This window comes from Pistacia vera, unplaced genomic scaffold (assembly GCF_008641045.1).
Source record: "Pistacia vera cultivar Batoury unplaced genomic scaffold, PisVer_v2 Contig317, whole genome shotgun sequence".
Taxonomy (NCBI): domain Eukaryota; kingdom Viridiplantae; phylum Streptophyta; class Magnoliopsida; order Sapindales; family Anacardiaceae; genus Pistacia; species Pistacia vera.
The window spans coordinates 955,038-1,026,229 of record NW_022196132.1 but is presented as its reverse complement, the minus strand read 5'-3'; the positions used below and the strand labels follow the sequence as shown (position 1 = coordinate 1,026,229).

General features: G+C 35.2%; 9 protein-coding genes and 1 pseudogene across 9 annotated transcripts; 6 read left to right on the top strand and 4 right to left on the bottom strand.

The window, feature by feature from the left end:
* Positions 1-664: 664 nt before the first annotated feature.
* LOC116136609 lies at positions 665-2,684 on the bottom strand (annotated as a pseudogene).
* Positions 2,685-19,156: 16,472 nt separating this feature from the next.
* On the top strand, positions 19,157-21,605 carry LOC116136608 (anthocyanidin 3-O-glucosyltransferase 2-like). The gene is made up of 2 exons (XM_031422278.1): positions 19,157-20,810; positions 20,972-21,605. Exon 1 carries the CDS (start codon positions 19,226-19,228, stop codon positions 20,672-20,674), a length of 1,449 nt encoding a protein of 482 aa, XP_031278138.1. The 5' UTR covers positions 19,157-19,225; the 3' UTR covers positions 20,675-20,810; positions 20,972-21,605.
* Positions 21,606-24,169: 2,564 nt separating this feature from the next.
* LOC116136648 (UDP-glycosyltransferase 71K1-like) lies at positions 24,170-25,714 on the top strand. Its single transcript, XM_031422319.1, has one exon. It carries the CDS (start codon positions 24,212-24,214, stop codon positions 25,643-25,645), a length of 1,434 nt encoding a protein of 477 aa, XP_031278179.1. The 5' UTR covers positions 24,170-24,211; the 3' UTR covers positions 25,646-25,714.
* Positions 25,715-30,291: 4,577 nt separating this feature from the next.
* Positions 30,292-31,103, top strand: LOC116136564 (UDP-glycosyltransferase 71K1-like). The gene is made up of 2 exons (XM_031422246.1): positions 30,292-30,668; positions 30,761-31,103. Exons 1-2 carry the CDS (start codon positions 30,292-30,294, stop codon positions 31,101-31,103), a joined length of 720 nt encoding a protein of 239 aa, XP_031278106.1.
* Positions 31,104-32,478: 1,375 nt separating this feature from the next.
* Positions 32,479-33,042, top strand: LOC116136563 (UDP-glycosyltransferase 71K2-like). Its single transcript, XM_031422245.1, has one exon. It carries the CDS (start codon positions 32,479-32,481, stop codon positions 33,040-33,042), a length of 564 nt encoding a protein of 187 aa, XP_031278105.1.
* Positions 33,043-36,640: 3,598 nt separating this feature from the next.
* On the bottom strand, positions 36,641-37,231 carry LOC116136562. Its single transcript, XM_031422244.1, has one exon. The coding sequence runs from the start codon at positions 37,229-37,231 to the stop codon at positions 36,641-36,643; it is 591 nt and encodes a 196-aa protein (XP_031278104.1).
* Positions 37,232-38,515: 1,284 nt separating this feature from the next.
* LOC116136561 (pentatricopeptide repeat-containing protein At1g10910, chloroplastic-like) lies at positions 38,516-41,772 on the top strand (the record flags this gene model as incomplete). The annotated part of the gene is made up of 4 exons (XM_031422243.1): positions 38,516-38,815; positions 40,286-40,390; positions 41,024-41,122; positions 41,568-41,772. Coding segments are annotated over 4 exons (624 nt in total), but the record flags the coding sequence as incomplete, so codon positions are not given.
* A 653-nt stretch (positions 41,773-42,425) lies between these two features.
* Positions 42,426-46,808, bottom strand: LOC116136518 (probable LRR receptor-like serine/threonine-protein kinase At2g23950). The gene is made up of 6 exons (XM_031422211.1): positions 46,276-46,808; positions 45,439-45,602; positions 45,092-45,144; positions 44,358-44,481; positions 43,261-43,419; positions 42,426-42,632 (listed from the first exon to the last, which is right to left on the bottom strand). Exons 1-6 carry the CDS (start codon positions 46,784-46,786, stop codon positions 42,579-42,581), a joined length of 1,065 nt encoding a protein of 354 aa, XP_031278071.1. The 5' UTR covers positions 46,787-46,808; the 3' UTR covers positions 42,426-42,578.
* A 648-nt stretch (positions 46,809-47,456) lies between these two features.
* On the bottom strand, positions 47,457-49,071 carry LOC116136559. The gene is made up of 4 exons (XM_031422242.1): positions 48,783-49,071; positions 48,358-48,488; positions 48,147-48,244; positions 47,457-47,466 (listed from the first exon to the last, which is right to left on the bottom strand). Exons 1-4 carry the CDS (start codon positions 48,988-48,990, stop codon positions 47,457-47,459), a joined length of 447 nt encoding a protein of 148 aa, XP_031278102.1. The 5' UTR covers positions 48,991-49,071.
* Positions 49,072-66,057: 16,986 nt separating this feature from the next.
* LOC116136558 lies at positions 66,058-69,395 on the top strand. The gene is made up of 4 exons (XM_031422241.1): positions 66,058-66,681; positions 66,783-67,063; positions 67,805-68,003; positions 69,363-69,395. The coding sequence occupies exons 1-4, from the start codon at positions 66,058-66,060 to the stop codon at positions 69,393-69,395; spliced, it is 1,137 nt and encodes a 378-aa protein (XP_031278101.1).
* The last annotated feature ends 1,797 nt before the right edge of the window (positions 69,396-71,192 follow it).

The following is a 71,192-nucleotide window of genomic DNA, read 5'->3' as shown; positions in this document are numbered from 1 at the left end:
ATTTCCCTTTCAATCATCCATCATTCAAGCATAGATCCAAACTCTCCATATTACCAATTTATCTACCTGAAATGGTTTCATATGTTGAGATATGAAAGATGTCTAAACTATCAGCTTAAAGAGAATCTAACAGTTTCAAGAATAAAGTATCTAAAACTTAATAATAGAAACTATATGACAATTTTTTCTACAATTTTTATATAGTTCTCAGTTGAATCTTTCATTTTCTTCTTTGTTGCACCTGAAAGACAGTTCTATGATAAATTTAGGTAGGTCACTTTACAATATGAAGAAAGTGCTTTGATCACAACAGAGGAAAGAACATAGAAGATATCCATAACTAAGAAGCAATGAGAAAGCAGCCACTGCAGTTAGGAAAGTGTCAAAGATCAATAAAGAAATTCATGCACCATTAATAACGCCCCGTTGCTGCTGAGCATAGAGTGATATATTTTTTTAAAGGCAAAATCTTTACCATCATGCTAGGATGAGAGTTTTTCTGTATTTTACCTGATCAATGAGATAAGACCTGTTTGAATAAAGTTGAGCAGTTTATTCAGTTTACTCTGATAGTCTCCATTGCTTAACTTGACCATGAAGGCCATGCAACATCCAGATTATTTGCGTCATCCAAACACTGAGCTGCTCAACTGAGCAAGTTGAGCAGTGATCGAAATTGTCCGGATTACATTTCCTGGAGCAAAAGAGAGCGATACTTCAACAGCCAACATTTTTGCAGCTAGTTGTCTTCACTAAACATGGTTTTCATTCTCCCATTTTCAAAGTCTATAACGACTATTCCGGTTCATTCATTAAACTGTGAGATGGCATATCGATTGGAGCTTTGGCTGGCCCTATAACCAGCATTTTTCATATCCATGGCTAATCCTTCCAACATCTCATATATCTCATCACTTTGCGGATGCTCTTGATTCCAGACGCAAAACGGTTCACATAACCTCCAGTATCAATCCAAGAACATCAACTTCTTTTCTAACCCCCCTTTTCTCTCTCTCTTCCTACTTTGTCAACATTTTCCCAGTTCCTTCTTCTGCATAGATATTTGAGAGCAAAACATGTAGCCCGTCATTCTGTTTCTTGTATCTAATTCAAGCAACTTCTGGCAACAACTTCTCCAATTCAGATTTTCCATGAAGTTTGCAAGCACCAAGAAGTGAACCCCAAATTTCCAACACATTCCCTCTTCACCTAATTTTGGACAAACTCATAGGCTAACCACCCTCCCAACCCTACCTAATATATCCGCAACACAACAGTAGTGCTCAGTTGAGGGCTGAATCTTGTATTTACTCTCCATCAACTCAAATATTTGAAGACCTTCATCAACCAAGCCAGCAAACAAAGAGACAACACTGCACAAAAGCAACAGCATCAGGTTCAATGTCACTTCTTGCTTTTATGAAACAAAGAGAGAGCTCTTTCGCTCACCCATGTTGACCATAACCCAATATCATTGTGGTATATGTGACTGGATTTTTTTCGAGGTTTGGGCAAACACATTTCAGCATAGAAATTGACCTGACTTAGAAACATATCAACAAGAGCAGAGCCTACAAAGACATTGGGTCCAACAAATGGCGGATAGAAAATCCATGAAGTTGCCTGCCTAACTCTATAATTCCATTGGATTCACAGCTGGAAGCACAGATGCTATAGTCACAACGTTGGGAGTTACGTTCTGCACAAGCATCTGCTAAAAGTAATGAAAGCTTCCTCAACCAATCCATTGGGTATACCCAGCAATCATAGCATTCCAAGTGGCTTGATCTCTGTCTCCAGTATTGTTTCTCTCAAAATTTGTTGAGAAGCTCTAATCAAACCAGATTTGCATAATGTCTATAAGATACTTGCCATTCCCTCAAACTGAATGCATGCCTTAAGAGATAAGCATGGGTCTGCTTTCCAATATCACGGTTTCTCAGATTTGAAGCTGCTGAAAGCAAAGCAGTAACGTAAGAATCAATCATAAATTGTTGCTTCTGCATCTCATACACAAGCATTAATCCTTCATCATCCAACCCATTCTGAACAAAAGCAGAAATCATTGTATTCCAAGAAACAACATCCCGTTCCGGCATATATCAAAAACTTTAAATGATGTATGGACAAAGCGCATCTTGAAACATGACAATAATGGCATTCAATACAATAACTGGCAATGTTGCCAAATTCTTAATTATAGGCATGCAGCTGTTGAGCTAAGGCCAATCGCTGCAACTGTGAAACTGCAGTTAAGACCGATAAAAAAGTCACCTCATCAAAACCAATTTCATCTGATAACATAGCTTCAATGAAAAGCTAATAGCTTCGACGGAGAACTACTCTGTGCATACCCAGATCATAGTGTTCCAAACCTCAGTATTTCTCTCCAAACAACAGTCAAAAATCTTCCTAGCGAAATCAAGACAACACGCTCAGCATACATAAAAATAGCCGAACTACACAAACAAATCATTACATATTCACTTCCCAATTAACAAGCAGTCCATTAAGTACGTTACCATTCTTATAGTCCCCTAAACTCGACAAAGCCGGGAAAACATTAACAAAACTAACAGTAGTGGGTCTAATTCCCTTCACCATCATCATCCTAAATTGCCTAACCGCTTCTGATATCTCTCTGTCTTTACGTACCATGAAACCATTGTATTCCACAATAACATTTCTCCTTTTCATCGTATCAAACACTTTACAAACTAAATCATACTTCGAATAATCAAAATCAGAATAACCACACCCACCAATTCACTATCGCCACAGAACTCAAACAAGTAGAGTACATATTCAACAGAGAGTATACACAATCTTACTGGGGTCAATAAGCCCTAATAAGATGGCAATGAACAGCTTACCGACTCTCAAATTGCGTGTCGCGGCACAGCCTTGGAGCCGAAGAGTAGAGTAGTTAGTTTCACACAAAGTATAAGGGCGGATTTTTTCATCGGGCATAGAACAAAATGGCATCTTGTGGCATTTTGTTGCAAAAACCGATAATGATGGTGTTCCAAAGGCGGTAGTAGGGCGGGGAATTGTGTCGAACAGTTGGCGGGCTAAATGAGGTTGGCCTTCCTGGCAATTTTACTCAGGCGGACGAATTGTGGGGGTTTTGAGTTGGGAAGGGGCGGTGGAAAGGGAAAGGGTGGCGGAAAAGTGGTGGGCGGTGGTGGCGGCGGCGGAAGAGGAACAGAGGAGGCCATGGATGGATGAGTGAGTTTGTTGGCAGTTTTAAGGCTCGGTTTTCTGTTATCCTTTCAAACTCGTCAAAAGGCTTTACAATCAACTAAAAGCACTTTTTATTCATTTATTTAGACTAGGGTAAACTAAATCTAATAATTTTTAAATAGATAAAATTATTTTTGTGGTGTAAATTTATTTCTTTTTTATTTTATTGTAATCCTAATTACAACTTCTATTAGTATATGTCAGGCTTTTCCATGACCAAAGACTTTCTGTGTACATGGTGTCGGTTGATTGATTTCATATACTTATCCAACAAGACCACACTTTATCAAAGGAGTGGTCCACATCCTTATCACTACCAGAAGAAAAGAAATCACAAATTTTCATTTCATTTTCCTCTGCCATGCCAACAAGAAGAAAGCTGAGCTTGTGTTCATCCTATAGCTGCTGCAGGCCACTTGGTTTCTGAAGTTGAGTTTGCACAGGGATTGCTAGAGCGAGATGATGGACGTTTCTCAGTGACTATTCTTCTCATGGATCCTATTTTTGCTGGAAATCTTGTTACACTACGTTATAAATCACTTGCAGAATCTAATTCTGCAATAAGGTTCATCAATCTTCAAAAGATGCTCATAAATCTGTAGGAAAGTCTGGGTTGAGTTCAGAGTTCATAAAACTTGTGTTAAAGAAGCGATTGTCAAGCATGTGTTTCCAGTCTAATTCAGCTACTCTTGCTGGGTTGGTAATTGATCATATGCCAGCAATTTACACAGTGACCAGTTATTGATGTAAAGGACGTCGAGTGAGAGACAGAAAAGCTGATGAGATAATGAAATTTGTTCTTGGAAAGACAAAGGACAAGGTTTGGTGTGTGGACGGGCACCGCAAAAGGAGGTGTTGGCTCATAAATCAGGGAGGATTTGTGTCACATTGTGGGTGGAATTCAATCTTGGAGAGTTTGTGGTTTGGTGTTCTAATTGGACATGGCCTATGTATGCTGAGCAGCAGCTTAATGATTTCCAATGGTGAAAGATTTGGGATTGGTTGTGGAGTTGAGAGTGATTATAGGATCACTAATGGGGAAGTAGTATTGGAAATGAAATAGCAAGAGCTATAAAATGTGTGATGGAGAGTGATAATGCAGTGAGGAAGAAGGTGAAAGAGATGAGTGAAAAGAGCATATAAGCAGTGATGGAAGGAGGATCTTCATTTGCTGCATTTGGACGCTTTATTGATGATGTATTAGGAATATGTCATTAATAAAGAATAATCTTAATCATCTTTAATAAAAGTTATACACAATCCTATTTGGGGTTAATTAAACTTCTTCTTGTATTATTTACTAGCTAACTTCTTATAAACTTAAAGTTACGCAAGTACCTTATTGGATCTCAAATATACTTCATTCTGAGTGTGAAATTTTACTTCAGGTTCTCTTATCTCAAAGGTATCAATCACAAACTTTTATACTGGCTTCGGGATATCCTAGTTCATAAAACTAGATTTTGCGAATCATGACCATAGATTCTCAAGCTCAAACAGTATCATCACAATTGGATACGATACTTATCATTTTTAAACTTCATTATATACCACTACAAATTTTTTCATTAAAAAGTTAAAGAAAATACAAAAAATTAATTTGTTTTCAACTTCACTGATTTGGCTGAAGTTTATTTAGAATGTGTGGTCAATAGCCACATGTCTAAATTAATTTTCCACGTGGGTTAAAAAAGACATTTTTTTTTTTTTTTTTTTTGTTTTAGAATAATATTACAATGGTTGTCCCATTATTCCAAGGGTAGGCTTTGACAAACCAATATATGAAAATAGAATTAAGTAATTCTAATCCTAAAAAGATAATTAATGAAATACGAAATCCTTATCCTAATTAAACAATGAAAAAATGAATTAAAAGATACTCATAACTGAAATATTATATTTCTTCTATGTCAGAAGTACTTGTTGAAATCTTATTAACTGAAAATGAATCAACTCAAGTTTACAATATATACTCACAGTATAATATCATAATAATGTTAAGAAAAAGTACCTATTTAAATGCATATACATATGTGGTAACTGCATATACATATGTGGTAACTGCAATTAATATTGTTAATTTTAAAACTGAAGATATATAATTGTAAAAGAAGGGATGAAATAATTAAGATTAAATCCTTTCATTTGAAATATGACAGGCTATTCGCAAGTATACGAAATCGTACAAGTAATAAAGTTCGAGTAAACGAGTGTCAAATCTTAAGAGAACTACCTACCAAGTACCAAACTAGGTTATTTTATTGTTATTTGATGAAACATAATTTTATGAATGAATTTAATAAAAAAGAAAACAAAAGCAGAATTTTATAAAAACTTTGGTATAAAGATCAATATGGCTAAACCCTAGGGCACAGATTTCACATCAATTTAATATTATGTATTGACACTTATTGTTAACCCAACTAAGCTTATTCTAAAGGCTAAACTCCCTAATATTCCACTAACTTTCTCTCAAACAATTAGCGAATTAACCCTTAAACAACAACCTAAAATATCTCTAAGTTGGATTTAACAACTAAGAGATTATTAAGTTCTACGGAATTTACCAGAGCCTCATAAATCGCGGTAACCTATCTCTAGCGTTCGCTCAATATATGGTTTTATTACCTTAGACAAATCATGTTTCATCTCTCGATCTCAACTTAACCCATGATATCATTCAACCCTCGGATCGTTAATAATTGAAAGCATTACACACAATAATAAAACTTAGAATCAATGCTCAATAGGAAATCAATAAAGATAATGTCAATACATATTCATAAATTGGGCTACATCTTTAGCTCTAGAAAAGAGATTTAGTTCATAGTTGCAATAATAAAAACCATCATTGTATTCAATAATATGAGTTCAAGAAAGAAAAATTTAAAACACTTCTCTAATTATTGAACGGGAACTTCAAGAATTCTGATCTCCAAAATAGTAGCTGTCCTTTTTCCCTCTCTAAAAAAACCCCTCAAAACTGCTTAAATACCTTATTTATAGTCCTAGGGTTTTTATCTTACTTAGGAAAAAGATAAATGCCTTAACTCATTCAGATTCGGATTAGGATAATACATTAGCCTAATAGGCCCGTGACCCATTGCCGCGGTGGTAAGAACAGTCGCTGCAACAATAGTTCTTTCTATCCAATGAGTATGTGGTCTTCAGAATTTGGTAAAGTCATCAACATGAACTTTGTAGCTCTCTGAATAAGCTTTCCAACAGCACTAGAATCGTTGAATTCCGATTTCTACAGCTCAAGTTATGACAGAAACATCGAAGCATGTTTATCTTAAAGGATTTCCAGATTTTACGTTGTATCTTCGACGTATCACAACTTTCTCGTTTCAACTCCGATTCTTGTATCGTTTGTTCTTACGCGTCATGAATTCTATCAACATCATTCTTTTCCCTTCAAATATCTGTTTGAACCTGAAAATACTCAAAATACACCCGTGATCCCGTAAAAGGTATTTATGAAAGAATTTATTCAAATTCCACAATTTAAACACATTTTTCCATAAATAATCCAATTAAATCACTAACAAAACATAGACTTTCAAGGTCTTATCAAAATACTTTTTAAGTTTACTTAAAAAATCAATTAATGAATATTTTCAAATGCATATGAACTAGTTGCAATTGTTTAGTATTAAATCATTGTCCGGTGGCGATTGGCTTCATATATTTGCAGAGGAGGTCAAGTGAAGTACTTGGGCGTGGTTTAAGATTTATCTCCTTAAGGTGTAAGTGACTATAATCAATATAATGATACTATATTAATTGTCAAATTAAAGTGATGTTAATTCTCATATGTTGAGAGTATAATTTATTATTATTATAAAAAATTAATAAATTAAACTTACTTGAAAGATGAATATGGATGTTACTTGGAATTACATTTCTATTATTTCATCTGTCTTTGCTTTTCATTTCTTTTATATTGAAAAAAAAAAAAGAAAAAAGAAAAAAAAAAGGCTCTTCAGAAGCTGATATTCCTCACTCCTCAGGCTAAGTTGTTGAATACTGAGATGATTTTAAAATTACTTTAATTTGTGCTAATGTAAGTAGAAAGGTGTCTTAATCCTCGATTTATATCAATAATGTTACAGACACCGATTATTGCCACCAAATTTTTTTACCAACGTACGTGGCATCTAGTTAAATACGACCACGTTAGAAATATAACACAACACTATCTTCTATGAATGAACAGTTATCCAACAATTATAGACGTTCGTCTATATTTAATGGACGACCATTCATTACGAATGGATGAACGTTCACAAAAATAACAATAGACTTCCGTCAATATCTTTGAAAATTTTAAGTAACCGTTTGTATCTCTGCCTCTTCTATTTTGCTTGCCATCATTATTGTTGTGTACAGTAGCTGGTTGAAACAGTTGAAGTGGTGTTGTTACTTCTAAGGTAGGATGTCTTTATTCGAGGAGCAATAAGCTTTAGAAATTGTGCTTTTAAAGAAAATTATTTTATCCTAGCTTCAGTTTCTTTTTCTGGGCATGAGTGTACAAGTGGTTTCTTCAACTTAAGAAGGCAAATTCTTTTAAAAATTTTTTTTTTATTTGTGTTGATTTTAGATGAGATGGACGGCCATCCATTTCAGATGAACGCCCATCCATATTGTATTTTTGAAAATTTATAGACGTAGGGTGTCCATATGAGGTGGATGCCCATCTAGAGGAAATAGACTCTCATCCATATAATATGAACAGGAGTCTATTGTTATTTTTGTAGACACTCGTCTATTTGTAATGAAAGGCCGTCCATCAAATATGGACGGACGTCTATAGTTGTTGGATGATTGTTCATTCACGAAAGATATATTATGCTTCTAACGTGACAGTATTTAACTAGATGCTATATACGTCGGTATAAAATTTGGTGGCAATAATCGGTATCCGTGCCATTATCACAATTTATAATTGGTTTTCTAGTAAAGAGCCGTTGGTTTTATATAATGGATGTCACATGCCTCTGCTTTAGGCTATAATACTTTATTATATAATGGATGTCACATATCTCTGCTCTAGGCTATAATATTTTATTATATAATGGATGTCACATGCCTTAACTCTATCTGATCTATGCATATTTTTGTTTTAAAATTATACATTTCTTTAGTATGGTTGAACATTGTGCATACATTAATATTATATTCATTTTCTCAACACACATTTTAATACATTTTCTAGACTACTTACAACAAAGTAAATTATTTCTTACTTGACAAGTTGAATGGTAGAAAGAGAGACAGAATTTTAGTTGTTTAATAAAACCAGTAATCTTATGATTGTCCAAAGATTTACGGATACTAGAGGAATTTCACGCGCATCTTAAATTACATCTTCCTCAACTCATTTTCGGAGAACACCAATTGGTATGATTTTTCAACTTGAGTAGATATTATTTAGCTTTGCTACTACTTCTCTTCTAGTTTAATTAGTTGGTTTAATTAATTTCTTCTTTGTTGTTATTTACTTGCTAACATCTTTATGAATTTAAAGTTTGCGAGGATCTGATCGAAGATCTCAAATGCACTTTATTCTAAGTGTGGATTTTTTCTTCAGATTCTCTTAACTAGAAGGTATCAATGACAAACTTTTATATTGACTTTAGATATATATCCTACTTCATAAAGCTAGACTTTGCATATTGTGACTATAGATTCTCAAACTCAAATAGCATCATCACAGTTGTTGGGTATGATATTTATCAATTTCAAGGAGGTTGTCTGTTTGCATGGGGTGCCTAAATCCATTACTTCTAATCGAGACAGCAAATTCCTTGGCCATTTTTGGAGGACATTATGGGAGAAGTTTGATTCGTCTCTGAATTATAGTAGTACTACTCATCCACAAACCGACGGCCAAACTGAAGTTATGAACAAAACTCTTGGCAATTTGATTTGAAGTATTTGTGGCAATAAACCAAAATAGTGGGATGTAGCTTTATCGCAAGTTGAATTTGCGTATAACAGCGCTACTCATAGTGCCACTAGAAAGTCTCCTTTTTCTATTGTGTACGCCAAGCCCCCATAACATGCTCTCGACTTGATGAAGCTGCCGAAAGTTCTTGGTGTTAGTGTAGTTGCAGAAAATATGGCTACTCAGTTGGAAGATGTTCAAGCAGAGGTGAAGCAGAAGTTAGAGCAAGCTAATACCAAATACAAGAAAGCTGTAGACTAACATCGCAAAAAACTGATTTTTGAAGTTGACGATCAGGTTATGGTGTTTCTTCGAAAGGAAAGGTTTCCAATAGGGACATATAATAAGCTGTAGCCTAAAAAGTATGGGCCTTACCAAACTTTGTAAAAGATCAATGACAATGCCTACATTGTGGATCTGCCAAACACAATGGGAATTTCTAAGACATTTAACGTGGCGGATATCTACCCATTTCACTCTTCTGACGAACCCTTGCATCCCGATGCCTAACTTAACTTGAGGTCGAGTTTTTCTCAAGTGGAGGGGACTGACGTAGAACATTTGGCAGATGAATTCATGGAGTGGGTTAAATGTCAAAAGTCCATGTGTAAAGCCCAAATGCCCTAAATGAGCATGTCCCATTCAAACGGTCATAACTTTTGATCCGAGAAGACTCATGAGGCTTGTAAGATACCGTTGGAAAGTTTATTTCAAGCCCGTCGACATGGTAACCACTTTAGCCAATTGGAGGTCATTTTTGAGATCAAAATCCACTGTTTTGGCCTTTTTCAAGCCTATTTTAATTGTCTGTGCATTTTTTCCTATTTTATTTCAGGTTTTCTTGTTTTAATTAATTTAGTTTTTGTTTCCTTTTGTTATTAGGGGTCTTGTTTGGATTGATTGTCACCCTATATAAACTTATTTTTTGTTTTGGATGTTATTCAATACATTAATTGTAATAACTGCTTCATACTAGGATATTCATAGAAATATATCAAGTACATATATTTATATTAGCAAAAGTAAATGGGCCCAAAATTTTCTTTTAATACATTTAATCATTCTTTATACAAAGTAAGGCATCATTAGTAAAAGTTATCAAAAACAGTGGACAGTGTAGCTATTACTCCTCACTTGCTGATGCCCATCCGACCGCGTCCTCACCTAGATCCTACAAACACAAAGAAAAACAACGGGGTGAGCACAAAATAATGCTCAGTAAGTAAATCCTCTACTCGTCTATCCCTGTAACTCTTTCTCTTAATTCTTTCCTTACACTCTTCTCATATCATTTATTTTCTCTTTCTGTTTCTCTTTTACATAGCTCTTTTCTATCAACTTTCTATTGTATGTCACGGCCTCATCTTACCGGAGGCACGACTGAGTGGAGATCACAAAGCACCCACCCACTCTTCGTAACTTCTACTCATTCTCTTCCTCTATTCTTTCTTATATTTTCTTATTCTTTCTCATTGGAATGTCACGGCCTCATCTTACTGGAGGCACGGCCGGGTGGAATTCACAAAGCACCAACCCACTCTTCGTGACTTCTGGGTGGAGTTCACTAAGCACCAACCCATTCTTCATAACTTCCGAGTGGAGTTCACAAAGCACCAACCCATTCTTAGATTTTTCTCATTCTCTTTACTTTAAAAGTAACACATTCACAAAGTTCTCTACTCTTTCTCAAACTACTTCTCAATGCACAATTAATGCATAAGGATGGTTCATGCTTAAAGTTTCTTACTTAATGCACTTATGAAATGCACAAATGCAATATTGCATCAAAACAGTCATTCTACGCAGGTCACACTCAAGAAGGCATAACTTGAGTTATACACCTCAGATTGCTACGGTTTTGGTCTCGTTTTAAAGCTTAGAGACAGGGCTACAACTTTTACGTTTTGGTCTCAACCCAGTTCAATATGTAAGATGCCCAAAAGTCACTCAGAAAGTCACGGATGTGACAAGGCAGTTTTCACTTAGGCATATCATTAAACATTAATTGTGCATAAACAAACCCTAATTCAATTATCATTCTATTTAGTTCTCAAACCATCCAAAATGAGAGAAAAACTCTCTTGTAGCATCACATACCTACATGGCAAACACACTCCACAAAAATTTCTCCAATTCTTCCAATTTCAACCCATCATCAAATCGTCACATATACTTCTCATATTCAAATATATCCAACTACAAGTATAATTCATCATCAATCTCATCTCAATTTCTCAATAATCACAACATATGCATATTTAAAAGAAATCTCTACTCACTTGAATTCTTAAATTTTAGCTTGAGTTGGATTTTGAGTGGAATTTACTTACCTTGTGCTTGAGTAGTCTCTCCTAAGCTCTCTATTTTTGTTGGATTCCAATCTTCTCTTAACCCTAAGCATAAACTTCATAAGAACTCAACCTTTACACAAATAAATCATAGATAAAGAGCTTGAATCCTTACCTTTTAATGCCTAGAATCAAAACCCTATGAAAAACCACTTAAAAGCCCTCAAAATCCTTGGAGGATCGAATGACGATTTGAGAGAAATTGGGGGAGGAGTGTGGCGGTGGAGAAGAAGAATGAAGGGTTTCAAACCCTTAACACTTTAATTTATAACCACACTTTCCCATTTTGCCCTTACTTTTTCTTAAAAATTCCATCTATGTCCCTTAGTCAATTTACAATAATGCCCTCATATTTAATGCATTCTCTATGAAATTCTATCTCTTTTCACTCCCCACAATTTCAACTAATTTTGAGTGAAAAGATCATTTTACCCCTAATGAAAGTTTAAGGTATTTTCTCTACATTTTTCTCAAAATAACTTTAACAAAAATTCAACTAAGGGCCAACCAATATTAACAATATATCAACCCAAATAAAAGCAAAACAATAAATATTCAAGCAATACACCATAACTTAGCTACGTGCCTCAAGTGGGGCGTTACATTAATCAAATTTTTCTTCAAATTTCAAAGTTTAAGTTTTTGGATTGAGACTTGTGTTATCAGTTCTAAAGATGTAGTCATGTGCTAGCCTTGTTTATCACGCTAACTCGTTGCGTCAATACTTGTGATTGATTATATTTCTTTTGATGGTTTTTCAGTTGGCTCCACTGAATCCAATGAAGATTAATCTGTTTGAAAAATAATAATAAATAATTCAATGTCTTCAATTTGATGAGTTTTCTAAACTTCACTTGTTATATATATTTTTTCTTATTTAAGTCTCAATATCAATTCACTTTTTATATGAATTTTCTAATCATATTGTTGACAAGTTTATGTTTGGGGTAGTAACTAATGTGTTTTGTATAATTCAGAGTTTCTGATACAATTAACTCAACTTTGCACTTCACCTCTTCAGTACTTCTGTTGCTACAATCTTTTCAATATCTACTGCTTCTTTTTATTCCTGCTTCAAATTCTCTATTACTCATCTTCTACTACTGATGTAACTTCTTCTTTACCTTCACTAATTACTTGCCCTTTCAAATACTGAGAAGATGGTATAACAATAGGTTTACTTCTTAAGAACTCAAACTGTCTTGTCAGTTGCCACCAATGGTTTTGTAAAAATGTCAACATTTTGCACGTCACTAGGAACATACTAAATAATTATCAAATTTGCTACAACTTGCTCTCTTACATAATGTGTATCAATCTCAATATGTTTTGTCATGGCATGAAAGATATGAAACTTTGCACTCACATAATCACACCAAATTGCTGGAATAGTTTGTAATTCAACTTTTAATTCTTGAAACAAACTCTTGAACCAAGTTAATTTGTTGGTGACTGAGCCAAAGCTCTATATTCTGCCTCAGTGGATGATAGAGCCATTACTTGTTTTCTACAAGTCCATTGCGCTAAGTTAGGACTAAGAAAAGCACAACATCCACTTGTAGATCTTCTATGTTGTACACAACTTGCCCAAGTATATTTGCATAGCACTTCGGCTGCATATTACTTGCTAGATTTAACCGAATGCCATAAGATAAGGTACCTTTTAAGTACCCAAGTACTCTTTGTAGGCCTGCCACTTGAATTGAGTTGGCTGCTTAAGAAATTGACTCAATTTATTAATAAGAAAGCAATATCAGGCTTGGTTAAGGTTAAGTATTGAAGAGCACCTACTGTGCTTTTATATAAGGCAAGTGTGTATGTGTCAAACTCTTCACTATCTACAGTAGCAAGTTCAATTCCTAAAGCCATTTGAATCTAGCATTCCAGTCTTCTTTAGAAGATCTTTGGTGTATTTAGTGATTGAGATGAATGCCATTACTATTTGAAAAGCTTCTAAACTAAGAAAATATTTCGAGGACCCAAGGTCTTGAGAGAAAACTGATTATTTAAATCCTGCATAACCTTTGCAATTGAAGATGCATTAGTGCCTGTTAGAAGTATGTCACTAGGAACAATAGCTGCTATCCTAGGACTTAAAGACTAATGGTGTGATTTAGTTTGGCAAACAGGAACAATAGCTATTATCCTAAGACTTAAAGAAGAAGAAAAATAAGTACAATGTTCAAAAGACTGATTAGACTTAGTAAACTTTAAATCAAAATCTGTTAAATAATGAGGTAAAACCAAGTAGAAGAGGTGTTGAGATATACTTATGAAATATACCAAAAAACTATGAAAGTCAAATGAAATAAGCGAGAAATATAAAACAAGTGACACAAGGATTTACTTAGAAATCCAAATTGGGAAAAACCACGAGTAGATGGTGGAGAATAATCCACTATAATCAAAGTCTGATTACAAATCTGCTCTCTCTCTCTCTCTTTCTCAATAGATTTCAGGAAGAAAAAGAATAAAAAGGAATAGAATGATTCTCACCAATGACATTAGGGAGTTTATATACTAAAACCCTAAATCTTTGAGAATACAAAAAGGCCCTTACTAAACACCTAAGTAGATAAGGACAATATAGAAGAATTTGTGTCACATATTTACAATCTCCACCTTAACACAAATTCGAAAACATCAACAATGAGTGACTTGATTTTCCACCTCTTCGACAAAACCCCTTAAGGGTTATTTTCAAAACTGGATGCCAACTAAGTTCAAGCAATGCTTGAACTTAGTAATGGGCAAAGGCTTGGTAAGCATGTCAGTTGGATTATCTGCAGTACTAATCTTCTGGATGAAAATCTCTCCCTTAGCAAACACATCCTGAACAAAGTGATATATGACATCAATATGCTTGGTTCTCTTATGATACATCTGATCCTTAGTTAAGTGAATTGCACTTTGACTATCACAATGAAGTATGATAGAAATAGACTTGAAAGTAATTTCACTAACTAAATTTCTAAGCCAAATTGCCTCCTTGACTGCCTCTGCAATGGCCATATATTCTGCCTCTTTGGTAGACTGAGCAACTGTAGATTGGAGGGTAGCTTTCCAAGATAGCACATCCTCCCATGGTGAACACATATCTTGTCAATGATCTTCTCTTATCAAGATCTCCTGTATAGTCTGAGTCCACAAAACCTGTCAACCTGCCACCACTCTTATCATACTCCAAACATGCATCTGTGGTGCCTGCCAAGTATTTGAGGATCCACTTGACTGCCTCCCAATGTTGTTTGCCTAGATTAGCCAAATATCTGCTTACAACACTAACAGCTTGTGCAATATTAGGTCTGGTACATACCATCAAATACATAATGCTTTCAACTGCACTTACATATGGAATCTGTGACATGTGACTTATGTACTTATCTATGGTAGGACATAAGTCTGCTGACAATTTAAAGTGAGATGCAAGAGGAGTAGACATTAGCTTAGCCCTTTTCGTGTCAAACCTACTTAATACCTTTTCTACGAAAGCCTTTTGTGAAAGATACAACGTCCCATTATTTTTGTCTTTGATGATCTCCATTCCAAGAATTCTTTTGGCAACTCCCAAGTCTTTCATATCAAACTCAAAACTCAGCTGTTGTTTCACCTTCTTGATTTCAGTCCTATTAGATGGGTTTCAACTAACATATCATCCACATAAAGCAATAGGTACATATTAGTACCATTTGGAAGCCTCTTGAAATACACACAATTATCATAATTGGATCTCTTAAACTCAATATTCCTCATAATAGAATCGAATCTTTTATACCACTGTTTAGGTGACTGCTTAAGGCCATACAATGACTTCTTCAACAAACACATATGGTCTTCTTTACTAGGGACTTCATAACCTTCTGGTTGCTGCATACAAATATGCTCCTCAAGATCACCATGCAAAAATGCAGCTTTCACATCTAGTTGTTCTAGCTCAAAATTATTTTTTAGCAACCAAAGACAATAAAACACGAATAGAAGTATGCTTAACAGATGGTGAGAAAACATCACTAAAATCAATACCTTGTATCTGACTGTAGCCTTTAGCCACTAACCTGGCCTTGTGTCTGACATCTGTGGCACTTGAATTATCAATCTTCCTTTTATAAACCCACTTGCAGCCAATAATCTTCTTCTTCTTATGAGGCTTAAAAAGTGTCCATGTTTGATTCTTCTACAAGGACTGAATTTTTTCTTGCATAACTGAGATCCAACTCGCAGCATTTTCAAAAGATATGGCTTCTTTGTAGCTTCCAGGTTCACTGTATTCTACCTCTTAGGCTATGGCAAGGCATTAAGCAAAATCTGAATAGCCATACTTCTCTAGTGGTCTGATGGTTCTTCTAGGTCTATCTCTGGCAAGGCTATAAGACTGCTCTTGTCGATCTTCCTGAATCTCTTCCAACTTTTCTGAGCTTTCTTCATCAACCTGATGATCACTCTGAGTTGGAATAAAACTAGGAGATTGTGTAGGCTGAGCAACAACTTCAAACTCTACCTATTTTTGATATTTCTCCTTGACCTGAACAGGTGTCTTTGTTGCTTCTCCTTTGTCTTTGAGCATGGAAGACTCGTCAAATGTCACATCTCTACTAATTAAGAACTTATTCTGATCTAAATACCATAATCTGTATCCCTTCACACTAGATGAATACCTAAGGAACACATACTTCTTTGCTCTTGGTTCAAGTTTTCCTTCATTTACATGAGCATATGCAGGACAACCAAAAACTCTTAACATAGAATAATCGGCAGGCTTACTAGACCATACCTCTTTTACTGTCTTACACTCAATGGATGTGTTGGGAGAGCGGTTAGCTAGCCAAACTGCTGTGTTTACTGATTCAGCCCAAAACTCCTTCCTCTAGCCTACATTTGAAAGCATATATCGAGCTTTCTTAAGTAGTGTTCTGTTCATCCTTTCTACAACTCCATTTTGCCGTGGAGTTCCTACAACAGTTTTATGTCTTGCAATGCCTTCTTTCTATAAAACTCATTGAACTTTTCATTATAGAATTCAAGCTCGTTGTCTATTCTAAGCCTTTTGATGTGATTACCTGTTTGCTTTTCAACTAAAGTCTTCCACTGCTTAAAGGTTTCAAACAGTTGACTCTTCTCTTTCAAGAAATATGCCCAAACTCTTTCAGAGAAATCATTAATGAAAATGAGCATGTACTTAGCTTTAGCACCTTTAGAAGGAACTTGAGATGGCCCCCAAAGATCTGAATGGATGTAATCTAAAGTTGCCTTTGTCTTGTGTGTGGCTATGCTAAAGCTCAATCTCTTCTATTTCCCAAATACTCAATGCTCGTAGAACTCCAAGTTCCCTGTTTGTTGTCCACACAACAAACCTGTCTTACTTAATACTGCCATCCTTTTTTCACTCATGTGCCCAAGCCTCATATGCCATAGTTTGGTGTTATCTAAATCAGATGAAGAATTGATCACAGTTGCTGAACTTATAACTGTAGATCCTTGCAAAAAATACAAAGTACCAAATCTTTCTGCCTTCATCACTGACAAAGCACCCTTTGAAACTTTGAGCACTCCATCTTCACACTTGAACTTGCAGCCATTCTTCTCTTGCGACCCCAAAGTAATCAAATTCTTCTTTAAGTCTGAAATGTGTTTAACATTAGAAAGTGTTCTAACCACCCCATCATGCATCTTGATTTGTATTGTGCCTATACTAGCCACCTTACATACGTGATCATTACCAAGAAACACACTTCCATTGAACGGCTCATAAGTTACAAACCAATCTCTGTTAAGAGTCAAATGTTGTGAGGCTCCTGTATCCATGACCCAACTTGTCTCAAAATCGTGTTTAGTGTCATTCACACATAACAGTTCGCCATTATCATCATCTGCAATATTTGCTTCTTCTGACTTAGACTTATTGTCATCTGCTTTCTGCTTAATCTTCCATTTGAAATAGTCGGTGTTAATATATGTCCCTTCTTCTTGCAATAATTACATGTCAAATTCCTATGTCTAGACTTAGACCTAGACTTTCCTGAATTTGAATTTCTCTCCTTAGTTCTTCCTCTATCTACAAACAACCCAACACTCTGATTACTCCCTTCGTTAACTACCAAATTTTTATCGATCTTTTCTTCTTTTTTTTTTTTTTTCTAAATTTGACTTAACCTTTTCTAGGGATAGTTCATCTCTACCATAAATCGTAGTATCTATGAAATTTTTAAAGGAAGTAGGCAAAGAACATAACAGTAAAAGCGCTTGATCCTGATCCTCAATTTTCGCATCAATTTTACTTAAGTCTGTAATTATTAATGAAAATTCAGCTAGATGCAAATTTAAGGAACTACCTTCTAACATTCGCAATGTGTAAAGACATTGCTTTAACTGTAGCCTATTCGTGAGAGATTTTGTCTGGTACTTATTCTCCAACTTTTTCCATGCTTCTGTTGCTATCTTCACTTCCAATATCTCTCTAAGTACATTGGAAGTCAATGCTAGCTAGATTGACGAAATGGCCCTTTTTCATCCATATCCTCCCATTCAACATTTGTCATAATCTCAGGCTGCTTTGCCTTCTCTCGCAACGCCTTCTTGGTACCTTCCTTTGTCAATACTGCCATCATTCTGACTTGCCATATTGCAAAGCTTGTTGTACCATCAAACTTCTCAATTTCAGCCTTAGAGGATAATCCGGTTATGCCGGATCCTAAAGTAGACACCATTACACCAAGCTCTGATATCAGTTTGTTATGAAATATACCCAAAACTATGAAAGTCAAATGAAACAAGCGAGAAATATAAAACATGTGACACAAGAATTTACGTGGAAACCCAAATTGGGAAAAACCACAGGGAGAGAATGGAGAATAATCCACATAATCAAAGTTTGATTACAAATGTGCTCTCTCTCTTTCTCAATAGATTTAAAAAAAAAAAAAAAAGAGGAATAGAATGATGTCTCACCAATGACATTAGGAAGTTTATATACTAAAACCCTAAGTCCTTGAGAATACAAAAATGCCCTTACTAAAAACCTAAGTAGATAAGGACAACTAAGAAGAATTTGTGCCACACATCAACGACTTAAAACTACATACTTGAGTAGAATTGTGAGATAGAAAATTATTAATAAAAGGAAAATCAAACTCATTTAACTTTACAAGCTATATACACTTTGCCATTTGCATTTAAGGCTTTAAGCACTTGTAGTTGGGCGGGGAATTGTGTCGAACAGTTGACGGGCTAAATGAGGTTGGCCTTCCTAGCATATTTTGCTTAGGCGGGAACGAATTGTGGGGGCTTTGAGTTTGGGAAGTGGCGGTGAACGGGAAAGGGGTGGCGGAAAAGTGGTGGGTGGTGGTGTTGGTGGTGGCGGAAGAGGAACAGAGGAGGCCATGGATGGATGAGTGAGTGTTGTTGGCAGTTTAAGGCTTTGGTCTTCTGTTATCCTTTCAAACTCGTCAAAAGGCTTTAGAATCAACAAAGTGCTTTTTTTAAAAGCACTTTTTATTTATTTATGCAGATTAGAGTAAATTCTAATAATTTTTAAATATATTAAGATTATATTTTGTGGTGGAGATTTCATATACGTGTGCAACAAGATCGCTACTTTATCAAAGGAGTGGTCCAGATCCCTTATTCACTCCCCCAGAAGAAAAGAAATCTCAAATTTTTATTACATTTTCCTCTGCCATCGCCAACGATGAAGAAAGCAGAGCTTGTGTTCATCCCTCTAGCAGGCGCAGGCCACTTGGTTCCCGAAGTTGAGTTTGCAAAGCAATTGTTAGAGCGAGATGATGGACGTTTCTCAGTGACTGTTCTTCTCATGGATTCTATTTTTACTGGAAATTTTGTTACACATACGTTATATAAACCGCTTGCAGAATCTAATACTCCAATAAGGTTCATCAATCTTCCTCCTCCTGTAGACTTTTCTCCTTCAATAGATGCTCATAAATCTATAGAAAAGTATATGGTTGAGTTCATAGATTCTCATAAAACTTGTGTTAAAGAAGCGATTGTCAAGCATGTGATTTCCAGTTCTAATTCAGCTACACTTGCTGGGTTGGTACTTGATATGAGTTATGCATCAATGATCGATGTGGGAAATGAACTTGGTGTTCCTTCTTATTTGTTCTTCCCTTCTACTGCAGCTTTTCTTGGTCTCATGCTGTACCTTCCAACTCGACATGATGAAGTTGGAAGAGGATTTGAAGAGTTTGATGGTGAGTTGATGATCCCTAGTTATGTTAATCCGGTTCCAAGCAGTGGTCTGCCGGAGGTTCTGTTAAACAAGTACGGTGGCTACGCTACATTAATGAACCTTGGAAGAAAATTCAGGGAGACCAAAGGGATTATTGTGAACACATTCCAGGAGCTGGAATCTCATGCGGTTAAGTCTTTGTTGAATGATTTTGATCATATGCCACCAATTTACACAGTCGGACCAGTTATTGATGTAAAGGGACGTCAGAGTGATGAGACAGAAAAAGCTGATGAGATAATGAAATGGCTTGATGATCAGCCTGATTCATCAGTTGTTTTCTTGTGCTTTGGAAGTGGAGGGAGCTTTGGTGAAGAACAAGTCAAAGAAATTGGATTTGGATTGGAGCAAAGTGGGGTAAGGTTCTTGTGGTCTTTACGGAAACCACCACCAAATGGCAAATTTGAAGGTCCTAGTGATTACAAGAGTGATAATCTCCAGGAAATCTTACCAAATGGGTTCTTGGAAAGAACAAAGGAAAAGGGTTTGGTGTGTGGACGGGCACCACAAAAGGAGGTGTTGGCTCATAAATCAGTGGGAGGATTTGTGTCACATTGTGGGTGGAATTCAATCTTGGAGAGCTTGTGGTTTGGTATTCCAATTGTGACATGGCCTATGTATGCTGAGCAGCAGCTTAATGCTTTCCAAATGGTGAAAGATTTGGGATTGGCCTTGGAGTTGAGAGTAGATTATAGGATCACTGATGGGGAAGTTGTATCGGGAGATGAAATAGCAAGAGCCATAAAATGTGTGATGGAGAGTGATAATGAAGTGCGAAAGAAGGTGAAAGAGATGAGTGAAAAGAGCAGATTAGCAGTCATGGAAGAAGGATCTTCATTTGCTGCATTTGGACGCTTTATTGATGATGTATTAGGAAATATGCCATGAATGAAGCATAATCTTAATCATCTTTAATCTTTACATGATTAGCAGTAACTGTTCTTCTTATGCAATCTGCTATTAATAGAAAAGCTGCCACAGCTGAATCCACCAAATCACTTCCAGAATTTAATCCTCGAATAAGGTTAATCAATCTTCCACCTCCTGTACACTTCTCTCCTTCACAATAGCTTCATAAATCCTTAAAGAACTATGTAAATGAGTTCATAGATTGTCATAAAGCTTGTGTTAGAGAAACTATTGTCAAGCATGTGATTTCAAGTTCTAATGCAACTCCACTTGCAGGGTTGGTAATTGATATGTTCCCTACATCAATGATTGATGGCGAGGTTGTGATCCCTAGTTATGTTAATCCAGTACCAACCGGTGGTCTTCCTGAAGGTTTGTTAAACAAGAATGGTGGCTACTCAACACTTATGAACCATGGAAGAAGATTCAAGGAGACCAAAGGGATTATTTTCAACAAATTCTAAGAGCTGAAAGGGATTGTTCTAAATGGTGGTGGGTTTGTTTTCTTGCAAATCTTACCAGAAGACTTGGAATTGGAAGTCATACCTCGTCTTTCAAGGTTCTTATCTGGCTCCTTCATTGCTTAGGTGTTGAAAAATGACCTTTTAGCTCAAGGTTAACTAAGATAAGATTGAGAGGATAGCGAGTGATTGAAGAGAAAATTATTATTCCTTCTCGAATTTGGCTTGTACAAAATGATTAGGGGTCACCCTCAAGGGAGTCTTCTACACTCCAACTCCCGACTATCACCTAGTCTAATAAAATATCATATATCACTCCTCACAATTAATAGTTATCTGACAATTATGTAATAAAGATATTTTTACAAGATCTATTATTTGAGCTGCCAAATATACACTTTATATTGGGTTTAGAAGGAAATATTAAGCTAGTAATCTGAGCGATAAACCCAAATAGTCTTGGCCCAAATCAAGTCATAAATTTGAGGTAAATGATTGAAGACACCCCATTCTTAATTTTTGAAAGAGCGTGATGTACTTCAATATATATATATATATATATATATATATTTTAATGATTGAATGTCTAGGTTAGTTTACGTATATCTTCGTTAATCTCCTAAGATCCTAAAACTATTAATCGGATAAGAGTTTCAGTGACTAAATCTATTAGAATCCGATGAGGGATTTAAACTCATAATTTCTTGAATAATATATCCAAGAGTCTCTATCAAGCCACTCGACCACCTAAAGATAGTTGTCCTTTATTTTATATCCTTCCTTCTAAGAATAACTGACAATCTACTTTCACCACTAGGTTTAGTAAAGTCTTTGGTAACAATACCTTATAAAAGTACTTCTGATTGAGGAAAAAAATTCATTTTAACTTTCCAATGGTCTTACTTTTCTCCTACAAAAATTGGAATATATAATAAATGTGAAATTTTTATATAAAAGGGTGAGTTGAAAGGCTTAGTGAGTGGATAAGTTTATAAAACAATTTTTCCTTGAAATTAAAATTTCAATTAATATACGAATAAAATCATTCAATACTATCACTAAATTATCTCTTTGGTATCACTTTAGAAATTAATAAATTTTAAGTACACTATCTATCAACGTATTTCCTTTGTGATTATTATTATCTTGATTTCTTATTTCTGAATATTTATTATGATTTAGTGACCATCATAGATTGATAAATTTTCACAATCATCGATGAAATCAACATACATGTTTATTAAACACTAAAATTTTGATAACATGTTAAAATACAATTTAACATATAATATTTTCAACAGCAAACCACATTCTCCATGTCCCAAATACTATATCTGTGGTAGAACATTTTCCATGTGCATAGAAATACCAATACCCTTGAGTGTTCTTCTCATGCATTCTTTATTTACTTGTTTGATGATTTTTTTTATTGTTATTTATATCATTATAATCAATAAATCGATTCAATAACTTGATCTGTTCAATACTGTTATAATCTTTTCAACATCTAACCGCACTCCCCATGTTCGAAATACTATATCTATGGTAGAATATTTTCCATGTGCATAGAAATACTAACTACCATTTACTGTTCTTCTCATACATTTTTTATTTGCTATTTATATCATTATAATCAATAAATCAATTTAATGAGATTATTATAATCTTTTCAACAGCTAACCACATTCTCCACTCTCCATGTCCCAAATACTATATCTACGGTAAAATATTTTCCATGTGCATATATAGAAATACTGACTACCCTTGAGTGTTCTTCTCATGCATTCTTTATTTGCTTGTTTGTTGATTTTTTATTGCTATTTATATTATTTCAATAAATAAATCGATTCAAACAAGATACTAAAAGAATTTATTTAAATTTGTCCACAAAGTATTAGACAAAAATCTAAAACATCACAAAATATTCTACCATCAACAAATCATAAGTACATAATTCACTTCAAATGATTTTTGCATAATTAAATATATGAATTTTTAATTGATTGCTTTATTAAATAATCAGTTTCATTGGTTGGAGACCAATCCATCGTCAACATGTGCAGTTATTTTCCTAAGTACATCACAAAATGACTTTTTCTATAAAAGTGTCGTAAAATAAAGCCAAGACAATTAAAAAAAAAATTATATTTTTCATTTCAAATCTTCATTCCATTATTTGCAGTTGCCACATTTTATCCATTATTTTCCTGTATTGTCACACTAACTGCAATGTTAATATTGTTTAAGATATAACACAATAAGTTCCAGAGTCTTTTTTTTTTTTTTTAAGAAAAAATTATATATGTAAACATATTTACTTAGCTATTTTTTAATATCTTTCGTAGATTCAGGTTGGGTTAAACTTAAGACTCCTATTCTAGTCTTAAGACCGAAATTAACTCGGGGACGAATTCTCATCCCCATCCCAGCACAACCTTGAAATTTAATTTAACACGTAATCTGTAGTTCACACGGGACGAGAGTCGCAGTGAATAAATTCCTACTTTAAAACCATTTTCCACCTCTAAGTTCGATCAAACTTCACTATCAAGTTCTTCCCTTTTCTGCTTATATATACAAGAATAAACTACAAACTACATTATCTCTTCATTTAAATACATCAAACAATTAATAAAATATTAATTTATAAAAAATAAACTAATAGACAAATAATAGACACTGCTGTTTTATTGGAGCAGAAAGGGGTAAGGTTCTGGTCTTGTGGTCTTTATGGAAGGCAGTGCCATAGCACAAATTTGAAGGTCCTAGTGATCACCAAAGTGAGCATCTCCAGGAGGTTTTGCCAAATGGATTCCTGGAAAGAACAATCAATAAAATTTTAATTTATATAAAAAATAATAATAATAATAATACTTTCAGTCTTTCACCACCCATCAACCCATGCATATCCCAAGACTTTCCCCACAATTGATCCTTTTCATGTGGCAAGTGTAACGTGACGGTGTAAATTAAAAGCTTTATTTCTCTATAAGAACCTCAAGTGTGATGAAGGTCAACATACTTTATCTTCTCTCATAAACTACAGCTACCAAAAATGAAGAAAGCTGAGCTTGTGTTCATCCCAGTAGCAGCCGCAGGCCACCTCATTCCCCAAATTGAGTTTGCAAAGAGATTGCTAGATCGAGATGATCGTTTCTCAGTGACTGTTCTCGTCATGCAGTCTCCTTCTTTCACCTCTCTTGCAGCTGCATATGCCAAATCTCTTGCAGAATCTAATACTCCAATAAGGTTCATCAATCTTCCTCCTCCTATACATTTTCGTCCTTCACAAGAGGTTCATAAATCCTTAGAAAAATTCGCAACGGAGTTCGCAGATTATCATAAAGCTTCTGTTAAAGAAGCTATTGTAAATCATGTAGTTTCAAACTCAAACTCAGCTCCACTTGCTGGGTTGGTAATTGATATGTTTTGTACATCAATGATCGATGTGGGAAATGAACTTGGTGTTCCTTCTTATTTGTTCTTCACTTGTAATGCAGCTTATCTTTCTCTCTCGCTATACCTTCCAAGTCGACAAGATGAAGTTGGTAGAGAATTTGAGGTGTTTGACAGTGAGTTGGTGATCCCGGGTTATGTTAATCCAGTACCAAGCAGCGGTCTTCCTGAAGTTTTATTAAACAAGAATGGTGGCTACACAACCGCTGTGAACCATGGAAGAAGATTCAAGGAGACAAAAGGGATCATTATCAACTCATTTGAGGAGCTGGAATCTCACGCGGTCAAGTGTTTGTTGAATGATTTTGATCATTTGCCACCTGTTTACACCGTTGGACCGCTGATTGATCTCAAGGGTGAGAGTAATAAGACAGATTCAAATGAGATCTTGAAATGGCTTGACAATCAACCTGATTTATCAGTAGTTTTCTTGTGCTTTGGAAGCATGGGGAGTTTTGGTGAGGAACAACTGAAAGAAATTGCACTTGGATTGGAGCAAAGTGAGCACAGGTTCTTGTGGTCAATCAGGGAGCCGCCACCAAAAAATGAACTTGAAGGGCCTAGTGATTACAAACTTGATGAGCTGTTGCCAGCTGGGTTATTGGAGAGGACAAAGGAGATTGGAATGGTGTGTAAATGGGCACCACAAAAGGAGATCTTGGCTCATAAATCAGTAGGGGGATTTGTGTCCCATTGTGGGTGGAATTCAAGCTTGGAGAGCTTGTGGTTTGGAGTTCCAATTGTGACATGGCCTATGTATGCTGAGCAGCAGATGAATGCATTCCAAATGGTGAAAGATTTGGGAGTCGCTGTGGAGTTGAGATTGGATTACAGAAGCATGAGTGGAGAAGTTGTGTTGGGAGATGAGATAGCAAGAGCTATAAAATGTGTGATGGAGATTGATAATGAGGTGAGGAAGAAGGTGAGAGAGAAGAGTGAACAGAGCAGGCTAGCTGTGAAGGAGGGTGGATCTTCATTTACTGCATTTCAACGCTTGATTGATGATATATGTATCAATTTAGAAACAAATTAAGCCATGAATTTCATGGTTGGAGTTCTATTGTCATCTGATCTCTTTTAAGTTTCTCACGTTGGATTTGCAATAGAGATTCTTGAGTTTAATAAAGAAATTTCAGAAACTATCCCTACCCTTTTACTAATATTCAAACTCATGACAACTGTTGAACATTTAATAAAAATTTCTGAAACAATAAACTGAATACACAAACCCAGCACCACCCAGCCCATACGGCCATACCCAAATCCTCGTATCAATCTCCAGACATTACCCATCATGTATACCACCACCGTTTATTAATCATCATCATTCCCCACACACCGTAGCCCACCTTTTAAACCATCAACACAACAAACAAAAGTTTTCAAACAAATCATTTACTTAACCAACACAAGCAACCATCGAATTCACTATAAAAACAATCAAATCCATGAAAACAAAGCAAGTAAAAAGATAGGAAAAAAAAGAATGAAGAGAGGAAAATATAAATTAGATTGGATTGTCTAATATTGATTGGCAACATAGTAAAATTGAACCCTTTATTCTTATTATATTTACTATCCTTATTGCTTTCTATTTCCTCCTATTCCTAATTCGGTTCATCCTATTCTTATTTCTATTCTAGTTTATGTTCTTGTTCTTGTTTCTATTTCTATTCTAATTCTTGATCTTATTATAATTCCAGTTTTATTATAATTTTAGTTCTTACTCTAATTTCGGCTCCAATTTTTATTCCAATTTTACTTCTATTTTGACTATTATTCTTGTTCCGGTTCCGGTTCCTATTCTTATTACTATTACTATTCCTATTCATATTTTGTTTCCTATTCGTATTTCGGTTCCCATTCATATTCCGGTTCCTATTCGAGTTTTAGTTCTTATTGTTATTCCAAGTGGTATTTATATTCTGGTTTCCATAACCAATCCCATTCCCATTCCAAATCCGAATCCATTTCCCTTTCCTATTCTCACTCTGATTCCATTTCCAATTTTTATTACAAGAAATGTCACGAAGGAAAAGAAAAAGGATACTTCATCTTCTCTCATAACTTGTTGAAGATTGTGATATCATGCTGGAAATGATAAAGTTGACAGAAAATTCGAACTGCATGTTTTGCCGCTGCCATTTGAACTTCCACTGTGCATGGAGAAATAGTTTTTTGGTTACTATTTAGAATGATTTCAGTGATGTGCTTAGGTGAATTAGGTTTGATTAAGTGATGTATTTGATAGGTTTGTACGTCCATTGGTTGAATGTGCCTTGTTCAAATTTTAAATTTGCAAAACTTAAGGTGAAACTGTGGCGGGTTCTTGTATAAATTATCCCTATTTTTTTAATGCAAAACAAAGCATTTCTTCAGCCTTCATTTTGTCTCTCTTTCATCAGTTTTCTCTCTTGTATTCTCTTGCAAAAACCAATAATTGGTATCAGAGCTCATACTGATCTTAAAGGGCCCGATACACTCATTTTCTTTATCCAACCTTTCAACCCCTGTTACAGCATCTTCACTGTCAAACTCCAAATAATTTGTTTTAATGACACAACCTACGACTTCTCTTACTCCTCCAGTCTTCAATGGCGAACAATACCACATGTGGGCTATCAAGATGAAGGCATTCCTTTTGGACAAGGCCTATGGCAGTATGTGGAGGAAAATCGTCAACCACCTCAATTAGGACCAAATCCACCCTGACTCAGATTAGGATACATGAAGAAGAAGTTGCCAAGGCACCGAGAGCCCTATCTCACATCCATGCAGCCGTAACTGGCCTTGTTTTCACAAGGATTATGGCATATGAAACACCAAAGGAAGCATGAGATTAGTTGAGAGCAGAGTTTATAGGAAGTGACACAATAAGAGGCATGCAAGTGTTGAACTTGAGAAGGGAATTTGAAATGCTAAGAATACAAGAAACTGAGAAGGTAAGGGAGTATGTTGATAGGTTGATGAGTGTGGTTAACAAAATTAGGTTACTTGGGGTGGAGTTGACAGATAGAAGAATAGTAGAAAAAGTGTTGGTGAGCTTACCTGAAAGATTTGAGTCCAAAATCTCTTCTCTTGAGGACTCTGAGGACCTATCTCAAATCACTCTCACTGAGCTGGTCCATTCCTTACAAGCTCAAGAGCAGAGGAGACTTTTAAGACAAGAAGATGCAAGTGAAGGTGCTATGATTGCAACTCACAAGAGGAAGTTTGTGTAAGGAAGAAATAAGAAGAATGCTGGAGACAAGAAGGGGAAGGAAAGGGCCAACAATCAGTAGAACAAATCAGGTGGGATGAAGGAGTATCCACCGTGTTCTCACTGCAAGAAGAAGGGACACTCATAGAAAAGGTACTGGTTCAGGCCAGGAATCCAATGCATGGCTTGCAAGCAATTTGGCCACATAGAGAGAGTCTGTAAAAATAAAGGAGAACCTTCCCAATAGCAAGCTCGAATGGTTGAAGACCAATAGCAAGGCTAAGAAGCTGAGCAATTGTTTGCAATGAGACTTGGTTGATTGATAGCGGCTACGCCAACCACATGACTCCGAATTTGCAAAGCTTCATCAGCTTGGACAAGGCATATTAGTCCAAGGTTAAGATAGGGAATGGAGAGTTTGTAGATGTCAAGGGCATAGGTGACATGGCTGTGTAAACTCAATAAGGTACCAAGCTGATTTCTAACGTTCTTTATGTTCCTGAAATAAGCCAAAGTTTGCTTAGTGTAGGACAAATGTTAGAGAGAAAATATGTCCTACATTTTTAGGATCAATCTTGCAAAATTTTAGATAGTGAGGGCTGTGAACTTATGAAGGTTAGAATGATGGGAAAAAAGCTTCCCCATTGACTGGAAAAAATTAGAGTTTAAGGCTCATAGTGCTAAGGTAGATGAATAAAAAATATGGCATAAAAGATTTGGCCATTTTCACTACCATAGCCTTAAAGAAATTCAGACCAAACAGCTGCTCCAGAACATGCCCGAAATTGTTGAAATCAAGTCTGCATTCTTGAATGGTTAGCTCAATGAAGAGATTTATATTGAGCAACCGGAAGGGTACCAAGTAAAGGTCAAGAGAACAAAGTATATCTTTTAAGGAAGGCTTTGTACGGCCTAAAGCAGGCTCCTAAAGCCTAGTACAGTACGATCAATGATTATTTGATTAGTTTGGGATATTTGAGGAGCTCCAATGAGCACACCTTATATGTGAGAGAGCTGGAAGGATAATTGATTATTGTCTCACTCTATGTAGATGACCTTCTCATCACCGAAAGTAGTCCAAGTCAATTGAATGAGTTTAAAGAAGCCATGCATGGTCAATTCGAAATGACAGACCTGGGAGAAATGTCCTACTTCCTTGGTATGGAAATCAGTCAAGTTTCATGTGGGATTTTTGTCAATCAAAGGAAGTATGCTAATGAAGTTCTTAAAAGATTTGGCATGGATAAGTGCAAATCAGTGGATACTCCACTAGTTGCAAATCAAAAACTGAGCAGAGAAGATGGGGTTGTGAAGGAAGATGAGGGTCTGTACAGAAGTTTAATAGGTTGTTTGCTATACTTAACATCAACCAAGCCTGATTTAATGTTTGCAACAAGTCTTCTCTCTAGGTTCATGTGCCAACCGAGTGAAATGCATCTCAAGGCAGCCAAGAGGGTGTTGAGATATATTAAAGGCAATCTTGAATTTGGTGTGTGGTTCAAGAGGTCTGAAAAATTTCAGCTTGTTGGATACTCAGACAGTGATTGGGTTGAATCCATTGATGATATGAGGAGTATTTCCGGCTATGTATTTTTCTTGAATTCAGGTGCTATTTGTTGGCAGTCCAAAAAATAGGAAACTACAGCTCAGTCCATAGCAGAAGCAGAATACATTTATGTTGCTGCTACCGTGAACCAAGCCATTTGGCTTAGAAAAATTCTGAATGATTTAAAGCAGACTCAGATGAGGCCTATTGTGATCCTTTGTGACAATCAATCAGTACTAGCTAAGGCCAAAAACCCAGTTCTTCATGGTCGAACCAAACATATAAAGATAGAGTTTCATGTTGTAAGGGAAGCAGAACAAGATGGAGAAATTAAGCTGATGCATTGCCGAGGTGAAGAACAAGTTGCAGATATCATGACCAAGGCCTTATCCAAAGCCAAGTTTGAATGTCTAAGGCCTAGACTTGGTGTTTCCAGCAAAGATATCAAGGAAGAATGTTGAAGATTGTAATATCATGCTAGAAATGATAAAGATGACAAAAAATTCAAATTGCATGTTTTGCTGCTGCCGTTTGAACTTCCACTGTGCGTGGAGAAGCAGTTTTTTGGTTACTATTTAGAATGATTTTAGTGATGTGTTTAGGTGAATTAGGTTTAATTAAGTGATGTATTTGATAGGTTTGTACGTGCATTAGTTGAATGTGTCTTGTTCAAATTTTAAATTTGCAAAACTTTAGGTGAAACAGTGGCGGGTTCTCGTATAAATTATCCTTGTTTTTTGAATGCAAAACAGAGCATTTCTTCAGCCTTTGTTTTGTCTCTCTTTCATCAGTTTTCTCTCTTGTATTCTCTTGCAAAAACCAACATAACTACAACCACCAACAACGAAGAAAGCTCAGCTTGTGTTCATCCCTTTACCAGGCGTAGGCCACCTGCTTCCCGAAATTGAGTTTACAAATCGTTTGCTAGATCAAGATGAATATGGTTCTCAAAACATTTCTTCTCATGCATTATGCTCGTAATAGAAATGCTATGACACCTACATACATCAAGTCACTCGCAGCATCCAACTCTCGAATAAGGTTCATCAATCTTCCTCCTTCTATAAGTTTCTCTCCTTCACAAGAGGCTAATAAATCTATAGAAAAAATTGTAACTGAGTTCATAGGTTGTCATAAAGCTAGTGTTAAAGAAGTTATTGTCAAGCATGTAGTTTCCAGTTCTGACCAAGGTTCACTTGCTAGGTTGGTGGTTGATTACTTTTATACATCAATGATAGATAAAGGAAATGAACTTGGTGTTCCTTCTTATTTGTTCTTCCCTTCTGGTGCTCCTTATCTTGGTCTGTTGTTGTACCTTCCAACTTGACATGATGAAGTTGGTAGAAAATTTTAAGAGTTTGATGGTGAGTTGGTGATCCCTAGTTGTGTTAATCCTGTTCCAGGCACGGTCTACCAGAGTTTTTGTTAAATAAATATGGTGGGTACACTACACTTATGAACCATGGAAGAAGATTCAAGGAGACCAACAGGATTATTGTCAACACATTCGAGGAACTGGAATCTCATGCGGTTAAGTCTTTGTTGAAAGATTTTGAGAATGTGCTACCAGTTTACACAGTCGAACCAGTTATTGATGTAAAGGGACGTCAGAGTGAGAAGTTAGATTTGGATGAGATCATGAAATGTCTTGATGATCCGCCTGATTCATCAGTTGTTTTCTTGTGCTTTGGAAGCTGGGGGAGCTTTGGTGAAGAACAAGTGAAAGAAATTGCACTTGGGCTGTAGCAATGTGGGCACAGGTTTCTATGGTCTTTACGGAAGCCATCAATAAAAGATAAATTTGAAGGGCCAAGCAATTGCAAGAGTGATCATCTCTAGGAAATCTTGCCAAAAGCGTTATTGGAGAGAACAAAAAAGATGTGAGACATTTTCTTAACTGGGAATATCTATTATCAAAAGGTCGTGTAACTCCAAAAGATCATGTACCTTCAAAATATTGTGACCATATCTCAAAGGGTTTTCCAAAAGGTACCTTCTCTTTAAAAGGTACCAACAGTCCTATATTAGAAGTAAGATTTTATGTAGAAGTATAAACAAATAAGACTACAATTCTAGACTTCTAGTATAATTAAAACTCTCTCAAGTCTGCTTCTGTTTTGTGTATAACACAAGCAAGTTCTTCATTGTATCCTAAAAAAATTCGCTGATCATATTTGCACTATAAAGAGGGAAATTTCCTTTAAGAAAGTGGCATTGATACACGCCTTGAAATTGGTAGTCAGTATCCTAGTTCTAACAGAAGATTGGTTTGGTGGGTGGATGGGCACCACAAAAGGAGGTCTTGGCTCATAGTTCAATTGGAGGATTTTTGTTACATTGTGGGTGGAATTCAATATTAGAGAGCTTGTGGTCTGGTGTTCCAATTGTGACATGGCCTAAGTATGCTGAGCAACAGATTAATGCTTTCCGAATGGTGAAAGATTTGGTAGTGCCTGTGGAGTTGAGATTGGATTACTATAAAATGTGTGATGGAGAGATAATAAAGTTAGGAAGAAGGTCAAAGAACAGAGTAGAAAGAGCAGAGATTAGCAGTGATGGAGTTTTATTGCCATTTCTAATCTTCTAAGACTTTCTTAAAATATAATAAAGAGGAACTCACTTCTTTTCTCTTCAAACTGTCTATGATTAATTATTCGATTTGCATGTATAAGATTGACTTCAGGATTCTCTCTAAGAATACTCAATGCTTCAATATGTCTTCATCTCCTCTCATGACTAGCTACTACCACCACCAACAATGAAGAAATAAAGCCATGAGTTGCATTGCTTTGACTGTCGGTTAACCACGATCAACATGTGACTGATCATCTACCTTCAAATACTTTATTTATAATTTCCTACGATAATAATACTTAATACAGTATAATGGCCAAATGGAATGACAACATATGCATATAATCTATACATTTACCTAAACTTTTGTCGATGATCGAGTAATTCCATTTGCATATAATATTTTCCACCACCTAAAACTTTGTTCATGATTTGATTATTTCCATTTGCAGTTTTGCATATATAAAATGACTCATAAACATTGACTTTATAAAACAATATCTCTATATATAATAATGTTCACCACTAGCTACTACCACCCCCAACAATGAAGAAAGCTGAGCTTGTGTTCATCCCTGTATCGGCCACAGGCCATCTCATTCCCAATATCGAGCTCGCAAAGCGCTTCTTAAGTCGAGATAATCGTTTCTCGAAAACCATTCCTGTCATAGATTTTCCTACTGACACATCTATTACAGCTGCATACACCAATTCATTTGTTGAATCCAACCCTCAAATAAAGTTCATCTATCTTCCTCCGACCGCAGACTTCTCTCCTTCCCAAGAAGCTAATAAATCTGCAGAAAAGTTCTTAACCGAGTTCATAGATTGTCACAAAGCTTCTGTTAAAGAAACCATTATCAAGCATGTGCTTTCCGGTTCTGATTCAATCTCACTTGCTGGATTGGTTGTTGATTTCTTTTGTACATCAATGATTGATGTGGCCAATGAACTTGGTGTTCCTTCTTATTTGTTCTTCCCTTCTGGTGCGGCTTATCTTGGGCTCTTTCAGTACCTTCTGTTCGTTTTTGTGATGCTGGTTGTTCAAAGAAGAAGAGAGATAAAAACTAAAACTGGACATGTATTTTCATTAGACAAAATCTGCATATAACATACTTCAACTACTGTTTCAACAACCAGCAGACTACTTTTCCTTAATCTCAGCTAAGCCACACAAAAGGCTAACTACTTCATTACAAAAGCTGAGTCATTAAACAAAGGATTAACATTAAATTACAATATATCTTAAGCTACTAAGAAGAGAAGTACTCCCATGCAGTCCATGCAGAGTAGAAACTCTTCCAGGTTTCACATACATTCGGCAACCAACTTCCAGCACAGCATCAACCTTCAACACTCCACCTTGGTGCTTTGGCTGGAAACACCAAGTTTTAGCCTCAAGGCTTCAAACTTGGATTTGCATAAAGCCTTTGTCATGATATCTGCAACCTGGTCTTCCCCTCGGCAGTGAACTAAGTTCACTTCTCCACACTGTTCAGCTTCCCTAACAGCATGATATTTAATTTTAATATGCTTTGTTCTGCCGTGAAGTACAGGGTTGTTTGCCATTGCTACAACCGACTGGTTATCACACAAAATCATGGTAGGATCCAGTTGCATTTGCTGTACGTCATTAAGCATCTTCCTAAGCCACACAGCCTGGTTCACAGCTGCTGCGGCAGATACATATTCAGCTTCAGCAGTGGACTGAGCCACAATTTCCTGCTTCCTTGACATCCAACTGATAGCACCCTCATTCAGGTAGAACACGTAACCAAAGGTGCTTCTTGCATCATCCAGGGATCCACCCCAGTCACTGTCAGTGTACCCCATTAGCTTCAGACTTTCGGATTTTCTGAACCAAATGCCTAACATGCAGGTTCCTTTCACATACCTCAACACACGTTTGGCAGCTTTAAAGTGCAATTCACTTGGGTTGCTCATAAACCTTGAGAGGTAACTTGCTGTAAACATAAGGTCAGGTCTGGTGGCTGTATAATACAGCAGACTTCCTACTAGGCTTCTGTATTTCCCTTCATCAACTCACTCTGCACCATCTGTTTTGCTTAACTTCAGGTTGGGAACCAGAGGGGTATTCACTGGTTTGCAATTCTCCATTCCAAACCTTGAAAGTAGCTCGGTTGAATACCTTTGTTGACAAACAAAAATCTCCCCAACACCTTGAGTTATCTCCATGCCAAGGAAGTATTTCATCAATCCCAAATCTGTCATTTCAAATTCAGCTTGCATATCCAACTTGAATTGGTCCAATTCATCAGGATTACTCCCTGTCACCAACAAGTCATCAACGTATAAAGAAACCACAGCCACTCCCTTTTCAGTTTTCCTAATGTAGAGAGTGTGTTCATTAGGACTTCTAATATATCCAAGGCTGCATAAGTGGTCATTTATTCGGTTGTACCAGGCTCTAGGTGCCTGCTTCAGGCCATATAATGCCTTCCTCAGTAGGTACACATGGTCCTCCTTTCCCTCAACCTGGTAGCCTTCGGGTTGCTCTACATACAACTCCTCTGAAATCCATCCATTTAGGAATGCAGACTTGACATCCAGCTGGAAAATTTTCCAGTTGAACTGAGCTGCAAGAGCCAACAACAGCCTGATTGTGTCTTGCCTAGCAACCGGGGCAAAGGTTTCTGAAAAATCAATGCCTGGTTGCTGTGCAAAACCCTTCACCACCAACCTTGCTTTATGCTTGTAGATTGAGCCATCAGGGTTGATTTTCAGTTTGAAAATCCATTTAACCTGAATGACTTTTCTTTTTTCAGGTCTAGGTACCAGTTTCCAGGTTTGATTTTTATTGATCATGCTCAATTCTTCCTGCATTGCAGCCCTCCATAACTCAGATTTTGCAGCATCAAAGTAGCATCTTGGCTCCACCACTGTCGTATTACACCTTTCATACACATCAGCCAAGGTCCTAGTTCCTCTCACAGCATGATCTTCTTCCTCATCTGAATCTGCCTCTTGAATCAGTCCCTCTCTTCTCTCATTCTGACTTGATTCAACCTGCACATCAACCCTTTGTTCTTCCCAATTCCATACTCCACATTCATCAACCTTAATGTCCCTTGTGATTACAATCTTTTTGGACTCAGGAACATAAACTCTATAGGCTTTAGAGTTGCTGCTGTAGCCTATAAATATCCCAATTTTTGCCTTGTCATCCAACTTAGACCTTTTGCTGGCTGGGATCATTACATAGGCTATACTCCCAAATTCTTTCAGGTTCCCTACTATTGGCTTGATCCCAGTCCATGCCTCAATTGGTGTTTGATGTTTGACAGCCTTGGTGGGCAGCCTATTCAGCAGGAAAACTGCTGTATTGACAGCTTCTGCCCAGAACACTTTAGGGAGGCTTTTTCCAGTCATCATGCACCTGGCCATTTCCATAATGGTTCGGTTTCTTCTCTCACAGACACCATTCTGCTGAGGGGTATATGGTGCTGTGAACTGCTGCTGTATTCTAGCTAAGCTGCAGATTGACTTGAACTCATTGAGGTGTACTCAGTTCCATTGTCTGTCCTCACTGCTTTGATCAAGGTTCCAGCTTCATTCTCCACCAGCAACTTGAATTTTTTGAACACAGCAGCCACTTTACTTTTCTGCTTCAAGAAATAGACCCAAGCCACCCTTGAAAAGTCATCAATGAAGAGTACAAAATACCTGCTGCCATTTAGAGATTCTGTCTTCATAGGGCCACACACATCCGAGTGGATCAATTGCAACTTGTGACTTGCTCTCCAGGCTTGATCCGAAGGGAATGGTGGCCTGCTAAGTTTGCCAAGTTGGCAGGCTGTGCACAAGGTCCTTTTCTCTTCTATTTCGGGCAGGTCTACTACCATGTCCCTTGACTTGAGTTCTTTGATTCCAGGGTAATGAAAATGTCCAAGCCTTCTATGCCACAACTCAGACTCTTCAACCTTGGTGATTAATGCTGAGTTTTCTGGTTTTTTCCAGTCTAGTGGAAAGCTTTTGTCAAGCATTTTTACACTCAACAACTCCTTTCCTTCTCTATCCTTTATAATGCAAGAATTGTTTTGGAAATGCAAGGTAAAATTTTTCTCTAACATTTGACCTACACTTAACAAGTTTTGTGCAATTTTAGGTACAAACAAAACGTTAGAAATAACCTTAGTTCCTGCCTTGGTTTGGACTGCCACATCTCCAATCCCTCTTGCTTCTACATAGTCACCATTTCCAATCCTAACCTTGGAGCTGTATGTCCTGTCCAGCCTGACAAAGTTCTCCACATTTGCTGCCATGTGGTTAGTGCATCCGCTGTCTATCAGCCAAACTTCTCCACAGGTCTGCATTGAGTAGCATGAAGCTACAAACAGCTGTTCTGATTCATTGGTCTGCTGCTGTTCATCTGCACTTTGTGCTTGCTGTGGTGGCTGTGCAGCCTTGTTCCTGCACACCTTCTCAATGTGGCCGAATTGTTTGCATCCCCTGCATTGAATCCCAGGCCTGAACCAGCACTTGCTGTCTGGATGTCCCTTCTTTTTGCAGTGGGAACATGGTGGATAACTTCTTCCTCCACTCTGTTTTCCCCACTGTCCACCAGCTCTCTCTTTTCCTCTCTTATCCCCAGCATATCTTCTGTTACTCCCCTGCATATTCACTCCCTTTTGAGCAGCCATCATAGCACCTTCATTTGAGTCCTCCTGCCTCATCAACCTTCTTTGTTCTTAGGCCTGCAGAGCATGTACCAATTCGGTAAGGCTGATTTGGGAGAGGTCTTTTGAATCTTCTAAGGAAGATATCTTGGACTCAAATCTTTCCGGAAGGCTTACTAACACCTTTTCAACTATCATCTTGTCACTCATCTCAACTCCCAACAATCTGATTTTGTTCACCACACTCATGAGTCTATCCACATACTCCTTAACCTTCTCTACCTCCTGCATTCTCAGCATTTCAAACTCCCTGCGCAGATTCATAACTTGCATGTTACGGGTTGTATCACTTCCCATGAATTCCTCTCTTAGTCTATCCCAAGCCTCCTTTGCAGTTTCACACGCCATTATCCTTGTAAATACAAGGTCTGTTACTGCCGAATGTATGTGAGAGAGAGCTCTTGGAGCTTTGGACATTTCCTCTTCATACATTCTCATTTGGTTCAAGGTTAGGTTTGGACCAAGTTGGGGTGGCTGTTTCTCCTCTTCCACATACTGCCACAACCCTTGTCCTCTCAGGTAGGCTCTCATTCTAACAGCCCAAATGTGGTACTGGTCCCCGTTGAACACTGGATGTGAGAGAGATGCAGATTGGGAAGCCATGCGTGAACTGGTTGCAGTTTTTGAAAAGCTTTGGTTTTTCTTGCGTAAGAGTGAAGTTTGATGGTGATTTGGGATGAGTTTTTTGAGTGATCTTTTAGACGTTAGTTGGTTGATGAAGCTCTGATACCATGTTCATTTTTAAAAAAAAAGATAATAAAAAAAAAAAAAAAAAAAAAAACTAAAAACTAGACATAAATTTTCATTAGACAAAACCTGCATATAACATACTTCAACTACTGTTTCAACAACCAGCAGACTACTTTTCCTTAATCTCAGCTAAGCCACACAAAAGGCTAACTACTTCATTACAAAAGCTGAGTCATTAAACAAAGGATTAACATTAAATTACAGTATATCTTAAGCTACTAAAAGAGAAGTACTCCCATGCAGTCCATGCAGAGTAGAAACTCTTCCAGGTTTCAAATACATTCGGCAGCCAACTTCCAACATAGCATCAACCTTCAACAGGGTTGTTCACATTCCTTGAATGAATGTTCTGACTGACAACCATATTGATGCTAAAGAAAGAGTCCACCTGTATATGCTGCCATACTCTTCTTCTTCTTCTTGATCTTCTTTTTTTTCTCCTTTTTAATTTATAAAGCTTCTTCATATGATATGCCCAGCTGAGTAAACATATGTTTTTCTGTTTTTATTCTACAAGCAAATAAATTCTTCCTCTTGTTTTCCTTCAAAAACATGGTGGTTCCTTTCATGTCAGCTAAAGGATAGCTTAGACAGCACACTTCCTTCTGATTCCTAGCTTTCTTTCCTTTCCAAGGAAAAAACATTCTCCATAAAAATGGATTCACAAGAACCTGATACAGCCAGTGGAAAATTTGTCTACCTTGCTCAACTTAGCCCACAAAATAGAAGCTACTTTGTGGTGCAGGAAGAGAAGATCAACTGTCTCTTTACTTTTCTGGACATCTCAAGATGCGAATATATTGATATTTGAATTGAACTAGTTACCCCTATTTAGGAAGCTTTTGATTTCACTGTGGATACCTGGTTCGCTCTTCCTTTTCCTCTTCTAATATATTTTATTTTTATTGTTTGTATTCCAAAAATAGAAAAAGTATAAATGTTTATTCGAATGTAATTGAAAACTAATTTCATGCTGATGTGTATATTTATTGTTCTATATTAAAATTCTATACCTCTTAAGTAAGACATCCTTATTTCTCATAGGAGATTGGCAGATATTGTTTCAAATTTATGCCATTTCATCTGTTATATTTTTAATTGATCTTCATTACTCTTTTCTTTTGTCATCCTTACCTTCTATCAGGTTGCATTAAACTCAAACGTCGCTATTCAAAGACATTGGAGTTGGTTCAGGAATTGAAACATAATGGGCTGCAAAGGGACAGTGTGATGCATGGGATACTTTTGGCCGTTTGTGCTTCAAATAGTCTACATGAAGAAGCTGAGAGCTACTTTAACTGCATGAAGGATGAGGGTCATTCGCCTAATCTATATCACGATAGCTCGTTTCTAAATGCTTACTCTTCAGGTGGAAACTATGAGAAGGCTGATGAGTTGGCTCAAGAAATGAAATCTTCAGGGTTAGTACCAAATAAGGTTTGTTTTCATATACATCATGCCATTGTATTCTGGAGCTTTAGTAGTGCTATACTTATTAATGATATTTTTTGGTGGTTGAGCTATAAATCTAAAATTCTAGGTGTTGTAATTGTCTTGTTGCTTTTATATAGTTCAACACTATAGCCATTATATAATGTTGGTCAAATCAGAAATTTTTTTTTGGAATAGAAACACGTTAAAGTTTCATTAGCGAAAAACAATTAAAAGATTTCTTCTTGGTCATCAGGTCCCATTCTCTCTTTAGTTGCTCCATCCATTTCCTCGTCAGGAAGCTATTTAACATCATGGATCTTTTACTTCCTTTTCAAGAGCTGCTGATCATAGTGTTTTTTATGCAGTGCTGATATGCATTGTACTGATAAGAAATTCTAAGAATTGAACTGAAACCAAGTTTCCTAGTCCGGAGTTGCTTTAAAAAGTTTTTCCATATGCATAATAAGGCTTCTTCTCTAAAAATGAGAGTATCTTCTTTATGATGTTTTTTTCTGACATAGATAATGGTGCAAAATCCATGTTAACTAATTTGAAATAGAAAAAGGATGGATAATTTGTTATATACAAATTTGGCACCGAAAGGAACTGAAAGGAAGTGCTTAATTAAATATCATATGGAACATTAAGAGAAACATCTGTATTCTTAAAATATTAAGTTCTTATTTGAATATGTTTCTAAAGTCAAGCTCATCCTTATCTTCTGCAGTAATAACGGATAAGTAAAAGTTGTGCTTGAATGCACCTTCATTTCTAAACAAAGCTATTCTATCTTAAAGTTAACAACCATAGTGTTTAGAATTTATTATATACAGAAATCTGATCTGGACTTAATGGAAGAGAGTGCTGTTTTTGCTCTGATGTTGCTAAAACAGGGTGAAACTTTAAATTTGAAAATTTAGATCTTTGCATAGATTCTTCTTCGATAAGTATGAGATGGTGAGGTTGCTTAATCATTAATTTCATCTTGTTTATTGAAAATTATCTTGTGCATGGATCTACTTTATAGTCTTTGGATATGTTTAGGAAGCAATTTCTCTGTGTGCCCTAATGCCTGTTTTATAAATAGAAACGAAAATGTTAAGGTCGATTGCCTAAGTGAGGTTGCTGATATTCTTATAAGAGGTTGTCCATCTTCTCTGAGAGTATTTTTTTTCCCTTTTATTTCTTCTTTGTTTGAAATCCTTCTTATTTCTGTTTAATGCTGTAAGATACTAATGTAGAGCAATCAGTCAGAGTGATTGTTAATTTGTCCTGAATGTATTATTGTGTCAGTCTCAGTCAAAGAATACTCATAAAGGGATTGTTTCTCGTTACTTTTCTTGTTATTATCTACATCTTCAATGTCTTGCTTGATTTCTATGTTCCATAGACGTGTCTCTTGCTCCATTTTATTTACTGTGCTTCCTTTAACTTCTGTGAATCCTATCCCTTTCATTCTGCAAATGCTTGCAGGTAATATTGACTACATTATTAAAGGTATATGTCAGAGGGGGTTTGTTTGATAAATCAAGTGAACTATTAGCTGAGCTGGACACTTTAGGCTATGCTGAAGATGAGGTAAGTTGATGACTTTTTGTTGTATTTTATATGATAAATTTGAGGTTTGAATCCTGTTGAGGTTATGAATTTCACCTTTAAATATATGTTTCTGACTACAAGTTGTTTCTCATTGATACTAAGATCATAGTAGGTTATCTGTTAAGGTTGTTAGAAGTGCACTCTTAAGAAATGTGCCAGACAATTGGTCTAAGGATCAAGTTTTTCAAATTTTTATGTTTCTTAACTGCGTTTTTAAGGTTTGTTCTAGTTCTTATAAGAAACGATTAATATTTAATTTTCATAGATTGGTTCCCGTTGTTCATTTATCATTGAACTCATATAATACTTGTAAGAACGATACATTTTAAATATTTTTGAGCGAGAAGCATTTATACCTTGTAAATCCAAAATGACTGTGGGGTAGCTGTTTAAGTGGGTAGTTAAATGTAGCTTGATAATAATTTTGCTTGCAGCTTTTAGCACTTGCATCTATTTATACCAGATAAAATTGGCTCAGTGCACATCTGCTCATTCAACCTTATACAAGTTACAAAGTGCCTTAATCTCTTCCCTCCCAGCCACCCATCCATTTTTTTTTTTTTTTTTGGTAAATGTACTTACGTAGCTTATTGTATGCAAACCATTTTCCAGATGCCATATTGTTTATTGATGGATGGTCTTGCTAAGGCTGGACGTTTAGATGAAGCAAAAGCAGTTTTCTCAGAACTGCAGGAAAAAGTGTTAAATCTGGTAAATCTCCCATTAGATGGTGATCTTTTCTTGCAAGATTGTTAAATATCAAACAGTCCATTTGATCGTTGATGACTAAGAATGCTGCAAACTACTTGTGTCAATTTCAGTGCCATTTTAAAAGATGTTATTACTAAATTAAGTTCAAAGCGTTTTTTTTTTACTTTATTTTTTATCTCAGAAATCCTGGTTTGCTCTGTTTTTAACACATAAATTATTTGCTATTTGCTTTTTGGACTGTTTTTATGTTTGCTGGATTTTTTATGTAGTTTCCTTGTGTTGGTTGATGGAATTAGCCTACTACAGGTCCTTATGATTTTGGGTTTTGAATAGAGTGACCTGGTTTGATCTCCGTATGTCAGGATTGCTTGTGAGGTGTGGAAATCAGTGTTGAAGTTATGTAACCTTTTCATTATGCTAAATGAATTCTATATCCCACCTGCAGATGGCTATGCCCATAGTATCATGGTTTCAGCATTCTGCCGCAGTGAGCTTTTTGAAGAGGCGAAGCAGTTGGCCAAGGATTTTGAAGCAAAGTTCAACAAATATGACTTGGTCTTGTTAAATACAATGCTCTGTGCCTATTGCAGAGCAGGTGAAATGGAGAGTGTTCTGCATGTAATGAAGAAAATGGATGAATTAGCCATCAGTCCTGACTATAATACCTTTCATACTCTCATAAAATATAGTTGTATCTGCTTGCTTATCGGACCATGGTGGACATGCCTAGTAAGGGCCATCAAACAGAGGAGGTAGAGTGAATCTCAGCTTATCACTTCTTGACAAGGTCTTTTATTTTTTTAATATCTATTAGAGCCTCCTTTATTTCTTTTCTTTTGTTTTATTCTAATACTAGATGGCACGCCTGCGCGTTGTGCGGGTTTATTTATTATATTGTTTTTATTTTATTATTGAATTTTTATATTTTAAGAAATTGTAAACGACTATTGTTTCACAAAAAAAAAAAAATGTCAAATATTGATTATAATAGAATATTTTGTTATTGTTCTTTTTTTTTTTTTTTTTAATCGGATTTTTATGTTTAAAGATTGCTGAGAATCGTTATATGATTACCATTTAGGACGTCGTTAATTGCTGTTGATAAAATAGGAATGATTCACATGCATTCAATTAATGTATGCAGTACAGATCTTTCACATTCCTCTTTTAATTTGATAAAATGCAAGTGATGGAAGNGCTGAGCCTACTGTAAACTTAGAACTCTGAATGAAAAATGGCAATTGTTTGATAGTCTTGGGAGATACTTTGAATAAATAAAGTAGGAAATTAACAATATCCCACTTATAAAGAGCAATTGTTTTCCATATAACAAGACAGTGAAGGGAGCTCATTTGATTCTGTGTTACTGATTTTTCATGGTGAAAAAAACTATTTAATTTCTTTCTTTCCTTTTCTTATCTTCTTGTCTCAGTCCATGAATTCAAGCAGAGCTTTTCTATGGAGAGCACTTGCTGATGGCAAGTGGATCACCTCGAACCACTGCTAAAATCTGCACAAATCATAGTAAGCATTGTGTTATTGAGGCAAGAGCAATGAATTAGTAATTCAACTTGTAACATATATATATGCACGAGTCGGACATTTTTTATAGACAGATCAAAAGTAAGCGATTAATCACTAATTTCGATTTCATATTTTTGAAGCTAATAACCGGTTTCTTATCTTTGATCAATACGTTAAAAATTTTAAGATATTTACCTTTAAGATTAACTGTATAAATATATAATTATAATCTTCACATTTTTTTTTTTTTTTTTTTTTTTTTTTTTTTTTTTTGAGGGGAACTTGAACTAGTTGATAGAAATTTACAAAAGTTTTGCTCTTTAAAGAATTTAATTCTTCGGATTGAGAATTTACTTTTTTAAAAGAATATTCTTGTACAATGGCAGACCTACCCTCCAAGTCCAAAAAAAAATTTAAAATTAAATTTCATAATACTTTTGGCCACCCCTATTCATTAAATTTTACCCTTTGACCCCCTTTAAATGCAATTTCCTAAATACTTTTGGTCTTCTCATTCATTGAGCGTTACACTTTAGCCATTATATGTAATTTCTTGGTTCCGCCGCCATTGTACGTGTATATATAAAAAATGACTCTCTTTAAATTCATCTTACCTTACTTATTGTAGGTTGGGGATGAGGTGAATCATAAAATTTGAGGCAGAGCAAGGCAGCCTTTGCCATATATTGAATCATCTTCTTATCACTATTAGCATCCAGCAATCTGGGATCCTTCACTTGCTCTAGATTTCCATCTTTTATAAGTGGTACTGCCTGTGTTTCAAAGGAAGGAGATATCATCAATCAACTTCACTATATATTTAAGAGAGATAATATCTCTACACAATTAATTTATTCTCTTTTTATCCATAATTATTAATCTAATCGACATGATAAACTTATTTAAGCCCCCATCAAGATGCCAATTAATAAAATCTAGTGTATTTTTGTAAGGTCGAATGATTTCTAATTGCATACATAATCGGTACAATAAGGTTATATAGACAAATTATGAATACAAACTGGTTTATTTAACATCGGTTTTTATTGCTACATCATTTACTATTACCCATACTTGTTCTTTCTGCAATAACTATAACTATAACTATACTAAAAAAAGATTCTATTACCAGAATCATATATGATATACTTGTAAATTATTTAGTTTTGACTTTTTTGTATTATGTCATCTTCCACTCAATACTCATTTTGTACTGTCACGTCAATTTGTATCAAAGTTTGTATTATACTATTACGTAATTAGTAGAAAACAAAAAAAAAACATTTATTGAAAATACATTGGATTATAACCTTTATCAGAAAAGATATATGCATAAATTATAAGAAAATTTAATAAATTCTGTAAAGGAAATGAGAAAGAAATTTTGAATTGTTTTCATTATTTTTAGTTATTTCTTTAAAAATTATAAAAAAAAAAAAAAGGAGTTATTTGAAAAAAAAAAAAATTGTTCATTTTTTCCAATTAATTTTAATTAGATCTTATATTATATAAAAAGAATGTACATCTTCTGAATTCATTTTCTAAAAACAATACCGATTAACCCCCTTATAATTCAATTATAGTTAAATTAAACTTGTTTAAAATTTAATTATATTTTCCAATTTTGAATATACTTGGAAATTCGCCCAACAAATCTGAATATACCTAACTGATTTTTCTGAATTGCCTAAACATGATATCATCTTCTTACCCAATCAAGCAAAGACTGCCCCTTGTTCTCCTCAGCATTTTGTCCGGTGATGAGCTCTAATAGGAACATTCCATAGTCTCGCACATCTATATAAAGCTTCTCATCTTGCTCCGAATTTTCGGTTCTTCAACAATCATATTTCATCAAATTAACAACTTCATCAGCCATAAGTCATATGTATATAGTATTCTCTGATGTGGATATCTTGGTTCTTGTAAAAATTTAGACGTCTGTTTTTTACCACATGATTATATTAAAAGACAAAAGGTTCTTGATGTGATACAATCTATTGAAATTTTTTTATTCAATATGTTCTCACCATCAGAAATAGAATTTGGATTTTAAGAATTTCTACATGTGAGAATTTTCACATATACGCACACACTAGAAGATTAAAAATCCTAGTAGTATAGCAAGAAAAAATAATTTTTTATAATATTGAACGTCACACTTGTAATCTGTAAAATCGAACGTCAATTATAACAAAATATCTTATTATAATAAGTTAAGTAGGATATATCTTGAATGTTACATATGTTTAATATTGTCAAAATATCTCCAGCTATATATGCAAGTATGATCTGTTCATATTTTTATCAAAAATACATCTTCGACCAATTACTAAATTTTTAATTTTTTTTAATGAATCATAATTTTAAAATTATTTACAAGTATCATATTATATCCTTTGACTTTGACCCAGACTACTAACTATATATATAAGGGAGACTTACTCAGCTGGTGATTCCTGGAGATTAAGCCACTTTGCCGCCAAGAAATTGCAAAGCTTGAACGACAGTCGAAGAATAAAATCAGTGTTGGAGCAAATTTTGTTGACAAATAGAATGGAAATTCAATTCATAAAGATTTAAAGTGATAAAATCCTTCATATACATATGAACCTGAATGAAAAGGTGGCTTAAGCTTAATGGTGAAGAATGAATTATATGAGTTTGAGTCGTAAATTTAAACATTCTACGAAAATCATTTTTCCAGTTAAGTTAATATACAAGAAATTAAGCTATTTTGGTCATTCTAAAAGCCGTAGAAAATGGACTGTAATTGAATGATTAAATCTTACCATAGCAGAGCAACCGTGAGAAAAAACAATATGACCAGAACAAACAGATTGGTGAACAATAGGTCCATCTCCACACTCCTCATGAAGATACCGCAAGCTTCCTCCAATTTCTATAGCTATATACCACCTTGCTTTCCATGTCAATTTTCTCGCCAACTCATCATCTACAATTAATACACCATGACTTTTCAAATAGAATTAATCCTACGAATTGGATTATTTTAGATAATTAAATACTATAGAGGATCCACAATCTTAAATTAAATATGTAATTATATGTACTAGAATATCATGCAGGAAAGCATTAAGATCAATTACATATAAAATATAAATCATACACACCACAAAAAGAGATTGTTCTGTTAACAATTTTGTCTACAGAATAACATAATAATAAATCTTAATTACTAAAATAACCTAGTTTAATTTAAAGTCCTACATTTTATACTGAATGGTCATAGGACTTTTTTTATAACATGGAAGGTTATGTTAGTTTGTTCATATTAGAAATTATATTTTATATATTATAAGTGAAAACTTAATTATAAATGAGGCATGTATGTTAACTTCACTAAAAACTTAATAGATTCAATAAGAAATCAATTTTGATATCTAAGTCTAACAAACTCTCACATGTGAAAAGTGAATTTATTTTTAATTTAAATTTTAAAACTTTTGACTTAAATAACATGTTAAGTTATGCTTTATAGTTAAGGATTAAACAAAAAAAAAAAAAGGGTTTGTCGGGCCAAAACAACGCGTAGAGTTTTTGGCAATAACAAAGTAAGGACACAAAAATGACATATAATTTCAACAATAGCAAAACAAGATACTTACCGTTCAAGTTACTGGCAAGAGTACCCAAGCATGGAAAATCACTGATTATTAACCGGCTACTGCCAGTGCAGCAGTAGCCCACCAGGTTCATAATGTTGCGATGGCGAACCCTGGAAAGGATCATCAACACTGTCCAGAATCGGTCGTCGTCTTCCTGGAAAGATTTGATCACCACAGGCGTTTCCTGGAAAATTCCCTCATAAACGTTCAGGTTTTCCGATTTCTTAAGCAAGATCTCTTCCCCGAAACCATCAGTTATCTCTTCAACTTCCCTCAAAGAAAAAGCTCGGGGGAAACCACTTCTCCAAGATAGAGGATACCAATGAGGCGTTGCCGCTGGCTGCTGAGCTGATGAATTTTGTTCCTGCTCAGGATTTTTGTCATGGCTTCCAGGCTGATCATTGGTGGCAACTTCTTGATTAGTTCCTTCGTAATAATTAGGAGGGTAAGCTAAAGTTGTTATTAGGGGAAATTTTGATGGCATCAAGGTTGCAAAATATTTTCCTTTCATTATAGCAACGTTGCATCCCACATGCCCGCGTATGAATCCTTGGTATTTCTCAAAGTGGCTTCCAAAAAAACCAAGAAAATTTTTGTCAAGAATTACATTCAGTGACGGATCATAGAATTAGGAGGGACAAGTTCAAAATGTCTCGAGTTAAGTTAAATAATTTATCAAAAACTAAGTGAATAGTATTGTAATTAGTTGAATATACACACAGACACAGGAAAAGTAAACAAGTGAGATCAAATCTACAAAGTACAACAGTAGAAACAAACAAAAATCAAATTTAAAATTTTTTTTTTTTTAAATTGAGTGGGGTCACCAGCCCCCACTAACCATTATGTAGGTCTGTACTTAATTATATTAAGCTTAAATCAAGCATTTGAGTAGATCTATATATGTTTTAGGGAATGATTTAGAAAATTTCATAAAAAATTTAAGCACACAACTGAAAATAGACACGTGGTATGAGATTCTTGAAAGGGAGAACGACATTTTCCCATCCATTAAGTTTCAAAATGACACTCTTTCATCCTTCGTTAGGTTTTGTTATTTTTTCCGTTAATATTTTACTGAAAATATGAAAATACCCTTAAATATTTTAATTTATAAATTTTTTATTATTTTTTAATTAACCAAAAAGTCAAATATTAAAAATTCAAAAAAGAAAAAATAATTAACCCCACCTAAAAGATTTAAATTTACACCACCTATTACATCATTTTCATTACACCATCTCCATTTTACTAATAATTATTTTATTATAATATTAAAAATTCAAAATAATTAAAAATTTGTGTGGATGTGGGATATGCCACATCATGGTGTAATGAAAATGGTGTAATGAGTAGTGTAAATGTAGCATTACTCGTTATGAGTAATGCTATAAAATTGTTTAAAGTTAAATAATCTTAATATTTATTTATAATGTCATCAATATCACATAACTATTATTTATAATGTTTTTCATTTTTACTAATTAACATAAAAAATCAATATGCCTAATTAATTAAATAAATAAAGAAAAAAATGTATCTTTATACTTGGACTAATAAATAATTGAATAAAGACTTTGAATTAACTAAATTTTAATTTATAATAAACCAACTAAGAAATAAATTATTTAAGGATATTTTCATCTTTTTAGTCAAATATTAACAGAAAACACTAACAGAACTTAACGAATGGTGAGAAAGTGTCATTTTGAAACTTGACAGGTGGGAAAGTGTCGTTTCATCAAACCTTGGGCAGGAAAATGTCGTTCTCCCTTCTTAAAAGTTTAAGGAGCGTGGGTTATTTTCGATCTTTGGTTTTGACAATGTCTTGTGTGTAATTAAATTTTGTATTATTAGTGAATGAGAAAAACCTGTCTAAAACGATCCAGCGAGTATTTGAGTTTTGTGCTTCATCGACTGTTATTTTCCCAGGACAATAACCAGCTGCAAGCTTAACCTCCAATTTCACCTATAAATTACATAGACTTACTAAGTTTTTTAGATACATCCTCAATTTCTTCAGGTTCAGAGATTCACAGCAAAAAATAATTTTACAAATGTATATTTATAATGATCACTAACCTCTTTTCTCCTGCATTGTCGATGGAATTTTTCAAGGTTATTCTGGTATTGTACTCGTTTCCTTTCTAATTTTGCTCCAAGCTCTCTGGGATTTACTTCACCATGTCCTGATGAGAACTCCAATTTTTCCCCTAAAAAATTGACCCTCGTTGAAATAAGAAACTCCAAGTTTATTCTGGTATTCCTAACATTTGTTACACACACACACACATATGTATATATCTATATACATACAATTTTAATGTTCATAATAACACAATGAATTCAAATAAGATTGTAACTCAAATAATCAACACACGCATGAATGACAAAATAAATGATTATTGTTTTGATATATTTTCAAGATTTGGAGCTTAAAATATAGATTTAAGAAAAAAAGAGAGAGAGAGAGAGAGAGAGAGAGAGAGAGAGAGAGAGAAACTTACATATACCAGAGATGCCCACATTGCTAATTAATGGGAAACAAGAGTAATTCTTCTTTCCAAAATCTTGAAGAACTCCAAGTAAAAGTAGTTTGTCTCTGGGACGAACGAAATGGTTTATAACCCAGTCAAGGGCATCAACATTTTTTTTATTTCTATTGGCATCAACTACGACAATCACTCCTGCACTTGTTGATGTGAGTAGCTCCATAAATTTATTAATTTGAAGTGTTTGGGGGAGATGGTGGGGTTTATTTTTCCCCTGAAAATGAAAATCTAAATAAAGAAATTATACAAGTGCACAGAGAAAGGCTTAGACATAATTTTGTTTTGTTCTTTATACCAAGAAATTTGTGGATGTTCACTGATAATTCCAAGCTGGTTTGTCTCTTCATCCCGGGCTTCTCTAAGACAATTCTTTGTTTGGACTTTGTAGATATATACTATGTTTTCATAGAATATATAATGCTCGACAATTACTAGAAAATTAATGGGCATATAGAGAACAGTTAAGGGAATCAAATTAAGCATTTATTTTTCTTTTAGGCACATTATATTATTTTCAAAGTTTAATATTACTAAAAACAACATTTTCAAGTTAATTTTAAGTTAACTTTTTGAATTGTCTAGACATAGATAAATTCTTAGAAAAATATTTTAAAGATAACCTAGTTTAATTAGATTTCTTACGGATAGGTACGAGGTTTAGAAATTACAATCCCCTTACCGACCTTGGAGAAAGATAATTATGATCATTTACTTTAGAGGTATAAATAATATTTTATACAAAATTTTTATATAAATTCTGTCAGACAAACTAATTTGTTTTTAGATTATTGGGTGATTTTAAAATAAAAAGAAAGTAAATAATTAAAGAAGATTACATGACGAATATGTAGAACTGACACATCAATTTGTTAAAAATAATTTGAATAAAAAGTTTATATATCTAGTATTACTTTAGATATATTATTATTTATGGATCAATTATTTAAAAAAAAAAAAAAAACTTACAAATTGTTGGAGTTGCGTCGACTATTTCAACATTAATGGGCCACATAGACACATTTAGCGCCCCCGAACCTATAGGCGGTTTGGGCTTTTTTTATGTATAACTATTAAAAGATTTTTTTAAGTTATTAATTTCTTATTAGGTTTGAGCTTATTAATATGAATCCTTGTAATACTAGGGTTTTGTCTTTTAAACCTAGTATATAAACATATTTTTCTTTTGTAATGAGGGATATAGCAATTATAAGGCAAATTACTTCATTGTAAACAAGAAATGTGAGGTAGTATAGAAAAAATATTGACTTTGTTGAACGTAGCTTGTTAATTGGATGAAACAGGGTAAATCACACATACTTCTTCTTTCTTTTACTGTTTATAATTTGTGTGTTTGATATTTTGGTTTCGTATCATATATCATAAAACCCCCAAAGTTCCTAAGCCATTCCACCCACCAATCACCGGCAATCAGAAGCTAGGGTTTCGCCGTTTCTTATCCCAATTTCGGTGATTTTGGAGACTAAAACTTAATAAAACACAACCTCCCAACTCATCGTGATCCACACTTCAAAACCGCCTAACCTTGATTCATGTTTGCCGCTGAAAGTTGCCATTTGCAGGTTGCTACAGTACCCCTGGTCCAACCCCCAATGAATCTGGGTCAAATAGACCCCCCAGTTTTTTTACTCTCCCAACCTGACTCACCGGACAGGTCCCGGTTAAACCGACCAAGCTAGGTTTTAAAATATTGGTTGGAAATTTTAAATTAATAGCAAAGTACTTGCACTAGATGGATAGTGTATAAAAATAATTTTGAGTCTTATATAATAATTTTTATGAAGGCTGAAACTGCAAATAAGAAGAAAATAGGAATTGGGGTCAACTAAGATAAAAGGTGGGGGGCTAATAGCATCAGTCATGTCAAATATAGAGGAACATTTTTAAATACCCATTAAGTGATCATTATTATATTATTGGAGTATTTAGTGTGTCCAAATTTAGAAACATAATATTGCTTAGTGTGACTTAGGGGTATTAGTCGAGCCGAGCCGCTCGAGCTCAGCTCAGCTCGGATACATTGTTGAGCCAAGCCGTTCAAGCTTAGCTTAGCTTAGCTACATAAGTCAAGCCGTTCAGCTCAACTCAACTCTGCTACATTGTCAAGCTTAGTTTGAGCTTGCCAGATTTCGGCTTGACAAGCTCGAGCTTGATTGGAAAGTGGAAAAGTGGAGAGACTCTCCATTTTTTTTTTTTTTTTTTTTTGGCATCACACATTTTCTTTAAAAACAAAAAAACGACAAACTTATAAATTATGTGAATGCACAAATCAATTGAAAGTTAGAAACAATAAATATGTATATATTGTCAAACACACATAAACATAAGGCATGTGAAATATTGGCATCACACATTTTCTTTAAAACAAAAAAACAACAAACTTACAAATTATGTAAATGCACAAATCAATTGAAAGTTAGAAACAAAAATATGATAAAACAAACCTAAAGAATTTAATGCAAATATGTTATTGACCAAACTTATCTCATCTTGATTATTTCAAAATAAAATTAGGATTTAGATGTAGAAAAGGAAATTTATTAGGGATCCCCATTAGACTTCTATCTTGAGGATTGAGAAGCACAGCCTCGCCCACGAGGTACTAGAGTGAACACTAAACTATAACAAGGGACTCACTCTATAAGACAGCCAAATGTAGCATTGTGTCCTCTTTTCCCCCTAATTGAGTGTATACAAGAAGGCTATGATTGGCAGTTATCAGAGTAAGATTAAGGTATAGCATGAGGCAAGTTAAAGGTGCTTTCTGGACTAGGTGTCGTGTACGATAAGATGACAACTGCTTTGAGCTGCTGCTATTGGTAGCAGAGGTGGTGGTCCCACAATAGCACGCTAATGTACAACTTTGCAAGTTGTTCAACCAACGAGGGCTCCATACTGGTGATATATAGTATTAGTTGTTGTAGAAATAATGTTTTAAAAACTAACTCGGGTCTAAACCCAACAAATAAGTGGGTCTTGGGTTGACCGTGGTCAAACCAATGATGTTTCACCTAAAAAAATTTCAAATTTTTTGAATCAGCACACGTTAGTATAGTCAATGTTTTTGTGCACGTTACATACTCGTTGACTGGCTTTCTTTCCCTTTTTTCTTCTATTTTCTTAACCAAACCACCCCCACCACCATTGGAACCCCCACCATCTACTCTTCAAAACCATACCCTTTATCCCCTCTCATCACTCATCGATCACTGCAATGGAAAACGCATTTTTTCGGCTGTCCTTTGCCAAATTTCGACTGTTTTGAGCGGCAAAAACTCCAACCACCACCACCACCAACATTAGACTCACCGGCTACTCCCCTTCAAAACCCCCAAAGTTCCAAGCCATTCCACCTACCAATTGCTGCAATGAAAACGCATTTTTTTAGCTCCTTGCCTTCTTTCCCTTTTTTTCAGGTATTTTTTCACCCGAAATCAACCTGTCACCACCACAAACCCCCACCCTCTCCTCTTCAAAACCATACCCTTTATCCCTCTCATCACTCGCCGATCGCTGGTGATGGAAAATGTGTGTTGTCGACTATTCTTTGCTAGATTCCAACCATTTTGACGACAAAAACTCCAACGACCACCACCATTAGACTCATCGCTACTCCCCTACAAAACCCCCAGTTCCCAAGCCTGCACTCACCAATCGTGGCGACAGAAAACACATTTTTTCGACTGTCCTTTGCTAGATTCTGGCCATTTTTGTGACGAAAACTCAACCACCACATCATTCGACTCATCAGCTATCCCCTTATAAAGATTAAATTATAAAAACAAAGTTTTATTGTAGTCAAATTTGTAGATTCAATATTTATTGTAGCCTCAGGGATATATGACGTGAACAAAATTCAGCAACTCTAAATTCTAAAGAAATTAACTTACAATCGATTTGGGGCTTCAATCGTCAGAGAGACTGAGATCTGACAGAGTTGAGCGAGAGACACTGGCCGCTGTGCGTGTTCGAGCGAAAGAGACTGAGAGAGTTGAGCGAGAGAAAGTGACTGAGTGAGAGACTGAGCTGAGATCTGGTCTGAGAGTTTGAGTGACTATGAGGTCTGTGCGACTGTGCGTGACTGCATGTTCCAGCGAGGCAGCGGCCAGCGAGAGCCGAGAGAGACTGAGACTCTGAGAGTGAGAGAGACAGAGAGTGTGTGAGGTCTGTGCTGTGCGTGACTGCGTCTGCGTGTTGCCGTGTTCCAACGAGAGAGACTGAGAGTGAGAGAGAGTGAGAGACAGGCTTCCGACTTCCGAGTTCCGACGAGAGCCGAGAGAGACTGAGATGAGTGAGAGAGACAGAGTTGAGTAATTGAATTTGAGTTAATTCTGACATTGTGTTAGACTTAGGGCTATTGACTTATTGTTAGTTGTTACACTCAAAAGTCAAAACAACGTAGTTTTGTAAAATCCGGATCGGATTCGAATATCCGAATTTAAAAAATTAACATTTTCGATCCAGTATCCGATCCGAATATTCGGATTTTTTAAAATAACGATCCGTATCTGATCCGAATTTTTGAATATCCGATTTTTGCGGATCAGATTCGGATCGGATATCAGATTTTTTTGCACAGCCCTAGATGAAACAGAGTAAATCACATATACTTCTTCTTTCTTTTACAGTTTATAATTTGTGTGTTTGATATTTTGGTTTCGTATCATATCTCTATTTTGTTCATAAATCATAAAGCACTCTAAGAATGATCACCGAAAAATCAATCATCTTTAAAGAAAAAATTATTAATTTAATTAAAGTTGAGCATTAATGACTACTAACACGTAGGATGTACGAACTAAATTAAATGATTAGTGTAAAAGAAAAAATAAAACAAAAGAAAACCCAAACTAAAATTACTACCATTTCTATAACCACAAATTATAAAACCATAAGCCATGTAGTGAGAAAACCTTCTAATTTTGTCTTTTCATGTAACAATACTAAAGCAATTTTTCTAATCCGGCCCGACCAATTCAACCGGTTGGATCGGGAATAGGGCCTTCATCGATCTAGATGCTTATTAAACCCAGCTATGTCATTTAACCTGCATTGAACCGCGGTTGAAACGGCGGAATAGTGGTGAACTACCAGTTCAATCAGCCCAGAGCCAAAACTAGGTCACTAAAAGTGAAAACCCATAAATTATTTTGATCGAATCTTCACTCTTCATTCTTCCATCTGCAATCTTCAATCGACAACAATTTGGTCGTCAGCTGTTAAAAAAAAATGGTCGAGAAAAGGTTACAATCAATCCTACAACAATCACACACTTCAAATATATAATCAATTCACCCAACAACTCCAACAAAACTCCAAACAACCTTCAAATCACGAAAACCCTAGGGTGGTCGGCGACAGTGATCAAGGAGCGATCTTGGCAGGGAGTGTTAGTGGTTTTGTAGAGGAGTGGCCGGTGATGCTAGGGGTGGTGGTCGTAGGATTTTGGGTGACATGATCGGCCAAAATTGACTTTAAAGGGGCAATCATGTGAAACACAAGGGCACACGGTCGCCGTCTGTATTGAGGGAGATGACGGTCGAGTGGTGGTGGTGAAGGGCTTGGGAGGTGTGAGGAGGTGCATTGGCCTTCTTTGAGCTCACAAACGGGAAAAGATGGTGACATGGTGGAGAGAGCAGCTATCTTTGTTTCTTAAAGATAGAGATTTGGAGAGGTAAATAGAGAGAAAAAGAGATTACCTGGAAGTGATAAAAATTAAAAAGGATGTAAAAAATTGTTAGGGTGTGTTTGCTATATTTTAAACTTGTAGGGATTGAAATAGTTTCTTAGGGATGTATTTGTTGGATTTCAAACCTGCTGGTTATGCTAACTCATTGGTTCAACTAACAAGTCCAACCTTTCAGACCAGCCAACTGGCCCCTTGATCGGGTTTAAAAACATTGTACTAAGTATGAAGGAAAATGCTTACAAGGGGGTGTAATTTAAATACATTCAAATATGAACATTAGAGTTGGCGATCATATAGTTTTTCAGTTGATGAGACTTAAAAGGAGAATATAGATATTGTTGTATATATTTTTTAAATTTAGGACTAGCATAATCACCCCTTTAATTTTTATATAAAGTTGGATATTAAAATGTGAGAAATGTCAAATAAGTGATGCTATTTGTCCTCATTTCTAAATTTACCTCTTTAGATTTTTAAATATTTGTAAATGTCCCAATAAACTTCATCCATTTATAAAATACCTCTTTTATATATATATGTCAAACACACATAAGCAGTTGTGAAATATTGGCATCACACATTTTCTTTAAAAACAAAAAAACGAACAAACTTATAAATTATGTAAATGCACAAATCAATTGAAAGTTAGAAACAATAAAATATGTATATATATGTCAAACACACATAAACATAAGCAGTTGTGAAATATTGGCATCACACATTTTCTTTAAAAACAAAAAAACAACAAACTTACAAATTATGTAAATGCACAAATCAATTGAAAGTTAGAAACAATAAAATATGATAAAACAAACCTAAAGAATTTAATGCAAATATGTTATTGACCAAACTTATCTCATCTTGATTATTTCAAAATAAAATTAGGATTTATGATGTAGAAAAGGAAATGTATTGAGGGATCCCCAATTAGACTTCTATCTTGAGGATTGGAGAAGGCACAAGCCCTCGCCCACGAGGTACTAGAGTGAACACTAAACATATAACAAGGGACTCACTCTATAAGACAGCCAAATGTAGCATTGTGTCCTCTTTTCCCCCTAATTGAGTGTATACAAGAAGGCTATGATTGGCAGTTATCAGAGTAAGAATATAAGGTATAGCAGATGAGCAAGTTAAAGGTGCTTTCTGGGACTAGGTGTCGTGTACGATAAGATGACAACTGCTTTGAGCTGCTGCTATTGGTAGCAGAGGTGGTGGTCCCCACAATAGCACGCTAATGTACAACTTTGCAAGTTGTTCAACCAACGATGGCTCCATACTGGTGATATATAGTATTAGTTGTTGTTAGAAATAATGTTTTAAAAACTAACTCGGGTCTAAACCCAACAAATAAGTGGGTCTTGGGTTGACCGGTGGGTCAAACCAATGATGTTTCACCTAAAAAAATTTCAAATTTTTTGAATCAGCACACGTTAGTATAGTCAATGTTTTTGGTGCACGTTAGCATACGTTGACGCTGGCTTTCTTTCCCTTTTTTTCGTCTATTTTCTTAACCAAAACCACCCCGTCACCACCATTGGAACCCCCACCATCTACTCTTCAAAACCATACCCTTTATCCCCTCTCATCACTCATCGATCACTGCAATGGAAAACGCATTTTTTCGGCTGTCCTTTGCCAAATTTCGACTGTTTTGAGCGGCAAAAACTCCAACCACCACCACCACCAACATTAGACTCACCGGCTACTCCCCTTCAAAACCCCCAAAGTTCCCAAGCCATTCCACCTACCAATTGCTGGCAATGGAAAACGCATTTTTTTAGCTCCTTGCCTTCTTTCCCTTTTTTCTAGGTATTTTTTCACCCGAAATCAACCTGTCACCACCACTAGAACCCCCACCCTCTCCTCTTCAAAACCATACCCTTTATCTCCTCTCATCACTCGCCGATCGCTGGTGATGGAAAATGTGGTTTGTCGACTATTCTTTGCTAGATTCCAACCATTTTGAGCGACAAAAACTCCAACGACCACCACCATTAGACTCATCGGCTACTCCCCTACAAAACCCCCAAAGTTCCCAAGCCATTGCACTCACCAATCGCTGGCGACAGAAAACACATTTTTTCGACTGTCCTTTGCTAGATTCTGGCCATTTTTAGTGACGAAAACTCCAACCACCATCATCATTCGACTCATCAGCTATCCCCTTATAAAACCCCCAAAGTTCCCAAGCCATTCCACCCACCAATCACCGGTAATCAAAAGCTAGGGTTTCACCGTTTCTTGGCCCAATTTCGGTGATTTTGGAGACTAAAACTTAATCAAACACCACCTCCCAACTCATCGTAATCCACACTTCAAAACCCCCTAACCTCGATTCATGTTTGCCTGCTGAAAGTTGCCATTTTCTGCAATTTCAGTCACCTAGTTTTTTCCAAAAATGGTTGGATCAGCAGGTTGCTACAGTACCCCCGGTCCAACCCCCGATGAATCTGGGTCAAATAAACCCCCAGTTTTTTTACTCTCCCAACCTGACTCACCGGACAGGTCCCGGTTAAACCGATCGAGCTAGGTTTTAAAATATTGGTTAGAAAATTTAAATTAATAGCAAAGTACTTGCACTAGATGGATAGTGTATAAAAATAATTTTGCGTCTTATATAATAATTTTTATGAAAGATGAAACTGCAAATAAGAATAAAATAGGAATTGGGGTCAACTAAGATAAAGGGTGGGGGGCTAATAGCATCAGTCATGTCAAATATAGAGGAACATTTTTAAATACCCATTAAGTGATCATTATTATATTAATGGAGTATTTAGTTTGTCCAAATTTAGAAACATAATATTGCTTAGTGTGACTTAGGGGTGTTCGTAGAGCCGAGCCGCTCGAGCTCAGCTCAGCTCGGATACATTGTTGAGCCAAGCCGTTCAAGCTTAGCTTAGCTTAGCTACATAAGTCAAGCCGTTCAGCTCAACTCAACTCTGCTACATTGTCAAGCTTAGTTTGAGCTTGCCAGATTTCGACTTGACAAGCTCGAGCTTGATTAGAAAGTGGAAAAGTGGAGAGACTCTCCATTTTTTTTTTTTTTTTTTTTTGTGAGCTCAAACTCGAATTTTCAGTGTCGAGCTCAAGCTCATCAAGATTGGGCTCAAACTCGAGCTTGACATTATAGCAAACAAGTTGACCTCGATTAGCCCAAAGCTCAGCTCGGCTCGGCTCATTTACATCTCTAGATTGTGACTTATATGTATTTTTGTTTAGACTCATAAAATGGATTAGTTTACTTTGAAAGATTTGAATCAAACCTAAGCGGAATGGATTGCTAAGTTGATTTTAGTGTTCATTCCTCATCATTGCAAAAACAACCAATCATGAAACAAAATAAAGAACACCACGGGTTTTTACATGGTTCGGCAACATGCTTACATCCATGGGACCTCGTCCAGATGAAGCCAATCCACTATGGTAAACATTTACAGTTCAATTATAAAGCCAAAGTTAAGCATCAATTACAAGAACACTCCATGTTTTGCAATGCTTCAAACTCCACCCTTTAGTTGAACTTCGAACTACCACAATAAGCTCCATGTTCACAAGACCACCTGGTTAGTTTTGAGCTCCTCTCAAGGATCAACATCGAAGACACACTTCAGCTTCAAAATCTTGAAATCCCATCAAGCATCACCAATGGAAACCCACGTTCCAACCATGAACAAATAAACAAAGTTTATCAAAGGTATTTGTAAGCCTACCTAGGGCATATGAAACCTAATTCAAAACAAAAGAAACCTCAAGGAATTTTTGAAGTAATATCGGAGGAATAATCAGGCTTGAAAAGAATTGCATTGGAGAAGACGAATATATAGAAAACTTGGGCTCCAATGCAAGGGGACATGTGGCAAGGAATAACTTTATTGAATTCACCTTTTAAAAGTTTATTCCAATATCAAGATGCCACCTATCAAAGAGAATAAAAATTTCCAACACATTGAATATGAATTTGACAAGTGTTATGGACCACAAAAATATCTCAAAAGAGAATATAACGGCTCATGCATTTTAGAAGCATAACACGTGTAACTCAAATAAAATTGCTAGATACAAGGTGATCGCTCTAACTCAAAGGTGCTCACTCGATACCACAGATAACCAACATAAAAGAAGGTTAATTGATTAAAATTTACTTTTAATCTTTTATAACTGCAGATATAGAGTTTTGAAGTAAAAATATGGAAGAAGAAGATGAATAAATTTTTTTATTACAATTATATCATCACGTAAACTTGGAAAAGGAATCTAAAGACAAAAATAACGAGGGCTAAAAATCACTTCCCTAAATTAAACTAAAATTTAATAGATTAAATTTATAGCTAGATTTAGAGTTAAACCCAAGTCTGTTTCAATAAAATTTGAGAAGCCCATAGATATGTCTATTTGCAATGCAAGATAAATTTGAAAATTGTGTATGAACTCCAATTTTTACTATTAAGTTACTTTTAATAAATTCAAATTATAACTAACTTTAAGTATAATTATACTTATGCTATTTTACATATAATAGCTAATTAATAAATATATTTTTATATATGAATTATGTTGATATATGCCGGATCTAGACACATAGTAAGTGGATTCCCAAAAGTATTATCCGTTTTAGGTCATGGAGCCTACACGATTTTGTCCTTAAAAGGCATCTTTGGGTGGTGAGGGTGTCCTTGTACTATATAAGCGACCAAGGCCCTCGTCTCCTAACCGATGTAGGACTTTGACATCAACATAGCCTCTTAGGGGGCGAAGGGCTTGGAAGTGGCATGGGCCCTCTTTCTAGTGCCAACTGTTAATGTATGTTGGATCTAGACACATGGTAGGTGAGTTTCTAAAGATATTATCTGCTTTGAGCCTTGGGGTCCGCACGATTTTGTCTTGAAAAAACGCATCTAGGTGGTGAGCGTGTCCTTATGTTATAAGGGACCAAGGCTCTTGTCTTTTAACCGATGTGAGACTTTGGCACTAACAAATTTATTGCTACGAAATAAGTATCATTTTTGTAGTTTAGCAAACTAACTATATAATTTATAGATACATCAAATGTATTATACAACAGTTATCTTTAAAGGTATAGGAAATAGTATAATAAATACAGAATGTATTTTTGAAGGCATAACATTTTCCATTAGTTATTTGTGTGAGAGAAAATTAATGATTTAGGAACCTATGAATATGATTGGCATTTTTTTGTAAAGTTGAATTTCTTTATTAATTGATTTACAATCTTTATTTAAATATTGTTATAGTTAGAAAATGTATGATGCATTTATGGTCGTTTATTATAAACTAGACAAGGGGCCCACGCGTTGCGCGGGTATGGTTATTCAATGCTTTTGAAATAGTTTGTAAACAAATTTATTCTAACAAAAGAAACTAATTAGATTAAGACATAATAATTTTTAAATAATATAAATTTTAAAATAAATAAAAATAGTATATATAGAGAGAGTTATGTTAAGATAAAATTAATAATTATACCTATATAATTATTAATATCAATTATAGGTAGTTGTCATTAAATCATTTAGCCAACTTGTTAAAATGGAGTAATTGCATTGTTTTAAAAACTGGATCGGCCGGTCCAACCAGTTAGACCGAGAACCGATCACGTGTCCGGTTTGAGTCAACACTAAAACCGCCATTATGTAATAAAGCGCTTTAACCCGTTTGAAAACCGGATAAAATCAGTGAACCGCCGGTCCAATTCAACTGGCGGATAAACCAGTCGAAATTTTCAAAAACCCCTAACCCTACGCAATCGTAGCCCATTCCATCTAATTTCCTTTCTTTGTTTCTCAGCTTCTTCTCTATCTCTACGAAAATTTCGCAGCTTCTTCTCTGTTTTCTAAAAAAATTTCTCTCTAAAATCCCACTCAAATCGCAATCAACTCCACTCCCTGAAGTCTGAAATCGCAACCATTCACCAAATCGCAACTGAACTCTCTAAAATTGACGACGACATCTTCCTCCCTCGCCGGAAATTGACGACGTCTTCCTCCCTCGCCGGAAATTGATGACGTCTTCCTCCCTCACCGGAAATCAACGACGACAGCTCCGTTCCTCGCTAGAAATCGATGGCGACAGCTCCATTCCTCGATCCAGGTAATAAACACACCATTCCTCGATCCAGCTTCAATAATGATTTCGTTGCAAACTTTATCTGGAGCAATGTGTATGTGCATGTATTTCCAGATTATGTGTATGTGCATGTATTTCCAGATTATGTATTTGAATTCATGTGTCCTATTATATCTTAGGAAAGATTATGTTTCAAATTAGCAGAAAAGGGGTATTAATCAGCTATATAATTTGTGGATGGGCAATTTATCATGATTTTTTGTATTTTTTCTTCTTTTATGAGCTTAATTTCGTATATGTAGTTAGAAGAACTTTTATTGATATACTTTATGTTTTACTTGAATATTTCTTTTCCTGAGTTATTTTATGTACAACTATCAACTGATTTTGTGGTATGTTTGTTGCTAAGTGTGTCTACAATCGATGGAACTTTATGGGATGGTATGGGATGGAATAAGGACTTATGACGACAATAAAATACTACCTCATTCTTCACAAATTCTAATTGATATATTTACTGTTCAGTTACTTGTAGCTTAATGATGTTGTTGAAGCAAATACTACTTTTTTGTCGGTATCAGTATACTTATAGCATTTTTTGCATTAATTACAATAGATATTCATGTCAATTCTGTATTATATTTCACATCCATTCAATACTTTTTAGTGCTCATCTGACAGTTGAGAGCATTTTATTTTGATTTTGGAGGACCATGCTGTAAGATTTTAGTTCTTCAATTTTCATTCGATATCATCTTTGTCAACCTGGTTGGGGTAACTAAGATTTTGTTGAAACTAGAGGTGGAAAAAATGGGCCGGGTTAGGCGGGCCAACCCTAACCCGGCCCGTAAAAAAGAGGGCTCAAACCGGCCCGCCATTAGAGCCCAACCCGCCAGCAACCCTCGGGCGGGCCGGGTTTCACAATGGTAACCCAGCGGCCCGCCGGGTTGCTAATTTGTCCTCTTTGCAAGAGGCCCGCAACCCGACGGGTTGCTGGCGGGTTGGCATAGCCAACCCGCGGGTTAGCTGTTGCCAACGGCCAACCCGCCGGGTCGGCCCAAAAAAAAAAAAATAATAATTGTAAATCTTTTTTATTTTTTTCAATTACACTTTTACCCTTGAAATATAGCCGTTTTATAGCCGTTGGAGGGGTCTTTTTCGTCATTTTCTTTCCCTATTTTTTTCTATTAATTGGCCCTAAACTCTCATATTTTTCTCACAACTCAAATTCTCTCATTTTCTCATATTCTCTATTCTAAATTTCTAATCTCTATTCTCTCAACTCTCAAGTCTCAATTATTCATTTATTCTCTTAATATTTTTGTTATCAATTTGCTCTTATTTTAATTTTTATTAGGTTTTGCAATTTTCAATTCATATTTCCAATTTCCATATTCCAAATCTCTTTCTTTAATTTTTATTTCTTCTACATCATTTTTTTTTTCAACTACAAGTCTACAATGGATAGATATTTCTCTCCCATCAATTTCAATGAGGAAGAAAACTATTATCCTAGTCCTAGTCCCGCTGATTTTACTATGAATGCAGGAGATTCAAATAGTCCCGCTGTCCCAATCCCAGCTCAGAATCCGATCACCTCAAATATGCCGTCGATTCCAACAGTGCCCGGTGGTTCTAGAGGTCGTCCTCGTAATCGTCGTCCTCGTCCAACTTCATCCCAAGCTGAGGCGGGATCATCAACTACCGTCAAAGCGAAAACAGACACACATCAACATTTGGGTGCATTTCGACAAGTTTTACGAGACAGAAAATGGCGTTCAAGTCAAGAAAGCAAGATGCAATATTGTGCAAATGTTTATAAAGCTGATTCAGGTAATGGTACAGTACTTTAAAAAGGCATGCTAATAAACATATTAATCAACATGAAAATAGAGAAAGCAATCAAACTCAAATAACAATATGGGTATACTTGGCGTTATAATTCTGATGTATATAGGGAACAGTTAGCTTTATATATTGCTGCATCTGTCAACCTATTAATATGGCAGAAGATAAATATTTTGAAAGATTTGTTCAAAATTCATTTTTTCCAGTTTAAAAGTTATTCTAAAACTGCAACTAGAAATGATTTAATAAAATTGTTTAAAAAATGAATTAGAATTAAAAAATAAATTTCATACTTGTCATATTAGTGTGCTTTACTGCTGATATTGGAGTGGTAGAGCTAAACAAGATTATATTGTGTGACTAGTCATTATTTTGATAATGAATTTAAATTAATAAATCTTTATTAGGATTTATAATGGATGTGAATCATAGTGGTTTAGAAATCTATAATAAATTATTGGTTTTAGAAGATTATGATATTATTGATAAAGTGATAAGTTTAACTTTAGATAATGCAATTTCTAATAGTAAAGCATAGAATTTTTTCAAAATAATTATCTTTTATATAATATTGAAGTTTTTTCACCAACGTTGTGCATGTCATGTTATTAATTTAATTGTGAAAAGTGGTATGAAAAAAAAACATAAAAAAATTGAAGAATTAGGGAATCTTTAGCTTGGATTACTAGTAGTAATAAAAGAAATGCTGAATTTCAAGAGCTTGTTAAAATCAAATATGTCTCCTAGAACTTTTGCATTAGATATGCCTGTTAGATGGAATAGATACTTTTAATGCTTGATTCATGTTTACCTTATGCAATATAATTAGTTATTTGTAGCAAATAATAGAGGTCCTCATCATTTGGTAGAAAATGATTGGAAGATACTAAAGTATTTCATTCTTTTCTCAAATGTTTTTACCAGCCACTTTATAACTTTCTGGTGGTATTATCCACTAGTCCATTGGTAATACATGCATTAAAAAAATTTCCGAGTTATTTACAAAAACAAAGATGATGAAATTTTACATGCACCATAAAGGCAATGGAAAAAAAATTTTGAAATATTAGAAACCCTTCCTTTTCTTTATTGTTTAGGTGCTATATTTGATCCTAGAATTAAATTAGCACGTTTAGAAAATGTCTTGACAATTTAAGTGAAAATTTACAAAACGAATCATATGTCATCAAAATAGAGGTAAAAAATAGTCTTTTCGAAGTATATTTCCAATATGAAACAGGTATGGGAACCCGCAGTCGCAAAGAGCGAAATATCCGAGAAGCTGTAGCAGAAGAAACAAATGAAGACTTATTCTCTTGGAATGCACTGAATAGCCGAAGAAGACCCGAGTCCGAAGCACAGCCTCCTCTTCAGAAGCACCACCAACAACAACAACACAACTAAATGCTGTCCTCCATGGAGTGGCAGAGTAATGAACTTCCATATTTGAACCCCCCAATGTTTTCAACAGGTCACTTGATCTCTTAGAGTATTGGAGAGCCAGAAAATGTATTTTTCCGGTATTACAAGACTGCCTTGGATGTTTTTGCTGTTCCTGTCTCAACCGTCTCATCCGAACAAACATTTAGTGCAAGTGGAAGGATTTTAAAATGAAAGGAGGACTAAACTTGTTCCAAAAATGATTGAAGTCCTCACATGTCTTCGAGATTGGGAACGATCGCGCCACAAGATCAATACGAGTTATCGACAATGCTTTAGTAGAACATTTCAATTTTGTAATATAGATGATACAGATGAGGGAGGTCCTAGTGAACCACCCCCAATTAGTTGTTTTGTAAAATGTTTTGTAAATTAATTGTCAATTATTCGACTCTTTTTTCTTTACCAAGTTTTTCTCCCATTGGGTTTTTCTTGGTGAGGTTTTTAACGGCAATAATTGTTGTAATTTCTTATTTTTTTTTTTTGATAAATATAGTCTAATTTTTCTATATTACAATTTTATTGTATTAAAATTGAATTATATTTGAAATGTTAACAAAAAAAAAAAAAAAATTGAATTGAATTGAATTATTGATATTTGAAAAGTTAACTAAAAACAATATTTATAATTATTTATTTGAAAAGTTAAATTAAAAAACACAAAAACACAAAAAAAAAAAAAAATCGGGCTAACCCGGCCCGGACCGTGCCTAACCCGGCGGGTTAGGGCTGGCGGGCCGGGCTGGGCCAGCCACTCTCCCTAAATTGGCGGGCCTAACCCGGCCCGCCTTTGTGGCGGGCGGTTGAGCCCAGCCCGCCAAAGCATGTAACCCGCCGCGGGCCGGGGCCGCGGGTTACTTTTCCACCTTTAGTTGAAACTTAGTTGAGTTGCAAATTCAATAGAACTTCATAAAATTGATTTTTTGTGGCTAGTTGCATTGCATATACTTATGCCTCTTGCACATCATCTCTGGCTCTTTGAAAGTAGAGAAAGATGAGAAAGGCTGAAAATTGCAGAACTTGACAAACTGTTCTTTATCTTAGCTGAAACTCATCTTAAAATATATTCAACTTCAGCTGTTTGATTGATTACTTACTTGCCATGTTAATCTGAATTTTAGAGATTGGTTAATTATTTCAGGCAATAGCAAGTGATTAAACACCTATGGTGTGGGAAATTCTCTCTCTCTCTCTCTCCTCTCTCTCTCTCTCTCTCTCTATATAATATATATATATATATATATATATAATATATTATAAATATATATATATATATATAGAGAGAGAGAGAGAGAGAGAGAAGAGAGAGAGAGATATATATATATATATTAAACTGTAATAAAACATACATTAGTTTATCTTTTCTAGAAAATGATAGGATAAATGTATCGCATCTTGAATAGTCACATTATTCTATCAAAAGAGTAAATGAGGTTATAGATTCTGTATAAGAACCAAAAGAGGTAACACCTAAATTAACGTGATTCTTTTGTTTGTAATTGTTGTATAGTTCCCCATTTAACAATTCGTGATTATGTGATTCTTTTGTTTGCAATTTTATTGTGTAATAGGTAGATAAAGATTAAAAACAGACAATGTCAACATCTGGCTCTTGGTCTTCTTCACAATCTAGTAGAGGTAGGACTGATATAACATGGACACATGTTATTGAGGGTGTAGATCCAAATGGAAGGAAGACATTAAAATGTCTTCATTGTGGGAAAGTAACTAGAGGAGGAGGTATTTTTAGAATGAAACAGCATCTAGCTAGAACAAAAGGGAATGTTGGTGCTTGTTTAAAAGTTCCTTTTGATGTTCAATACTTGATGAGAGAATCACTAAAAGACATTGGGATAAAGAATAAAGAGAAGGCTGATTCTAGTAAGTATAATACTCTCTACGGTGCTCCTGTATATAGATTTGAGGGAGATATGTTAAACGAAGATAGTGAAGAGTTTCGTCCATCAGAAATTCACATAAATGAAAGTAGGTTTGGTAGTCAAAAATAAAGTACAATGCTACACAAATCAAAAAGAAAAAAAACCTATTGGTCTTGGTGACTATTTTGCTCCAAGGACAACTGTTGGATCTCAACCATCAATTAGGAGTTGTTTAGTTGGAAGAGATGCGACGTGGAGAGCAGACATGGCTTTTGTAAGATTCTTTTACGATGCTTGCATCCCAGTTAATGGTGTAAATTCAATTTATCTTCAGCCTTTGGTGGATACTATAGCTGCAATTAGGCCTGGGTATAAACACCCAAATTATCATGGTTTGCGTGTCAATTTGTTAAGAGATGCTAAGAAGGAAGTGCAGCTTCTCGTTGATAGTTACAAAAAGATTTGGGAAAATGTTGGATGTACCTTAATGGCTGATGGTTGGACTGATAATCCACATAGGTCATTGATAAATTTTATGGTGTATTGTCCTAAGGGAGTTTGTTTTGTGAAATCAGTTGATGCTTCAGATGTTGTGAAGGATGATAGGACGTTGTTGAAGATGTTTGAGGAGATAGCTTTATGGATTGGACCAAATAGTATTGTCCATTTTGTCTCAAACAATGGATCCAATTATAAAGCTGCTGGAAGAATGTTGTCTGAGAAATATCCGAGTATTACTTGGTCGCCCTATGCAGCACATAGCATAAATTTGGTGTTAAAAGACATAGCGGAGATGGATCACATAGTTTATCTTGCGAGACGTGCTTCCGAGGTGACGAAGTTTGTATATAATCATACATTCTTAATAGCTTGGTTGAGGAAAAGTCAGGTAATATACATTTAGCTCATGTTCTTGTCATTTTGTCAAGTCATAACATAATATGCATTTTTTTTTAATTGATTAACACCTATTATTTATCAATTGAACAGGGTTGGAAAGAAATTGTTCGTCCGGGCGCAACCCATTTTGCTACAACTTTCATTGCAATGAGAAGCCTTCATGAGCACAAACATGACTTTCAAGCCATGGTGACAGATAAGTTATTTGTTGATTCTCGATATGCAAAAAGTAATAAAGGCAAACAGGCTATTGACATAATTCTAGATAACGATTTTTGGAATGATATGGGTAAGATATCCAAACTTGTGAGTCCATTGATGCACTTGTTGTGGATTGTTGACTCAGATGAGAAGCCTGCAATAGGATATGTGTATGATGGCATGTACAGAGCAAAAAATGCAATTAAGAAGTTGTTTAAGAATAAAAAGAGATTGTGCAGGCCTTATACACGAATCATTAAGCTACGATGGGATAGGACGTTGCGTCGTGATATCCATGCTGCGGCTTATTATTTGAATCTTGCCTTTAAATATGACAAATAATCTTTTTGCGCCAAGCCAGAAGTCATGAGTGGTTTCCTTGATACTATTGACAGTAAAGTAAGTGCGTTCAATTTGAACAAGTCAAGGTTAATGGAAGAGAGTATAGTATAGTCAAACCGGGAGGAAAGCTTTTCTCGTGGGCTTGCTCTTGAAACCTCCAAAACCACACATCTTGGTACGTAATAGTTATAAAATTTACGAGTTCTTTTATTTTTTAAGTCTAATTTATTTATTATGTTTAATTTTCAATTAGATGAATGGTGGAGATCATTTGGGTATAGTACTCCAAATTTGCAAAAGTTTGCAATCAAAATTCTTAGCCAAACTTCAAGCTCCTCGGGATGTGAATGAAATTGGAGTGGTTTTTAGCGCATACATACTAAAAAGAGGAATAGATTGGAGCATCAAAGGTTGAATGATCTTGTTTTTGTTCACTATAACTTGCGTTTGCAAAACAGGTATAAAACATTGTCAATTACTCAATTATGCATTACTCTTATTGTTATTATCTATTATTTTCCTTGATATTTTACTTGTCATGCTTTTAATATTTCATTATGGTGTTTTAGGAGGTGTTACAAGAGAATAAGTTTCAATCCTATTGATTATGAAAGTATTGACAAAACTGAAAGTTGGATAGTTGACGATGAAGAGGAGGTCAATGAACTTAATTATGAGGAGTTGGAACAAATGTTATATGAAGTAGGATCTATTCCTGCTGGAGTTGCTAATCACCCTTCTTTTATGATTCAACCGATGGTTCAGAAGGTTGGTTTCAAATATTTAAGCAACTTAGTATCTATTTTAAATTAAATTACAAGTTTTAACTTATGATTTCTATTTTTTACTGAAATTTACATAGATGATGGTGATGGTTATGATGATGATGGTGATGAATTTTGATGCTAGTGTGTGAAGTTTAATCAACAATGGAGACGGATCAAAGAAAAACACTTGCACCAAATGTTTTGTTATTAATTATTATGTATTTTGTCACTTAATATTTAATGGATGAACACAATATCATGTTTTGGATTTGGACTTTAAATTGTTGTTAAATACTTAAATTATGTTGGGATTGTTATTGAATGTGAACTTTGAATCATATTGGGTAATAATGAAGTTGTTATTATCTTATTAAAAAAATGGAAAAAAAAAAAAAAAAACAAGTTTTTCATGTGCTGATGTGATGACATCACCGGTCCAACCGGTGGTCCAATCGATTGGATCGGTTAACCCGTGAACCAGAGAGCAGAGCGGGTTGCCCTCTGGTCCATATTTTAAAACAATGAGTAATTGTAGAGCTGCAAAACAAATAATGAAGAGACCGACTCCAATCTTTATATGTTTTTGTTTAGATTTTTTAACACACTTATATAATCGTTATTAATGCACATCTAATGTGTCAAAATAGTTAGACTTTTGAAATGCTAATACAATGCACATATATAATTATTATTAATACTCGTTCAACATGTAAAGATAAAAGCAATTCATTCAAAGTCAATGTATCAAGAAAGTGTAATTGATAGTCAATAACCTGTCAACTCTAATTTGGTTAGTCTCTCTTGATGTATGCCTCATAATTGAAAGAAACTAACCAAATTAGTCGTTAACTTGGACATCCACTTTGTCAAATGTATATTACCATTTAACTCTAGCAATTTGCAAATAAGTAGATGATAAGCCATTAGTTGCAATTTCTAATGAATTTTGTAGTGAATCAATGATTCATAGAACTCAAAAAACTTGGAAGAAATATATCTGAAGTGTTTTGGCTTTAACTTACATTTTCTTACGATTTATTGTCGCATTATCAGTTCCCGAACTTTCATACATCAATAGTATCAATCATAATCAGTCCCATTCTTTTTCATATTTTTATATTAAAATCCAAGTTTTAAGATGAACTGAGCAACAATAATCTAACAGCTGTAGACTGTAGTTTATCATGAAGGCTTACGATGGCGATTGGAAAGAAATATGATCTACTTATTCTATTATGACATTCTTTTAAGTTTTCACTTTTATTATTTTTAAAAATTTACTTTTAGTGGGACTTAAAAAAGAATTTGATTAGGTTTATATAACGACACTCTGATTTGCATCTGCTTAATGTTTGAATAGAAGCTCAGGCTTGATTGTTCCTTTGTTGTTTAATGGTAACAATGTTTTAACATGTAAAATTACGAAAAAATGGTTTTGGCTTGAAGTGCTTTGCTTTCCAGTTTATACTTCATATTTTCCTCCCATATGGTTCTATTTTTGTCTTGTTATCTTTTTAATAAAAGTATTTTCTCTTGATATGAGTAAATTTGGTCAAATTTAGCTGAAAAAAATAATAAAACAAAAAGAAATCACAACCATAAACAACAACAGTAATTCTCGTTAAAAAGTTGGAGACAGTTATTAATGATGAAGGTAGGCTCAAAGTAAAATAGATTTGACCAAGATGATTCATGTGCATAAGAAATTTACATCTAAAAAAGTTGAATCCATATGACAAACATACCATGAAAATATATAGAATGAATAGAAAATAAATAAACGGAGTACTTAATTAAAATAAAACAAAGAGTAATACTATACCAACAACCCTTTCTCATAAACTTTCTCTTACAACTCTAATGTAAAAACTCAATTAATTAATAGGACCCATGTGAGACATGTTGTGAACTGAACAACTGCAAGTTGCACTCAAGGATTGTGGGTGTAATATTTTTCTAAAACAAATACACATACCACTTACCAGTATAATTCTTTTGCACATTAACAGTCTCCAAGGAAGATTCATGTGCAGTACCATTTTGAGAAAGCTTTGGTGCTGCCGGCTTCTCCCTCACATCAAGGAATGTCTCTACATTTTCGAACAGTTGCCTCCAAAGAACACCATGCACTCAACCAAGAAGCTGCTTCTTCAATAATCCAAAAGCCAAATCCAACCTCTAGCTGCTCCATTGCTTTTACATTGTACATGAACAAACCATAATAAAGATCAAAGCTATCCCCAGCTGCCTTCTGCACCAATTTCAACAAAGTCTCATAGCCTTTAGTGTTAATTGGTGTCGACTCTAACCCCAACTTCTCCAAAATTCTTCCAATTGTCTACTCGTTAGTCAACCACTTTGCAAACCCAATTTAGCAGTTAGCTGCCAAATGCAAGATGTCATGAGAAGAACAGGCTGAGTAAATCTATCTTGATAGATAATTTCATTTAATTAAAAAAGAAAAATGGCCCACCAGTCATAACTGATATACTGTGTGAGAAAACTTCCAAAGACAATTTAGATTGCTATCAACTATTGGTGGGCAAGACTATCAAAATGGAAGTAAAATGGAACTGTGTAACAATAACCAACACAATCAAAAACCTTTTAGAACCAACCAATTCTGCTGTTATTCAGGGTGCATTTCGTTTTTCATTTAGTCGACACTATCACATACATATATTTAAATAAAAAAGTCCCAAAATTAAATGAACCCTGATGGATTCTCCACAATTATTATTGCTACATAGTCCAATCTATGAGTATAGAAATACAGCATTCCGTGTTCTGCAGTTTTCCTGTAAAACTTTCATTCTAATATATCAGAGGAAAGAGCAAGATAAACACCCAGCAATCATATAATCTCACGAAGGAGAGAATTGTAACCCATAGTTAGGTTGTCCAACTCTCTCTGGTAGTTCTTCTCTATGTTTAGCACCCTGCTCAGATAATAATATGATGAGATACAAAGTATACTACCAGACTACCATATATAACAGGAAAAAAGAGTAGAAGTCTAAGTAAAAGTAACAAAAAGCATTGGTGCAAATTTTATACCAGATTTGTTAAATCGTTTCACATATGGTGCAAACCATTGAAGCAACATTAATAATCCATTTTACATAACATAAAAAATTGACATAACATTAGTGAAGCCACTTCAAAGTATAAAAGCTTAATTACCTCAGCG

What these genes read in the sequence shown, in the direction of transcription:
- LOC116136518 (XM_031422211.1), bottom strand. Translation starts at nt 46,786, where the DNA reads ATGAAAGGAAAATATTTTGCAACCTTGATGCCATCAAAATTTCCCCTA. An exon ending in CTCACGGTTGCTCTGCTATG is followed by an intron (nt 45,145 to 45,438) that starts GTAAGATTTAAT and finishes CTGTCGTTCAAG; the next exon opens with CTTTGCAATTTCTTGGCGGC. An exon ending in GGCAGTCTTTGCTTGATTGG is followed by an intron (nt 43,420 to 44,357) that starts GTAAGAAGATGA and finishes TTTGAAACACAG; the next exon opens with GCAGTACCACTTATAAAAGA.
- LOC116136563 (XM_031422245.1), top strand. Translation starts at nt 32,479, where the DNA reads ATGAAGAAAGCTGAGCTTGTGTTCATCCCTGTATCGGCCACAGGCCAT.
- LOC116136562 (XM_031422244.1), bottom strand. Translation starts at nt 37,231, where the DNA reads ATGGCTTCCCAATCTGCATCTCTCTCACATCCAGTGTTCAACGGGGAC.
- LOC116136648 (XM_031422319.1), top strand. Translation starts at nt 24,212, where the DNA reads ATGAAGAAAGCTGAGCTTGTGTTCATCCCAGTAGCAGCCGCAGGCCAC.
- LOC116136564 (XM_031422246.1), top strand. Translation starts at nt 30,292, where the DNA reads ATGAATATGGTTCTCAAAACATTTCTTCTCATGCATTATGCTCGTAAT. An exon ending in CCTTATCTTGGTCTGTTGTT is followed by an intron (nt 30,669 to 30,760) that starts GTACCTTCCAAC and finishes ATCCTGTTCCAG; the next exon opens with GCACGGTCTACCAGAGTTTT.
- LOC116136559 (XM_031422242.1), bottom strand. Translation starts at nt 48,990, where the DNA reads ATGGAGCTACTCACATCAACAAGTGCAGGAGTGATTGTCGTAGTTGAT. An exon ending in TGTGGGCATCTCTGGTATAT is followed by an intron (nt 48,489 to 48,782) that starts GTAAGTTTCTCT and finishes TCAATTTTTTAG; the next exon opens with GGGAAAAATTGGAGTTCTCA. An exon ending in GACAATGCAGGAGAAAAGAG is followed by an intron (nt 48,245 to 48,357) that starts GTTAGTGATCAT and finishes TGTAATTTATAG; the next exon opens with GTGAAATTGGAGGTTAAGCT.
- LOC116136608 (XM_031422278.1), top strand. Translation starts at nt 19,226, where the DNA reads ATGAAGAAAGCAGAGCTTGTGTTCATCCCTCTAGCAGGCGCAGGCCAC.
- LOC116136558 (XM_031422241.1), top strand. Translation starts at nt 66,058, where the DNA reads ATGGCTTTTGTAAGATTCTTTTACGATGCTTGCATCCCAGTTAATGGT. An exon ending in AAGCCTGCAATAGGATATGT is followed by an intron (nt 67,064 to 67,804) that starts GTATGATGGCAT and finishes ATGGTGTTTTAG; the next exon opens with GAGGTGTTACAAGAGAATAA. An exon ending in TTCAACCGATGGTTCAGAAG is followed by an intron (nt 68,004 to 69,362) that starts GTTGGTTTCAAA and finishes ATGTTTGAATAG; the next exon opens with AAGCTCAGGCTTGATTGTTC.